The sequence below is a fragment of the Pyrgilauda ruficollis genome, unplaced genomic scaffold (genome assembly GCF_017590135.1).
Source record: "Pyrgilauda ruficollis isolate IOZ18807 unplaced genomic scaffold, ASM1759013v1 scaffold9, whole genome shotgun sequence".
NCBI lineage: Eukaryota > Metazoa > Chordata > Aves > Passeriformes > Passeridae > Pyrgilauda > Pyrgilauda ruficollis.
Window position 1 is genome coordinate 5,180,901 of NW_024531043.1, and position 60,948 is coordinate 5,241,848.

At 47.2% G+C, this 60,948-nt stretch overlaps 2 gene segments (V, D, J or C); both read left to right on the forward strand.

Moving 5' to 3' along the window:
• Positions 1 to 47,402: 47,402 nt before the first annotated feature.
• LOC121365155 lies at positions 47,403 to 47,915 on the forward strand. The segment is given in 2 exon segments: positions 47,403 to 47,448; positions 47,581 to 47,915. Coding segments are annotated over 2 exon segments (381 nt in total).
• Positions 47,916 to 49,084: 1,169 nt separating this feature from the next.
• Positions 49,085 to 59,286, forward strand: LOC121364891. The segment is given in 4 exon segments: positions 49,085 to 49,315; positions 54,318 to 54,351; positions 56,847 to 56,885; positions 58,808 to 59,286. Coding segments are annotated over 4 exon segments (612 nt in total).
• Positions 59,287 to 60,948: the final 1,662 nt, after the last annotated feature.

Genomic DNA, 60,948 nt, shown 5'->3' on the forward strand with positions numbered 1-60,948 from the left:
CAAGAATCCTCAAGGAAAAATGAACAAAATTAGCTCAGTTTGGAGCAGTTTTAACTACGTAGTGAACTCCATTGATAGGTGGAAGTTACACCAAGAGAGACACTTCCAGAGGGAATCTGGGTGGGATCACAGGATGGTCAGAAGAGGTTCTTGAGACCTTGAAAGAGATTCATATAATCCTGGAGTACATTTTCAAGTGAAAATCTATACTCAAACATCACAAGATACACGTGCCAGAAGAACCTGATTTTTAGATGCTACACTACATCCCAGAAAGAAAAAGGGAGGGAGACTCCCAGATACACAGCTGCATGGTAGCTACAATTTTCTTAGACTGTACATAGGCAAACTGTGACATATAAAGTGCTCTTCACTTCAGGGAGACTTAACATAAGTACAAATGCACACAACAGCGACATCCTTAATTCCATGGTATTCAAGAATCAACTCCACTTGTATCTTTGTGCCTGTAACTGAGAACTTGCAGATACATTAATCATGAAAAATGTGCATGAAGCTTTTTTTCATGCATTTTGTTGGCACGGTCTTCATGATTAACTGAATGCATTTGGCCTTATTTTCAGCCACAGCTGCACTGATTTAAGTAAAGATTGACTTCAAACCCATTTAGTCAAATGCTGGCAAAAGCCTGTAAGATATGTTTATTTTGGTTTAGCTAACATGGACTGCGAATACACAATAAACCAAAACTAAGCATGAGTAAGACCCTCTTACATTGAAATAAAGTTGTCTGCATTGTGAATGCTTAAGTAAGTTATTTTAGAATCCTGCTCCAGTTGAATCAGCCTCACTTTCCCATCAAAATGAGGCCCCTGTTTCAAAGATGTTTCTTTTTGCCTCTTAAGTATAAAGTAGTTTTGTTGGTTGACAAAAATTCTGATGAGCCATTCCGAGGCAATCACAGGCCATGAGATACTATGGGGAAAAGATCTGTTAAGTACCACCCTAAAAAAAAAAAAAAAAAAACCCCCAAAAAAAAAAAAAAAAAGCACCAAAAAACCCCCCCAAAACCTAACCTTTGTGTTCTGTTTAAAAAAAAAAAACAGTTTCTAAACTGTAGATGAACCTCTTATCTGGTAAATCTCAAAATCCATTAAATGGCTTGGGAAACAGCAGTGAAGGGGAGGAAGGTGTTATAAATCATCTACAAAAAGAAATATAGACCCCCAAGTCCCTCTCATCCAGGCAGGCCAGAGCACATACAAGTTTTTCTGGCTATTGAGAAATGCTTTTTTTCTTTTTTTACTTTTATACAGGCACCACTGTATGCACTTTATCAGCCCAGTATCACCAGAGGGGAGTTGCAAGGGAAGAGGGGGGGCAGAGAGAGAGAAAGAGCTGCCAGCACTGGGCTGCAGCTCAGCCAATGCTTGATTGCAGGTATAAACATTACACGCTGCATCAGCAAAGCTGTGGAGAGTGAGCCATAAACCTCCCAGGAGGGGCTTTACAGGGAAGGCTGACAATGCAAGTTCAGAGTCACTGCGTTATTTGGAGACATCCTGAACAGCTAAAAATACATCGCAGCCTTTAGGAAGAAAGCAAAGGGGAAATATCTTTCCAGTGCAAAGGGGTGGGGGCAAAGGAAGGAGAGAAAAGGTTATGAAAACCCTCATGGAAGGTGTAGCTTGGGGAAATCCAACACGTGTGGAAGCAAGCAGGTAAACCACCTGTGCTGCCAGTTGTAACAGTGAGATCCTGATGCTTGAAATGACTTTAAATGCAGGAAAGATTGTAGCCAGGGGCTTGGTCTAATCATCATTGTACTATCACCTTTAATAACTTGTCTCTGCCTGAGCAGATCCAGTGCTCACATAGCAGCTATTAAAACTGAATTGCCCTCATTAATAGAATTTCCACATTCCTCCTGTGCATGTATCCCAGTGTCCTCTATCAACAAACCAAGCTTTACTCAGTGTAAGAGCTGACAGCAGGAAAATATCTCCATTTTATGTGGTGTGACAGATGCAAAGAACTCATGAAGTTCAGGCTTGAACAAGTCATCTAGAACTGCCCAGTCTAAGATCTCAGTCACTCTGGGAGCTCAGGTCAGGATTCAGAAGAGTGGTGGGTTTTCCTGTCACCTGAATGAGAAGTACTCTGCTCAGCAGAGAGGTGCCCTGCTCAGTAAAGGCAGGGGAGACGTCACAGGTGGCATTTCATGTTCAGGGTGTGTGAATACCTCAGAATGTTACTGTGAGAAGAGATCTTGATTATACCTATCAAGTGAGATTATGTAAATTCAGACTAAATTATCTGCATTATTTTAAATGGCTCTACGATGGAGGATGAAGGTACTGAATAGGCTACAAACATAAGCAAGAAAATGGTGTTGGTAATTCCCCTGAGCAGACATTCTGCAATGCCACAAAGGCTACAGAGGGATGAACTGCATCTTGATATAAAACGTAATTCAGAATGCAGCTCATGTTGGAACGTTGTCCTGGAAATAAGTTCAGAGCAGTTCTGAGTGCCAGGAGGAGTTGCTGCCTCTGCCATAGATGTTATGTGACCCTGAATAAATTACTCAGACTTCCATTTTATCAGCCTATGCCATAAGGATGACACGCATCTCAAAGGTGTTTAAAGAATTAACTCCTTAATATTTGTAGAATGATTTGTGAGCCCTCTCCAGGCAGTGCTGTGAAGGGCAGACTGCAGACATTGTGGCTTTCAGATTTTAACTATGATAAGGAATCCTCCTACAGGAATGTGCTGCTAGAAAACTTAATACAGCTGTTAATCCCCAAAGGCTCTGATTTGCAGAATGAAGTCCAGGATGTGTAAAGAGTTTGGTTGTGAGTAAAAATGACCTTTTACACACATTCTCAAGCTTTCACTACTGAAAAACTATGGAGAATCACATATATTTCAAGTACAATAGGAAATCATGCTCCCACATGGCTAGCAGGCTTAGAAATGAGGCAAAAGGAGTTCTAATAAAGCAAAAAGAAGGCTAACTGGCAAGCAGGACCTAGATTTTGGAGTGTAGAGGTCTCTGCATTACAAGACTGGGATGCCTTTGCAGAAGAAGTAAGTGCAATAGCAAGCACAAGGTGAGAGGCCTCCATTTGCAGAAGCAATACATTTAATGAAGATCCAAACTGACAATCTGAATACACATCTAGCTTTGTCTTTTCTCCTTCCTGCCTGTATCATTTCCTTGGGGGAGATTTCAGTTCTTGTTCACCTCTGTTGTGACTCCCTTGAAGTCTCAGCTGTTCCAGGGAAAGTAAATAGGGTTTAAAATTAATTATCAATTAAAATGAGGTTAATCAGCACCGGGCTTGTCATCTATTATCCTTGTAAGTGAGACAATCCTGTCCTCCTGCAAAACCCCTACAAGGAACAAGGCCAATAAGACTCAGCAACAAAGCCTGGTCCCTCGTGACCTTGGCTATGTTTAGGAAGAACAGCTAAAATAAGCTCTAATCCTCAGCCAGGCCAAACACTGCTGAGAACAACTATCTTTAACCCTTTTGGTGCCCTGTGTGTGTGAAGTGTCTGGACAGCAGGACATGTTTGTTATCCCAAAATCCTTGTTGCTATGTCAGTTATTACATATTCCCTGGACATGGCCTTCCACCATCTGAGCAGGAAGCACTTAATTGCTCCAGAACCTTTGCCACTCCACCAGAACATCTCATAGTTTGGGGGTTTGTTTGTTTTGTTGGGGTTTTTTTGTTGTTCTAATGGGATGTACTGGTTTATACAACCATTTACACAAGGCCTTTGTTTCAAATGCTTTCCAGGACCTTATTGTGGTGATGTCCCCATTCACACACACAGGACTACACAGATAACTTGCAGGAAATCCTGGCTCTGAATACACTCACCTGTAATATTGAATTGTAAGAGAAGGAAGAAATCTCAGCACTGACACATGGAACCTAAAAAGCATAACACTTCCCCAGGCACAAAACAGATATAGAGCGTGCCTGAGCTCTGGCCTGTGCAAATGACTTAGCTGTCTTTATATCCAAAAAATCTGCCTAGGAACCACCAAATTTTTACCTATCACTTCCCGTATCCATAAAGTGGGAAAGCATGTAACAAGATAAAAAAAAAATTTCACTAAAGAGAAAATACCTCTGAATGCAGGATACACCTGCATTTCAGGTTTCACACTTACACATATTTCTGTTAACCTGGGGATAGGCACAGATGGGTGACAGAATGTGTTGTGCCAGTGCTGCTCCAGAAGTATCTTTGTCTAATAATCACCTTGAGCTCTCCAAGCATTTTCTAGAATTTTACTGCTGTAACAAACATGGAGAAGGAGACTTTCAGAGGCACAAGTAAGAATAGAAATAACTCAAATCCTACCAAGCTGAAAAGAAAACATGAGCACTTTGCTCCTCTTTGCATGTTTAAATTCTCCCAGAATCAGTTTTAGACTTTGGACCTTTAACAGTGGGTTAAAAAACAACACTCATTTTTCTAAATCTGGGCATTCCCTGCTCTTCTTGAATTCAAAATCAAAAAGATCACAAAGATATTTATCCTTTCTCTAGGATCTCTTTGACCTCTATTTTCGTCTAGGTTTTTTCTGTTCATTTTTAAAAATAAATCAGTAGTGAGCATGCATATGCAGGCACTCAACTTTACTCTCAAAATATGTGTGTTTTTTTAAAAAAGCAACTAACCACGAGTATAATTTGTTTCAATCTTCTTCTTCAAGTTGTTAAGTTCTTCTGCATGACCAGAAGCTCAGCTGGTGCTGCCCTAATGGGCTTTATGCAAAGAGTTTCCTGCCAAGAAGTGCCATAGAGTTCCAACCTTTGCCTTTGCTAAGGCTTGCTGTGCCTCTAGAACTATACAATCTGGAGAACAGCATAACAGAGGATGCAAAAGCAAGGGATCCCAAGACTGGAAAATCTGCAAAACTGGAGGTGAGCCCTGTTTGTGGATAGGAGATGCTACAGAGAAGCCCTGAGGAACATGAGGGTGCATGAGGGAGGGTACACATGGATATGGAGTCAATGAACAGGATGGGAAAGTTCTCTGGGCTCCTTCCATACAGTCCTCTGACCATCATGTAAAGACAGAAAAGAGAACAGAAAGAAAGCAAATACAGTTGTGGTGAGGCTTCATGTGAGAACCAAACCTGTGCAAAACCTAGTGTGAAAATGTTTGCCTGCTGCAACTTATTTGGCAGAGATATCCACATATAACTGTTGGGGGAAAGTGCTCCTTTTTGGCTATTTTTTTTTAAAAGCAAACTTGTAGTTAAGAGAAACCCTGGCATGATACCATAGGGTTGCATGGTATGAAAGAATTAGACTTTGTGGGGATTTACAGTGAAAAAATTCTGAGGAGCCCAGGAGAGCTTAATGGTTCCCCAGAGGCAGGTTACTCAAATATCAGGTTCTCATCTAACACCAGCAAAGGGGTAGGTTTTGCCTGGGCCTCTGTGGGACACATAAAGTAGGTTTTTTCATTAATTTCTGCTGAAGATTCTCTACTTTTGCAACTCTTTCGGTGACTAGCTGCTACTACAGGCAGTGGCCCCACCTGGCTGTCTCACTGGAGCCAGAGCTGGATTCTGGTTCTTTTCAGAGCAAGTCTTACTAAAGTTATGTGGTAAAAGTTAATTTAGTATTTTTCTTCTAGAACAATAAGGTGTGGGAATAGGTCCACACAAGAGCATAGTTTGCTCAATATCAGCAAACAGATATTCATTTCCTTCAGGGCACCCAAAAGTGAACCTTAAAATCTTTCTTCACAGGCAGAACCATATAAGCTCTTTCTAAAGATCTCAGCTAAACACCACTGCTCTGGGAAACACGAGGGCTGGGAGGCAGATGTGCACTCTTGGAATCCCACTGTGACTTGGATTTCTGTATCCAGTTACTGTCTCAACAAAGACATTTGTAAAATGAAGCTGTCTTCACCCTCCCCCTTCTCTCTTGCTGTATTGCTGATATCTATTTTTAGTTGGGCTTTTTTTAAGTGTTCCACTTTGAATATTTTTCTGTGTTCTTTGCCACAGTGTTCGAGACCTCTGTGCTCGGGACGCAGCACCCTGGTCCCGACTGCTTTCACTGAAAGCTGGAATCAGAAAGGGTTCTCCTTGACTTACAAATTCTACTCTCCTCAGTTTTAGTAAACTGAGCAAACACTGACCTGGCTGTTTTTATTCCATGTCATTTTTTTTACAGATCAAATATTGTATTGCTTTATTTATTTTATTCCAGTTAAAATGGTAACACTCTTGCCCTCCTACACATGTACATGCACACAGATCTCGTTCCATTGGTATAATACTGAAAAATTATACCCACAACTGTTTCTGAAGAGAAACAGAAACAGTCTGTAACACAACAATATTTGCAGTGCAGACTGGACATAATATGAGTATAAGGAAAATCTGCACCCATATCAGTCAGTTTTATCTGTAGAAAACCTCTATGCAGACAAAGCCAGGGAGCAGAGCAGAGCTGAGGCATCCCACTGGGCTGCCCCTCCACTGACCCTGGATCACTGTGGGCTGTGTCTGGGATGAGGTACGGAATGCCCTCTAGTGATGCCATGGTCCTATCTTTGGAAACACATTTTTGCTTCCAGCCTGGTTTTTGAGGTCTCTGGACAAAAGAGCAGCTTGTAGCCTCAGCAAAGCAAAGCAGTTCAAAGCAATAGGGATGACACCACCAACTCCTCAGCCTTGGGAACAAGAGGCACTGTGCACAAGTCACCTGGCTGCTGCATATCCTGCTTTGCTGACAGGGTTGCAGGCTGCAGGAGCCCCACACAGAGCACACCTCAGAAGGAATATTTCTGTGACACGTACTTAACTGGAAGAAGGGAGGTTGAGGGAAGGATGGACTGAGTCCTCTGACCATCTTTCTCAGACAGTCCTCTCTGGGAAGGCAGATTTTAAAAATGGGACTTTAATGGGCAAGAATGGAAGAGCAGGAGAAACAGGCACAGGTAAGAAGGCTGACATGGATGATATTACAAGAGAGAGAAAGCAATGACCCCGTGCTTCAGTGGTCAGTGGAGCACAGGATCTAACTCCAAATCTTTGGGGAATATACACACACAATGCTGTGATTTCTACCTGTTTAGCACACTTCTAACTTCCATTAAACAGGTGAGATTTCCATGCACTGAAACCTGACAATGTAAGGACTTGGCTCATGTAGAAACCCATTTTCATACTCCTCATGAACCCTGTGACCAAAGCCTCCACTTGAGCCAGCAAAAGCAGCAGCAATTAGGACAAGGCTCTCATCATCCTTCAGCACAGAACACAAGCGACATTGATATATTGTGGAAAGCGAGTAGGAAGCGTTACCCAGAGACTTTGTGCAGCACACTGATGTCTGTGAGGATGCTGTCATTTCCCAGCAGCTAGGCAGGCATACCTGCTAGGTAGGCAGGTATCCTTCAGCAGGCTTCCCTAAGGATACTCAGGCACTCCAAAACGGAGCTGCGACTGTCAGAACAAACTTTAGTAAATACTAATTTCTTCTAATTCTTAAGGCTCACAGGGTACTTGCCATACTGGAAGTGTGGGAAACCAGGCCAAATTAGAGGCAGCCATACATATCTTCATTCTCAGCTGAATATTTTCTTTCTAAGAGGTTTTAGAATGGCTTAGAAGAGCCAGGGCCAAGGAGGATGGAGCATGCCCTTGTCTGACTGGCTTGGTTCCATGGCAGTTACTGGATTCCAGAAGAGGTCAGTGATAATCTGTGCCCCGTGCCAGGACGCAGCCGTGTGGCTGCTGCCTCCGCTTTGGCACCAGAAGAAGGATGGTTGTGCCAGGCACGGAGCAGAAGATGACTTCCTGAAAGGCAAGCTACAGCCAAGTGTCCAGCTGCACTGCCTTCAAAATGCATGGAAAACATGGAGCATTGCAAAAGTGCTGTGGAGGATGGCAATTAAAGCTCATCTACACTCTAACTAGGATTAAGTCTGTTTTAAGGTACTACAGTCAAAGAAGATCTGTATATGCAGGCTTGCATTGAAATAATTGTCAGACGAAATCAAAATATATTTTTGTTAATTTAGTTCAAAGCACAAGTAGACAAGCCCTTGCTTTTGGAAACACAGTAGAAGAAACATATTAAACTTGCCTCTAATGAAGACAAGAGGTAAATATTTTGGTGTGCTCAGGATCCTACTAAACTAGAAGGATCTGATGGATCTGAAGTCCATCAAACAGAATCTCTTACATCATACAAATAAAGGCAAAAATCTTGATGACATCCATCATTTGAAACATCAAACAAGAGCACAAGACTGATAGCCCAGCAACAATGCTGCTGCTGTCAGCAACTCATTTAATCAATGGAGATGTTAATCCTAATAATGTCCTGGACTCTATTTAATTTTGATTACATCATTGTTTTTCCTCAGTCAAATTGTGCAGTGCTCAGATTTACAAATAAGTGCTTTCTGTTTGATATTGTCTTTCTCCACCTTGAGTCTTCTTCTGCCACTTACACTTTTGCTTGGCTTGTAAATTATGTGGCTGAGATTTGAGAAGTTGAAGCCCCATCTGCTCTGACACTGAAGATCCACTGGTACATTTAATTTTCTATAGCTGCTTGCCCCAGACACCTGGTTAAGATTCTGCCCATGGATAATGTTCACAGCATGGCTGTTCCATCATCACCTTCTTTCCCCATGACACTGATGCATTTCAGTGACACTATCAAACATGAAATACTTCTATTCTTGACACATCTTCTATCTATCTTCTGTATGTTCTTTTAGGTCTAAAATTTACATGGCTTCTTTACTTAAACACTAATAACCAAGCTGAACTGCAGTGCCAGCCAATAGGGAAAATAGCTCTAGTCCTTGTATAGTAAGAAGAAAATAAATTATTTGGTATCTTAGCTGTTCAGCAGCCTGTATGAAAGCAAACACAACAGTGTCCCTTGTAATGTGAAGCACAGTAGGCAACTCCTTTCAGAAGACAAGGAGCAAGTTATTGCTAGTGAAATGATAACTATTCTTTAAGGGTCAGCAGCTCTTCTAGGACCCTGCCCAGCCCTCTCCACCTGCCATGAAATGGATTTTAAAACAGAAGATATAAAAATCCAGTAATTTGTCTGGCTTGTATGAATAAATTTATCCTGCAACATAAACAAATGGGTATGCTAAATACAAACTGAATGTGGCCAGAAGGGATGAAAAACACAGAAAAATTAAAATAAGAGCAAATGGCAAAATGGAAAAACTAGCAAATACAGCATTTAAAATAGCTCCTGTGGTGATTGTGAGTCTTGAAAACCACTTGAATACAGCCAGCATGTTTATCACCTCTGAACAAGCAATCTGTGAAACCCAGGTCTGGTAGGTTTTTAATAGCAGATTGATGAGTGGTTTAAATATCAGTTCAGTAATTAAAAGTCCAGTTGTTCTACATAAGAGCAGATTAAGATTTCCATATACTTGTTGCTTTGCTTCTAAAGCCAGGATGACAGCACCATCAAAACCAGGTGCTATTGCAACAACCTTCCTAGATTCCACTTGGACTTAAAAATTTATATCTGTTTATGTAAATATTACATTAATAATTTCTCAGTTTTGCTAAAGACACATAAAATTTATATGTGATTTCCCAACACACAAGAACATGTGGAAGTGGTCCCATGGCTGAAATTCTGTCTAATTGCCTTCATGGCAGAGTTCATCCTTCTTACTCAGGTCCTATAACTAATTTATTATGTGTCTTATATCTGAGCTTGTCAGCACTTTAATTATATCCTAGAGAACCAGCTCATCTGTCCTGGCAAACTGCTGCTGTCTGTGCTGTTGGTATCAAGACACAGAACACTTGCAGCTTAACAGTACAAAGCCAGCACGACCAGGGCAAATGAGCCTGGGATGGGCTGCAGCTTTCTGTAAGCCAGGGCTGTGCCATCCAAACAGAACAGGAGCTCTGGTCTCTGCAGCATCCTCTAGCATTCTGGAATAACTAGGTACCTGAGCCTTCAGCTTAGGCAATGGCTCAGCCAGACAGGAAAACTCACTCCTGGCCATCACCCTGAGCACTGTACTCAACATGTTTAAAACATTCAGGCTCACCAGAATTCATGCAGTGCAGCAGAGAGAAAGGCTCGAGAGGAACTGTGCAAGGGCAAGCAGTGCCACGACAATGGGGATTGGCTTTAAGCTGTCAGAGGGTAGTTTAGCTGGAATATTGGGAAGAAGTTTTTCCCTGTGAGAGTGGTAAGGCCCTGGCATGGGTTGCCCAGAGAAGCTGTGGCTGCCTATCCCTGGAAGTGTCTAAGGCCAGGTTGGATGGGGCTTGGAGCAAGCTGGGATAGTGAAAGGTGTCCCTGCCCATGGCAGATGGTTGAATGAGATAAGTTTTAAGCTCCCTTCCATCCCAAACCATTCCATAATAGTTTGAACCTAGCATATTCCTTTAAGTATCTTTATATGATCTTTTAGTATCAGGCCATTATATTTCAACCAGTCACCTTAGATTTGATCACAGTAACTTGTATTTGCTTAAAGCTTGTAATTTAGGTTCATAACAAAGGGCAGCTTTGGGATCTGGAGAACCTGTACAAGGCAACTTCATTTGAATAAAGTTAAATTTTCAGTGGCTTCAACAGCATGGTTTAAATCACAAATTTAACTTTGAAGAATTATCCTTGTTTGGGTTTTTTAACTTTTCAGCAGTATTTTACTTCACTTTGACAGTTTCATACTGTATGCAGAGATACGGTCAATTTGTTCATTACAGTTCAGTTCAGACTAGAGCACTCAGTCCAGGGCAGCAATACTTAAATTATTGCTAAATATATTATTTTGCACTCACCCTGTCTTTTAAGCATTTAGTAATTTAATTTCTAACAATGTCATGTCACTGCTGCTATGGACTTGTCCATTTTCAGAATAAACAGACACACAGTTTGCTCGAAGGGTTGCACCCACTCATTTTCTTGCCCCTCTCTTGCATGGAAGCATTGAGAGTGTAGAGAGGATCTGTATATTTGGGTCTGAATGAGGTGATCTACTGAAGAAAAAGGAAGTGGGCATTCCTCCTTCTTGTGGAATTCTCTAGGCAAGCACATGCACGCAGGAACAGACTCAAGGATGCGCTCTGTCACAGAAACTTCCATAGACACAGCAGCATGGGAGCTTTGAACAGCTCTCACAGCCTAAAAGTGGCTTAGAGAAAGCAGTTTTGGAGAGCTCAATGTCTATGCCAATAAAGCCACTGGTTGAGCTGGTCTTTTTAATGCTTTGTGTGCCTTGGAACACGCTTTTACTGCATGCAGGAGTGTATCTTTGAAGGCAGCAAAGCTTTTGGATTGGCACAGTTACAGTGCTGGGTGAATTGTAACATCCTGGAAAATCCCTTTTAAATGCCAGACTAGGACTTGGATCATATCCAAGCATTTGCAGCAGGCACAGCACAACAGCTTTTGGAATTTAGCAGACACTTAAAACAGTACAGACACGTTCAGTAAAGCTAAGAGCACTTGAAGCTCAGCAGCACAAAATAAACCAGGACACTGGATTAAGTGTAGCAAGACTCCTATGGGGAAACTACGTGCTCGCTGCTGGGTGAACAGGGGAGGGGAAGATTGCTGAGGAAGCTGAGCCTCAGGTTCATGATAAACACACTTACAGCAATATCAGTTCATGCACAGTGGCTGAACAGGGATTTCTAGGAAGACTCTTTAACTAGGAGACATTCCAGCTGTTTGCAGGGAATAATGCCCCAAGTATCCCAAGTGCTAATTGATAATGAGAGCAGATCTCATGCCCTCCTTTCTGGCTGCTGTCAGATGGCTACTCACAGAGAAGCTGCTTCAGCTTCAGGCTGCCAGCTGGTAGGAAACTTTGGGATGATCCTCTGCCATCAGGCACGGCCTGAGCAGGAACTCCTACAGCTATGAACTCATTTGGGATCTTTCCCAAAATCAATAAGCATGTAGCTAAACCTGTAGCTGCAGATCTGCAGATTTCTAAACCACATCTGGCTGGCTATAAGCAGCCATAAAACTTCAAGCCAAGTCCCTCAATTACTTTCCTAAATTTAGCCTATTTACAGAAATTGAAATTAAAATTAATCCTATTTTATATTATATTTCTGGGTTCTGCAAATCAGTGGTCAAATTGTGAGCAATGCAAAGCAAGCTCAGTTTTAGTTACATACTTTAAAGCAGTCTTTGCCTTAGGAATGCTTCACCTTTGCTGCTACATGCTGTGTTAAGCCATCGTTAGCTTCCTCAGTGCTTTAAAGGGATATTGTCTTGTGCACTTGGGCAGCATTGGTAGGTTTTACAGGTGTCTTGCATGCAGTTTTATAAGTATTTCTGCAACTGAGTGATTGAAGATGTCTTTCTAAGTGGTAAGGTATGGGTCTGTAACAAATAGTGAGTCTGAAGTTATAGGACTGTACAGCCATGCTTATTGCAAGGCCAGTTTAGCAATAAGGATTGCTACTCTGGTTTCAGACTCCTTCCTGACATTCTGGTGTCCCCTCTATTTAATTTGCATCTTGTTGCATCTTGCAAAGATAACATCCAGCAGTATCCACATCCTTTCCTTTTCTTTCCACCATCTACTCCCCAATGGATACAATAATGTCTTTAGGCACATGCCAAACTCTTCTCTCAGGCTCCTTTTGTGACCTTTAGGATATTATAGATGGACTATAGAAAACTTGCATTTCTTCTCTTCTTTGATTAGACTGAAAAATGCTAGTAAGACCTAGAAATATTTCAGAGGGTTTGCTTCTCTAGACAGCTCAGATCATGGATTTTTGGTGATCTGAGCCCTTCTCATGCTTACAACTTAAGTACAGCTACTGGGGCCCTACTGCTGCTACCTGAGATACTACCAAAAAGCCAGACAATTTTAAGCCAGGGTGCACAAAGTAAAGGAAATGAGAAAGCCACAAATTCTTTTTTGTTTTGAATTCTGAGAGTTTTTCTCAACACTTTTCCACAAGTAGTAGATCACTAGTTATGAAGCCTCAGTTATTTGTGATATTGGTACACAAACACATTTTCAAAACATATATTTCATAATCTGTGATAAAGTAATCAAAGTACAACACCACAGAAAAAAATGAAAGGACACTTTTGTGTTCCCGGAAGATTTACACAAACTGTCTATGGAAACTCCAGGATGAGACTGGATTGTATTTAATGAAGTGTTAACTGATTTTGGGTTGTCCCTCATGCAACTCTCACACCCCTAAAAGGCTAAAATCCCAGTGTTTCTGCAGCATGTAAGGGAAAGAGAAAAGCAAGTGTAGGTGAGCAACTGATGAAAAATTGAGCAATGCAAACCATTTTTTTACTGTTTTATAAAAAAAACTGAAAGCTCAGAATCATCATATCAGTGGGAACAAATCTGATTTTCCCCAGCGTCTGGGAAAGGTTGGTTTTCCATACAATTCCAGAATGGCCCTATGTCACTGGGACAGTGAGATGCTGTGGTCCTATAAAGGTGATCACCAGTAGCCAAGGCATAATATAAAATGTACTGAGTATGAGGAAAAGACCTTGAGCTGGGAAATCAACCTAACAAGCAGAGCCTTGCTGCATTGGTAGGAAAACAGTTGTTTTTTATGCACAAGGCAGGAACAGAAGGCCTCAAATGCAAGTGTCAAACCTCCATTTGCTGTGATACATTCCTTTGCCCATTTACAACTTAAATTTCTGTGGCACTTATGGCTACACAGGTGCCAATAGCTCTGGCAGTGTAAAAGAGTAGGCTGAGCAACAGTACTGTAATATATGGGTTGAATAAGAAATAAATACCAGGCTTATGGGAAATCTTAGGTCACAGAATATTAAAATAAACATTCAATGTGGCAGCACACCTGTTCTCTTTCCCCCCTGGCGCAGGTACAACGTTACAAGATGTCCCAGCTGTTCTGCTGTAGCTTCTGCTCATTGGGAGGACATTTTTTGAATTAAATATTTACACAGACTGCTCAATATTTCCTTAGAGGAGATGGGAAGCTTGAAGTCCACCAGCATGTTACCAAGAGAATGCCTTATTTTGGCCTGCACATAGCATTTGACACATAGCCAACTGAAAATTCACCTACTGTAATAATGATTGTCCCAGTGATTTACTTATCTTTGAACGGACATTACAAGCTCCATAGCTTTTAACCACAAATTTTGAAAGCGTATGGTCTATTTTTTCCAGGTCATTAATAAATTTAGGATGTCAGCCTCAATAGCAAACCCTGGAATACTCAATTACTGTTTTTGTTTCACTGTGAGGAGCAGCCATTCTTAACAACTATTTTCCTTAATGCTGTAATTGTGATGAAACCACACAATTAACCTCCTGTTCTAAATGCTATCATATAGCTGTTATTTTTGTGTCAAAACAGTGGATATTCCAGACAATGTGCAAACTCCCATTATAGAGGCCTCCTCAGTATTTGTTGAGTTTCTGGTTCCAAGAGGTCATCTGAAGATGTGCTCTCAAAAAAATACTTATGATTAAACTTGGCAATCATTTAAGAAAAAGAAACCCCTGATATACTGGAAGTTTTATCTAGCAAGGGAGTATTAGCAGGAAATTTTCTGTGGAAAATAATATATTGAGGGGTCTGCTGTAGCATTCTTTCCTCAGAGTCTTGAGGGCTGTGGTTAGAAATAGGATGTTTGCAATTGCTAATGTCACATGAAAACTCTAAACAGCCCTCAGCCCTCTCCCTCCAAAACATGTGAGGGAGCTCGAACTGAGTGCTCCAGGGGTCAGTCCATGCTGCCAAGTCAGGACTGTGTCAGTGGAAGGGACAACCTTCCTGACTGGCCGTCTCTCTTGGGCTTCTGCCACTATGCAGCCACTTGACAAAATTATTTTATGGGGCTTGGAGCTGAAATTGGAAGCCTTTACTTTTGAACTATGATTAACAAAAGCTTCCAGAGTTTTTCCCCTTTCCCTCCTAAAGAGGATTTTTTAGGCCTTGACTAGCATATACAAACAAAAGATGATTGATGAGAATATTCATCCTCTGCTGCTTGTTTCATTTACTAAGCGCTTGGGAATCAGAGAAAAAATGTAAAACAAAACCAACTCCTAATATTTCATGTGTGAGAGGAAAATCTTTCTGTAAAATACTCTGATAGTCCTATAAAAATGTTGTATCTGGAAAATAACAGCAGCTGTTTGGGAAGAGGATTTGTTGTTGAGCTGACTGACTTCCCAAATCCTTCCTCAGAATTCATGATTCTTATCTGTAAGCCCTCAGTTAGAACCTGGAGGTACTCTGACAACTCATTCTGTTTCCAGCACAGCACTAGCAGGGCATTACCAAGGTGTGTCACCGAGCAGCCAGGGGCTGTTGATGGCAGAGGCTGGCACAAACTGACACACAGCACTTCTCTCTAAAAACATCGTCAAGGAAAGTATTCCTGCTGGGAAACTCTTGATACCATGAAGACACAAGCAAAAGGTTAATTTTTTATAACCAAAAAATCTATTATTTCTCTTAAGCACCATCATCCTAAGCAGCCAATACTTTTCCATGTACAGGTGCTCTATAACCACCCACTTACAAAGAGGAGCAGCACCTAAGGTAGATTTTGTGATGGACAGTGTCAACTGCCACAGCAACGGGAAGAAATTAAAACTTATTTATGCCGAGTACTGTGTCATTCTCAAAGATGCAATCCTGTTTACTTACTGCACTGGCAGCCAAGCTCTGACTGCCCCAGATGGAGCAGATTAATTCTGATGCATTATTTCTCTCTGAATGTCATCCACTGATTGTGACTTTGTAGCCCAAAAGCTTCACTTGTAACTCCAAGAAGTATCAGAAATCATGGTATTCATTAAATCTCATTCTACATCTGAGATTGGTGGTAGCTTAAAGAGTAGGGTTGTATATATCATAAGGTCAGAGTGAACCATTAAACAACGCACTAAGGCTGGCTGTGGTCATCTTCAATCACGTGTCACAGTGGGAAAGTGTCCCCCAGAAGGGAAGAGCAAACCAAGTGCAGGGATGGCAGAGCTGGAAAGACCACTGCAAAACGAGCATATTCCATTTTCCCTTCAGAGGCCTCCCATCTGGAACAGCACGGGAAGAGGAGCAGTTCCTATTGTCTGTGGCCCATGGCTGGCAGCACTGCCATCTGCTGATCCACACAGCTGTGTTGGAGCCTTGACGGTAAGGCAGCCATCCATCTCTGCCCACAGCCTGCTCTGATTTCAGCAGTGCTGCAGGAGAGTCTGAAATGCAGGGTCTGCTCAGCTCTGCTACACTCCAGCTGGAGCCAAAGCCAAAACCACGGGATATCAAAGCACAGCTGACCATTGCATTGGTTTCTTGGATCACTGTCAAAAAAGCTGTTCCCCAGAATTACAGCTTGAATCGTGGCAAAGAAAAAAGGACTGTCTGCCCTAAAGTAGCGTCGTGCAACCAACAGCAAGTGGTTCTTAATACATGCCAGCAAATTGCTGCCTGAGGGCTGCCCAAGGAGCTCCCAGTCCAGCCCAGTTAACCCCTTCCTCCCGAGCAGGTAGCCCCTACGTTTGTGCTGCACAATTGCTCACCTCCCTCTGACAGAGCCAGCATTCTTCCAGGAATTCTGCCTGTGCCTGGGTACTGGGAGACCATGTGGCAACTCCATTCGCTGCGTGTGGCCAGCTGTACAATTCCATTATGCAAATGACAATACTGATAATTAAAAGTGTTTATCAAGTAACCACAGAGGAATGGGGCTCTCCTCCATGACCAAGCTGCACTCCTCATCGTTGTGGGACTATTTAATGTGCCTATCTGTTATCTTTGCTACAACTGCCTCAGGAGTTATCCAAGACACCAGCATACAGTCACTATTTGTCTAGGATATGACTGACCTTCATAGGAGATTGACAAAATAAGGTGTCTGGCATTCGCAATTTGGCATTTAACACCTGGAAATTAGCTCTGCAAATTTAACTTGTTTCCCCCTCCTTTTCTAAAAAAAATTAATTTTTGAAATATGAGAGTTTCAGCTAGAAAAACAGAAGAGAATATTTGGCTAGGTCATATGCAGAAGAGGAGCTTCTATGGGGCCTGTAATGTTGGTGATTTTCAGATCTGTTTCAAGAGAAAAAAAAAACCCAAAACCTCAAAATAATTAGAGAGTATCCACCAGCAATGCAAAGTATAAAAAGGTGGAAGAATTGCATGAAGTACTAAGGACAACTATGAAATGGGTTGATTTTCACTTGGGAATATATCACATCACAGATTTTTCACTCACAACCACTGCTACAAATGGACTTCAAGGGCAAAATGATGTGGAATTCATTTGAAAGTAACAATTGGAGGAAAAAAAAGTGGAAGTGAGTTCAGAAATTTTAGAGCAAAGAAACCAAAGCTGGTCACCAAGCAGAGAAGGCCTGAGAGAGAGGGACCAGCTGGGGTCACCCTGGACAATTTGCATCCTAATGAGTGTCACCATTCATTCCACCAAGAGAGTGACTTAACCCTACACTGGAGTAACCCAGACACCTTTGGAAGGAGGTGATGTTTTACTTCACATAACTCTGAGGAACTAATTTGTTTCTCTGATTAGCCTTGAGGTTCCAGCTGGGATTCAAACAGCTGTTTCCTGAGGAATAAGACTGTAACCTTTGAAGTGACTGTCAAGCACACCAAAAAGCTTTAAGAGCATACAACTTATTATTTGTGACTTAGACTGCCAAAATTATTTCCGCAAAAATGTCAAAACCAATTAACAATTTGACAAAACCAAAACAAATGTAACCTTTTGATGACCTTGATAAGACTTTTCAAGACAATTTTCCAGATATCCTCTCTCCCAGTTGTTAGCTCTGAAAAATAACAGCGTTCTATAAATTATTTTTATTTTAATTAAATCATTTTACTCCTTTCATTTACTCTACAAATATAATCCACTATTTCCTACATTCATTCTGAATTTTTAGGGGGTAAGAACAATGACATCAGCATAACAACAAAGTTCTGCAGTTCTGAAGACAAAATGGCACAACTGTTTGTTAAAAGTAAGTAAATTTACTGAAGGCACTCTATGACCTTGATACCTGATATCTAAACTTGACAACACAGATTCATTTGGCTAGATAAAAACACCTGATGATTATTCTTAACAGACACACCATGATTCTGAAATTTGATCCCAGGCAACTCTGAACTTTTGTATGTTTCCATGGGGATCTTGGAGAACTTCATTAGATAATACTACAAGTGCTGGGATTCCTCAAGTATAAACAACATGGGAGAAAATCAAATTTTCATACCCGTATAAAGATACTTCAGTAGGGCTGACAGTTGTTAATTGCCTCCTCTATTATTTTTTCTCTCCCATTGGAAAACATGGTTATCAACAGAATTAAGTCAGAATGTATTGTATGAAATTTTGAGGAGAGAAAGAGAAAAGGTGACAGAAAATATTGCAGTCACTTGCAACTGTTAAAATGTGTCTTGCTGGCAGCATCATTTGAAGAAAAAATACAATATTCAGTAAAAGGTGATTTATCACAATGACATCTCAACACCAGTCTCAGCAAGAGCCACTTAATACACACACAAAAATGAGAATGAGAGGCAGAACACAGAAGAGAATAAAACCCTTGCATTTCTGATACCTTCAGAAATGAGAGTCTTCTTCTCCTTCACTCCCCACATAAAAGTAGCTTTCTCACCGGGCTCCCAGTCCAACACTCTGGCACATTATCCACTAATCTGAGTTGCTTTCATTGAAAGGGACTTATTTTTATGCTTGTTTTTTATTAAGTTTAAAACTTGTATCACACATGAATTTAAAAAAAATAAAATATGTATTTTCAAGGTTTAGGTTTTTAATTGAAACCACTTGAATTGGTGACCCTGAGATTAGCTCTGTTGGTTACAGCAAGGTTCTAATGACACCAGGGGCAGGGGTTTGGTGCCTGTATGGGCCATTCACTTAAGAGTTGGGCTTGGTGATCCTTGTGGGTCCCTTCCGACTCAGAATATCCTGTGATTCTGTCAAACACTGGCTACCATTTTTCTCCCCTAAGAAATTAGTACTCTTAAATCAAAAGTTACTTTTTCATTTCATCAAAAAGCAATTTTTCTGGGGGAAAAGGATAGAAGGCCTTTGGCAAGATATTTTTATATAAACCAAATTACAAACTTAGGGGCTGGTTAATACTGCATTTGTCATGAGAGCAGTAACAGAATTTTGGTCTGTTTTGAGAATTTTTTTGCTCTCCTGCACAATATTTGCTCTCCTGAACAATATTTGCTGTCCTGCACAATAGCCAATTTTCCTGAGGCGTGAGCAGAGGAAGAGCAGACCCAGCTGAAGGGGTCTGACAGGGCACAGGGCTCTGCTCCCCCTGGCCACTGTCTGCAGGTCTCGCTGTCCCAGTCCAAAGGCAGCGAGGTAACAATGTACAGGAGTTACTGACTTTGTCCCTCCTCAGCACCTCGCACACAGAGAGAGAGTACAGCCCTTCCTTATGACACTGCCTGAGCTCACAATGCTCACAAAAGATGACATTCCTGGTTTAGAGGGCAGCGATTCTGTGACTTGCTCAGTCACAGAGAGCACTCATTAGAGTGCTAAAATGACCTACAAGTGTGAAATGAAAATACAGTCACAGCTCCTTTCCCCTCTCTGAAAGAATTCATTGCAATATTTTTCAATGCAATATGAAAACTGGCCAGATGACAACTCTGATTTAAGTCATCAGGTAGTGTCAAGGTTTCTTAAGAAGGAAAAAAAGAGGAGAAAAACCACAGGTGTAGCACTTACAAGTTCAGCATCTTGCCACCTACAGGATTCCCGAGCATCCAAATATCTGCTAAAGAACGGCTCCATACCTGCAGCAGAGAACTTACAACCAGGCCACTTATTCAGTCTTGTGCCCTCAGCAAAATCCTACAAAGGAAGGCAGTTCAATTTGGCATGGGTTGCTGTGAATATCAGTGTATTGTGCTTTTAAAGTAGCTCAGGTGTGGTTTAAACAGTAGAAATAAGGGACACTGAGGAATTTCAGAAAGCCTGAAGATGCAGTTCCCTTCAGTGATCACATTTAAAGATGTTATATTCAAAAGCATTTCCTAAAAAATAATTCCTCAATAGGCACAAACTCTATTACAAGTTGCATTGGGATAAAATTACAGTAATATCACTACTTTAAAAGGTATTCTCAATTTAAATCACCAAAAGGATAAATACTTAAGCAGCTTGGTTCCAGATTTTCACTTCTGTCAAAAAAAGCTGGGGAAAGAATAAAAATAACAGCAAAGCCATGCAGTGAACACTGTCTTTGTCTACTACTGTAGTATAAAACCAGCAATAAGCAATCAGAACAGTGGAGTGGGAATAAATAAAACACTGCACCTACAAAAAAAGAGAATCAGCCAAATATCTGGAAATTATGTTTTTTTCTTTTAATACAGTAATACAAATTTGTTTCCTCAATTGAATAATAAGTGACCAATAGAAGAATAAAGATCAGTGAAGACCCTAATGGTAAGCAATTAAAATTATTGCAGCTGCATCTTTTGCAGCCCTGTATACAAAATACCCAAAGAAATGCCCAACAGATGCAAAAATAAACAAACTAACAAATGATGAAACAGCTCCCTGGCTGGGCTTTGTCTGCCAAATCTCTGCCTGGAGAGGACTTTTATGTCCATGTAATGAACCCTCAAAATTATGGACTTACAAAGGAAACAGCTGCTTAGCCATAGTGGTAATTACCCTGGTCAGACTAAGAGCACCCAGCCTTGAGGCTGCAGCTCAGGGCACCCGACTGGTGCAACACAGGACACAGAGCTGGGACTGAACTGATGCCACTGCCCAGAGCTCAGCACTGATTCATCTGTGCCGTTTGTCACAGGGCAGGCTGAGGACCAGGACCTCAGCCAGCCAGTGAGTCTGGCTGGCTGTGACAGGTCCTCCCAGGGAGGACTAAAGGCTGAGTGTGTTTGATACAGGCCATGGGGCGCCATCAGGAGGTGCTGGGATATCAGAAGTGACCCACTGTGGCCCAACTCACACATCCTGTACAGCTTGTGGCAGCTTTTAGCTCACACTGAGAGGTAGTGGGGGCCAAGTCCTTCTCCCACTGGCCTCTGAAGGTGACCCCAAAACCCACACTGAGACAACATCTCAGGCTCCACAAGCAGAGGGGTACTCCCCAGTACCTGCAGTATTACAGCTGCAATTAACATTCTTGCACTTCTGTCATCCAAATGGTCGATGGACCTTAAAGCACCTCTGGGTGCACAACTGTCCAGCTCACTGATGAGCCTCCTTGCTGTCCACAGAAGGTGGCCCTGGCCCATCTGCTTCCATAGAACCAGGTGTTTGAAGGGAGAAGTGAGTGTGTCCTGTCCTAAGTACAGTGTGTCCTTCTCTAACACCCAACATACTTGGAGCAAACACAGATAAAAACTAGTCAAGTGTGCTTCTCATGGTCATTTGGCAACCTGGGTGTGGTCAAGCCTAGAAAGCAGGAATCTTGACTCTCAGTTTCCTATTCCAGCTGCCAGAAAAAAAAAAACATTGCTTCCCACAAGTGCTATTTCCCATATTTATTTTGATTGCCTATATAAATATGAATAGTCACAAATAAGGCACTCCCTAAATTCTTCTGCCCGTATTATCCAGCAGATGAAATCTGAGATTTGGGCTTGGTGATCCGCTGCCCTGAATCATAGATGCTGCCCTGAATGGTGGAGGCACCAAACGGAAATGGACAAGTGCTCTGGCTTGTACAGAGCTTATAATTTTGGTACATATTTACCTGAGATAAAATCATCTAGTATTTATTCAGCAGCTGACAAAGGGGACCACTTGCTAACAACATCTGCCCTGTAATTCCATACTGGCACAACAAATTTTTGGCTCAGAATCCGCAGTGCTAACTGCACAGCACCACCTTGGAAGTGCAGAAATGTTCACACATAAACTGCTCCTTCCAGCTAAAAGAGCACTCAGGCTGTAAAAGTTGCTCCAGTACTGCCATGCACGATAGGGTGCTTTTAAACATGTCATCTGCCAAACACATTTTCTGACAGAAAGTGATCCCTGGGATGATACTGGATCATATCTGTATGAATGGAGTTAAGCATTGTTTGTAAGGGACCAGGACAGCAATATTTCAAGAAGCAGACAACAGATTACAGACAAGTGACAAGGCTGATCTCAGCAGCTGCAATTAACTGTCTTTCCTTCAGTCTCTCCTGCACAGTTGTAAGAAGGGCCGCGTTTTCCTCCTGCTGATGAAGGTTGATTAGCAGTCAGGTGGGGAGAGACTCTGGGGAAAGCATGATGCATTAATTAAATCACTTCTACCAGCTAAGTGATGACACTTTGATTTATAGCAGAGCTCATTCAACCAGACACTGGCATTTCCTGGGCACCAAGATGAGGAAAAGCCAAGCTGGGAAGCAGGTGGGAGAAGAGGACGTGTGCACACGAAGGAAAAAGAACAAATTGTGAAGTAAATATCTGCAACTGATGGACTATTTTTGAAAAAGAATGCTGCAGGAGCAGTGGGAATGACCATGAAACATGAGCTGAAAATTAGTTAATTCATGTTGCTCATTCATTTATCTGCAAGAAAATCTGCTTTAGGATAGTCTTGTAAAATTCTCCCAAACTAAACATAATACTTACTATTATTCCATAAGGCACATTTCAACCTGACACACTCAGTTTGTGGCTCCAGACACGAGTCAGTGCTATTGTGCTTCAGGCACAACAGCAGCAAGCTCAGAAAGAGAAGGCAGAAATCTCCAGAAGGCAGAGCAGGACAGTGATCCAGGGACCAGTTTCAGATGCGGTGCCCCAGCCCACTCCTGCTGCACTGTCTGACAAGACCAATGTCTCCTAAACACTGTGTTACAATTTCTCTCTCTGCCAAAGGGCAATAATGTTATTTCATCAACCTTTGTAGAGGGTTACCTTTATCCAACTTAATCTATTTTGTTTAGGATTTTGACATTTGAAAAGGCTAACTTAAACAGCCTTCCTCTTAGAAAGCTTTTCTTCTGGTGACAAGTCTAGATATTCTTCCTTATAAACTTAATAGTCAAAATCACAAGCCTTCACAAGAGAGAAAATATTTCTACAGCCCAGAATCCAAAATAGGTCAAAGTGTGATTATCAGTACAGTCATATTTCACTCCCTTTTCTGAGTCAATCATGGTCTGGTAACTCTTGAATTACTTTTTTCATTGAAAGCCTAAGGAAGCATTTTAGAACATTTAGTACTTAAAATATTACACTTACTGTACTGGCCAGTGGTATTTTCTAGTAAAATATAACTTTGTATTGTTGAACACAAAGGTTTGTTTGCTCACAATATTGTATAGAGTGAACATCCCTCTTTTATCTTATCCTAAATATATGCAAATGTTTAGCAAGAATAATATTGGGCCTCTTCCACCACACCAGGCCCAGCCTAGTTTCATACATGAACAGGTAAAATTTAAGGAGAACATCAAGCAATTAGATTGACTCCAAAGCTGCATTCCTTTCAGTCTAATTTACTATCTTTCTAGGTAACCTGTGTTGCTGGAGCAGGCAGTGGCCTCAAACAGAACTAAAGCCACATCACAGCACCTGCTTGTAAGAAGATTTAATAAAAAAGTGAATTCTTATTCTCTAAACTTAACTAACAAGTAAACAAAGGAAAACACAAGCAAACTCTGTCTCTCATATGGCTTCCCTAGCAGTGACCAGTGGCAAAGTATTGCTCTTATTTTAAATCCAAATTCTGATCAGTAAAAGATCTCTTGAGCCCCCTTGTTTGGCACATGTAGCATGTACATTTATCTCATGAACTTTGCTTATCTAAATTATATTTCTTCTTTAGGAACAAAGCCCTGCTGTGTTTCTATAGACAATTTCTACCTCTCGATGCTTCGTCTTGTTTAGAAGTGCGATTACTGTTACACTTGATAATATCTTGAACTTTCCTAGCACACCCCTTAGAACCTCCAAGTGCTTTATGGCTAATTTACAGTGAGAGTCAGATATGAGAAAACCCTTTCCTGAAGCAGCAGGAACAAAGAAATTTGGGTTATAAAGGAACTCTGTAGCAGACCAGTACATAAATCAGTGTTCAACCAATCACATTTTTCCTTGTTAATGTTGTATAATGTATTTGGCTTCTTTGCATCATCAGCTCTTAATAACAAAAGTCTTTATTTAACACTGAGTTTGGTAGGTATCTAGGTGGGGGTGGGGAAAAAAGCTGGCTTGCTTTCAAATAGATCCACATGCATCTTCTTTTCATCATTAGAATAAATTTCCGGAGAGGTGAGCAGAGGTTTAGCTGCATGACTCTCATTAATGTTAACTTTATTTCAGTAATGAGGTGAAAGTACAATCACTGGAGCTAATATAATCAGAGTGATGAGACAAAAGTCTGCTGCTGTAAATACTGCTGAGGAATATGACATTGACAATGCTGATAGGCAAGGAAAAATAGGTGTCAGGAGCAAAATGATGCAGTGAGGGTAAAGACCATGCCTTTAGGTAAAATAGTACAGCTGAAAGCTGCCAGGAGCTGTTGCAGTGATGTGAACACCCTGACACTGGTCACAGGTCCATCTACAAGGGACTGAGCACAACAATCCTCAGCCTTACTGATTCCCAGAAAAAGCTGAGGAAGTAGGGGGCAAAAAGTCCTGTGCCCTTAAAAGTCATTTAGGAAGGATAAAGAGAATTAAGTAGTAGTAAAAAAAGGAAAGTTGAGATAAAACAAAACAGCAGGTATGGGAAATCAAAAGCTATTGTGACAGCCTTGGAATACAATCACAGTAATATATTGCACCAGAAAGACCTCAGACAATGAAAAGTGAGAGCACCATCGTGCCACTGCACTCCATTACTTTAGCTAATAGAATGATCTGAACTGAACAAGGCTGGGAAGATTTTTATAGTAATTAGCAAACCTGTTAGTGCCCATTTTTCTTCTGCACAACACATGAACAAAAGAAAAGCAGATGCAACTACTAGGGGAAAGTAACAGGAAAAAAAAGGTGGGAAGACAGGCAATGAGTTGGGTAACTCTGCAGAAATAAAAATAGTAATTACATATCTATATTACAAAACCAGTACACAAGGACATTTAGCTTTGCAATAAAAAATACACTGTAATACTCTAATAAATATACAGCACATAATCATCCACATCCAAGTCCTACTAGTAGAGCAGGAACAGAGGAAACATAATGTATACATTCACTCTATATAATTCTTGCAACATTCATTACCTCTGTAAGCAGCTCTGTATGACTTTATCCAGATACCGCAAACACAGGGTTGTTTGTTTTTTCTTTAATTCATGTGGAACTTATGCACTGCAAGCTGTTTGTACTGAATCTATGAATTTAACTTATAGCTACAAATGAAGTGCATTTATAATGACGTGAACAAGATATGCCCTTTTCACTTGATTTCAGCGTCTTACTGACCCTCTGGAGTGGAATTGCTCTGAACCTGCTGATGCCCAGCAGCAGATCTTGGTGGTAAGAACTCATGCTTTTTGGGGTAAGATAAAGCATATCTGGCTTGCTGCATTGTCCTAGTCATTGTTATTGCAGAAATCCAACCAGAGCCAAAAGAACCCTGATCAATATGTCTTTGTTGTGTAGCCCTGAATTAACTACATCTCACTTTCCTTTGACAGCGACACAGATCACAGGCAGCTGCTGCTTCCCCTATGAGAAACACGGATTCTGGAAAGCATATTCATTATCTGGCTGTTAAAAGCAATGGAGCATGCAAGCCTCACCCTGCCTGGGCTACCTGAGACATCAACAGCTCCCTTTGATTAAGTGACTGCCAGCTAGTCACCTTCTCACTCTAACCTTGATGTGGCAGCACTGTGACAAGTGCATACCGTGTAACATCACAAAATGTTCACAAATAGATAGCTTAATTTGTTTTAATAGCCCGGTCCCTTGCAGCATTTCAGCAGCAAACTCCGGGTTTGAGGACAGAATATATCAGCTCTTTACATGGAACTTACCTGCAAGCCAGCTGGAAGGAAGCCAAGGAGAATCCTGAGAGGTCCAAAGCTCTCAGTCTTTACCCAGCTTACAGCACTTTAATAAATTCCAAAGGAATTCCACCCACCCCCAGCTGCACCATTTTTAAGTTGCAGGACTCGGGATCTGAAATACTGACTTAAAAAAATTACAGCTTCTTAATACATCTCCTGTAGCTGAGTACTACTTGTGTACCAAAAACACCCTCAAACCTGAATGCATTTCCATTTCATAATCAGAAACAACTAAGACACCACAGGTTGAAGTTTGATTTTTATTTCACTCGTCTTGCAGTTGCTGTCAGTCGCCATCTCCCACAATATTTTCATGGGTCTGAGAACATTTGTGGCTTTTTTTTTTTTTTTTTTTTTGCAGCCCCGGGAGGAAGAAAGTTGGGATTTTTTTTTTTTTTTTTTTTTTTTTTTTTTTTTTTTATGTAGTTTTTACACAAGAAAGAACAATTCAACCTCTGCAATTGTAAAGAGGAACCCAGAACTTTGAGACTTCATTGGTCCATCTTCAGATGATAAACAAGCACATTCTCGGTTATTTTTAAATTTAGTAAGATTTTAGGAGTGGACACAATTGCTGAATACTTAATGTTAGAACTCTGAACATTTGACATTGCTGTTTGAGTTCATGTATCACCCGTAAATCATTTCACTTCCAACAGCCAAGCTTTTAAAAGCAGGAAGAAACAGGGAGAGCCCAGCCTGAATTTAAAAAATAGCAGGACAGGATAAAAGCCTGTTGAGCACTGAGAACTAGTCTTCCCAGACATCATTAAGCAAAGCAGGAGAACATTGTTTATATATATATATATATATAATAATTATTTTTCAGCATAGGGCTGGGTTTCCATGTGTCGAGATGAAGGTTCATGAGCACAATTACCTGGGCTCATTTAGAGATAACAACAAAATTTTGAGTACCTACTAAAGAAAAAAAAAAAAAAAGCTTAACTGATGCTGGTGTTATTTTGATATTATAAAAGGTTCTAAATATAAACTTATCACAGTAAAGATTCAGATCAGATAGCATGTACACCTTTCCATAAATAATTTATCTCCTGCAAGCAAACCTCATCTGCTGCTGGCAGCAGGCTGGGATATTGGAATGAGGACAAACACTTTCTTTAGCAACATAGGGGTTTTCAGTAACTTTCAAGCAGGTTTACCACTCCTATGGCTGAAAAAGTAAATGCATGTTTATCAAAGAAAAATCCATATATTTGAGATGCTTTTGCTCAGTGGGACCCAGGTCCCAGATCTGAGTTTTTAGGGACAAATGCAACATAAATGGGAAAAGACATACTCTGTTTCACAGCCCAGTGGATGGCACAGGTGTGAAGAAACAAGTTTTCTCTCCTGAAAGTTTGGATGGGTGTGCCTTTAACACAGATTGCAACCATGACAGTATGAAATTATGCAAAAATATACAAACAATGAAAAGCCACAGGTGGCACCAGATCCATGTGGAGGTAAAGAGAATTTGAGGAGAGGGAAAAAAAAGGAGAGATGCCCTCTTTTATCAAAAGCAAGGAGGAGTGCTTTTCTATAAAAAACAACATTATCTCTAGGAGGGAGAATTCCCACCATCCTGTTTCAGCCTTCAGTAACTACAGCTAAGACAGAGCTCAGGCAAAGCAGGGGAAGGGAGAACAGACAGAAGGACCTGAGGAAAGTAGAAAAGAAAAAGAGAAATTAAAGCATTCAATGAACTGAGTGGAGAAAAATGAAAGCAGGTTTAGGGGTGACAGGAGGCTTAAAAGCAAATTTACATCAATGAGGGCTGGGAAAAGTAAAGTCAAGCAGAGAGGCTGGGCCAGTCCCACAGGGCAGGGCAGGTTCTGAGCCCCACATGGAGGTTAGCACTTAAATACACATTAAAATACGGTCTTTAAACCAAACATGAACGTGCAGCAAGCTTGTTGGGCTGCAGGCAGTGAGGGGAAGTGTAAGCAAAGATACAGCTGGGACAGGGACAAGGACAGGAGGCTATGCCTCCCTCAGCCTCACCTCAGCACTCCCTGGTGGGCCACGGGCCTCTGCAGTCCCTGGCCACAGTTCGGGAATGGTCATGGAGCTCCGCAACCAACAGGACACCTCTGTGAGGGTGACACACTCCGTCCTGTCTGACAGCCGCATCCGACGACGAGTTCATCACAGCAGCCCCACACCAGGTGGGTCATGGGGGCTGTGGGTGCGTGAGGGGAAAAAGGCAGGAAACAGAGCCAGGGGTGCGTGAGGGGAAAATGGCGGGAAACGGAGCCAGGGGTGCGTGAGGGGGAAAAGGCGGGAAACAGAGCCAGGAGTGCGTGAGGGGGAAAAGGCGGGAAACGGAAGCTGGGGTTGCATGAGGCAAAAAAAGGTGGGAAATGGGACCAGGGGTGTGTGAGGGGAAAAAAGACGGGAAGGTCGCCCAGTACCCTCAGAGTGCAATGCAGTGCCCATCAGGTGTGAGAGCTACCATCGCAGCCCAGACAGCAGCTGCTGGGCATGTCTGTCCAATTCCTACCCCTACTGTGAGGGTCAGGGGTATTATAAAAATTATCATTGCTATTATTATTGTTCACAGAATCACTGAATAACAGGTCGGGAGGAGATCACCCAATCCAACCCCCTGCCCAGGCAGGGTCACCTGGAGCAGGTGACACAAGAAGGTGTCCACGTGGGTTTGGAATGTCTCCAGAGAGACAGACTCCAGTTACTCCCTGGGCAGCTGTTCCAGTGCTCTGCCACCTTCCAGGGAAAGAACTCCTTCCTCATGTTGAGATGGAACCTCTTGTGTTTCATTTTATGGCCGTTGCTTATTTTCTTATTATTGTGCACCACTGAAAAGAGTCTGGCACCATCCTCTGGCATCCCTTGGAGACATTTATATGCATTAATGAGATCTCCTCTCATTCTTCTGTAGACTAAACAGGCCCAGCTCCCTCAGTGTCTCCTCATAAGGAAGTTGTTTCAGACTTCTTTTCATCTTTGTGGCCTCCTCTGGACCCTCCAGATATGGCCTCACTTGGGCCGAGATATTATTATTATTATTATTATTATTATTATTATTATTATTATTATTATTATTATTATTATTATTATTATTATTATTATTATTATTATTATTATTATTGTTGTTGTTGTTGTTGTTGTTGTTGTTGTTGTTGTTGTTACTACTACTTAGTTTTCAATGAGGCTACCCCTCTGTCATGTCTCTTTTCCCACATTAGCAAACAAGATCACCCAAGAGGTTTAAAACCCAAGCAGTCCTCACAGAGAAGTTTATTTTGTAGGTTATTTTAGGTTGCCAGGCCAAAGATGCAGGAGGAATTCCAGACACACACTCCCTGTTTTTTCCTGGAGCAATGCAACGACTCGTGTCCTGCAGTCATAGGTTCGCCTGCCTTTCACTGAAGGGAATCCAGCTCCAGGGGCCATGTGCCAGCCCAGTTCCATGGAGAGGGACCAGCCTTTCTCCAAAGGCTGTGGTAACCTCTGCTGGCAGCTCCTGGCTGCTACACCGGCTAAGATGTTATTAGAGGTGAGCTTGTAGTTAAACAGACAAAAAGACATCAGAAAAGGTATTTCACATGTGATTACTCATACTTTTTGGTACGCATTTGCTACTACAGAGGATTGGAACTTTTTATTTGAATGTGTATTTTTAAAGCATCGGTGATTTAGATAAATTAGGATGCTGTTCATCCAAGTATGAACATGTTTATTTCCTCAGACAGTGCAGCTTTTACTACCAAGCAGGTCTGTAACTGTAGTTTGCAGATAATCTACATTATTCTGTTTGAAGATGTGGATACACCATCGAGTGTCATCTCACATACCTGAGGGATGCATTTTATGCATAGAATAATGTCAATGATGATGCTACCTTTTTTTTAGTGTTTAAGCAAATATGTCACACTTGTGACTTATAAGCAACTCTGTCCCACTTCTTCAAATGGTGCTATTTCATATCTGTGTAAAACAGGTACTATTCACATCAATAAGTGCATTAAAGGCTCCAGGTGAGGCCATGGTCATAAGTTGTTGGAACTACACATGTTGTCTTTTTGCTCTGAGAAGTTTAAAATCCAAACAGATTTTGGGCAGGACAGGAACAAAATGCGGGCAACGGATATAGGATTCCGATTTACCTGGATTCCTATTAGTGTGCCTTACTCTGTAGGTGCATGCAGAGAGTTGGAATACATATGGGATAAATGAGAGCTGGGATTTACTGGAAGCTTCTATCACATTGGCAAGAAATCAGGTCCTAGCCTTCATTTCAACTATCACCAGTAGAAACAGATTGCCACCTCATCCATGGAAAACCTAACACTTGCCTCCCATTCTATTTGCAACTACAGTTTGTGGTCTTCGATCTCCTTAATTGAAATACTTAATAGAAAAGCTTCTATGAGGCAAGATTTCAGCCAGAATTAATTTCATTTTCTCTACTCTGCAGGTTTCTGTTGTTTTACCATTGCTGAAACAGCAGCCCACAGCAACAAACATGCTTCAGTCTAAAGGCATCCTGAAAATTCCTGCTTAAGATACATACTTCTACTCTACCAAAACCATGATTTCTAAGAAAAATCTGTGGCCACACAACTGCCTCAAAATGGAAAACATCGTGTAGACAATGCGCATGTTGCTACAAGTCAGACCTTAATTGACCAAAAATATTAGATAGAGCTGTCTGTTTAATTAGACACGGATCAAAAATGAAGAACTAAGTACTTTCCCATCATTCCCTGCAGGTTTTGAAGTTGGCATTTCCCCCCTCTGCATATAGTTAGTTGTTTGCCTCGGGTTGTAAAGAAATGCAGAGGGCTGTTATTAAAGCACTGATAATTTGCTGAACTCCATCTTTTGTGGAACTTGCTGAGTTAGAAAATTCCTTTTCACCTCCTCCCCCACCCCTCCTTGACTAGAATTGAACTGAAGAACAAATATCACATTATAATGCTAGGTAAAAGGATCAACTGTGTTTGCAGTTAAGTGACTAGCACAAGACAGAACAAATCCTACAGCTCAAACCTGTCCAGCTAAATGATGAGAGAAATAAAAAAAGCATTTGCTTTTTAAAAGAATATCAGAACAAAGACTCATGTTTAGGATTTGCTGTGCTTTAGTTCTTTATATTCAGAAATTGACTCCCAGTACAGTTTGCTAGAAAGTTTTACAAGCCTGGAGATAAAGAATTGCCACTACAATGAGAGAGATTCTGAGAATGCAGAAAACACGAGGCCAACTCATCAACTGTTCAGTGGCGGCCTCAACTCAGAGGTCTGCATTTCAGTACTCCAGCCCCTGACAGGAAGGGTTTTTATCCAGTTCTCCATGTAGCATCCTAGTGAAGCAGTAGTGGTTATTTCAAGGCCAGTGGCTCAAGTTAAAATTCAGCAAAGCTGGCAGTTAGAACCTTCCCCTTCTGCCACAGATAGCTGTTTCCAAATTGGTACAACTAAATTCTATATCTGTTCCTCATTACATGTCAACTGCTACCATTTTTCACTAGCATTAATATTCTTGTAAACTACAGAAATCAGGCAGTATAGAACCCATCCAATTATCCCCAGCATTGACCTCAGTGTAGATAAGCAGAGCTACTTCTCCATCAGGTGCTCTCATTAAATCTGCTGCCTAACACACATCAACCAGCCCAGTCTCTCAGCTGACAAATAAAAAGGAGATGTCAGACACCCACAGAATCACCAGGCTTTTTGCAAGAGGGATGGACATCACTAAAACCACATAGAAGTATTATCAGGAAGCACAGATTTTGACATTTCTCATCATATCTTCCAACATGAAGCAATCATTTGCATTCCTTCCCCTGCTTGATCCACTTTTGCAAAGGGTATGATCTTTCTGTTAATCATTGATAGAACCATGCTCTTGTCTTATATTAAAATGAAATAGATTTTCTGTTTGCCTCTACTTGCTTGCCTTTTTTACACATATCAAGTCCTTCTCTACTCCATGGCATTCTTCAAACTTACATTTTGGTACAGCTGCTTTGTCGTTCAAAGAAAGACATGAGAAGTGGCAATATTTTGGAACACAAATTTCTAATTATTTAACATGTACAGACACTGGCTGAACAGCACTATGAAGGAAGGAGGATGCAGTTTCTGTCCCATTGTATGGGCAAAGGTCACAATGCACTTCTGAACACATCCTGTTTTTCTAGGAGAGAAAAGGGCAAGGAATTCCCCCAAAGTTGTCCAAATCACATTGGTTCTTATGACTTCTTTCAATTACTACTTCACACAGTGGTATCACCTGCTAAGGAATTAATATCAAGTTGGAAAAAAAAACAAGAGCAAGCCATCAGCATCTTGACCTCATGAGCCACGGTGCAAATGCATGAAGTGCTGGAATATGTCTCAGCGGGAATGATATGATAGACCAAGCTGATGGCCTTCCCTAGGGAAAATTATTATGAAGTGCTGAAAAGGGGTGAAGAATCTGTTTAACACTGAAAAGAGAAGCAACCTCTGCTACCCTCTGAAGACAGCATTTCACACTGCATCCTCACCCTGCTGCAGCAGTCTGCTGCAGCAAGTAGCCAGAAGATGGCAGCAAAGAGGTGACAGATTTTCAGTTGGATAAACTGCTAAGGCTAAAGCTCTCAAGCTTTTGGAAAAACAAGATTTCCAAGACAATCTGCTGATAGAACCACTATTTCACTTGATGACTTCTGGGAAAGAACAACTAAAACAATGCAAGTGGATTTTATCTGGTGACTGGTACTACTTGTTTATATCATTTGTGATTGCAATAGCATTCTACAGATCTTTTGCAGGAGGATACTCCACCACTGGGTTTTTTTTAGTGGTATTTATCTTCAACACCTATGTAGACAGACTTTCATCTATATTTTTATTTAATTTTTATGGTATGCAGTTTAGACAACCATACACAAAGTCATAACTATGGGGGAGATGAATGGGACAAAACCAAGAGAAATGAGGATCTGCATAAAGACAGGAACAGCACAGTTTAGTCTGGCACTTAGACTTTGCAGGGGGAGCAGAAATTTAGTCAGCATTTTACAAGTCCTCTTCCCACCTTTTCTGTGTTGTATGGTCTTTAGAGGGAGAAAGTTGAAATTGCAGCTTTAGAGAGCTAGAAGCAACTGTGGGAGAACCAAGGCTGTGGCAGTCATTCTGATCAGGCCACAATTCCAGAGGATGTCAAGTATGACCAACAGCAAATCAAAAGCATCGTGACTTCAGCTGAGCTCAATGCAACACAGCTGACCTCAAAGGAGGGCTTGGGCCATGTTCTGATATTCTAGTTACTTCATGCACAAGGATATCATTAAACAGGTGTGTGGGGCTGGCCAGGCTGGGCACTTGCCCTTGTGCTACAGGGGCTTCAGGGTGCAGAGCCCTTCTGTTCTCTGTGGTGCTGCTGACAAAGGGAGGGTCACTGGTGCTGAGGCAGTGCCTGCATTGAGGGTGTTGCGGCACCTCAGCCCTGGTGGGTGGCCATGGGTTTGGCTGGGGCAGCTCCAGGTGCAGAGCCCTGCGCAGAAGCTCCTCCATGAGAAGAGAGTGGCTGGAAGAGCTGAGCTGCCTCAGGGGATGCACAGTGGGTGGGTGACACCAGGGTCACAGGCTTGGTGAAGGTGGCAGCAGAGGATGCATTGGCAAGGCAGGGTAGAAAATGTTCCTGCCATCTCTTGACATGGAACTTGGCTAAGGTTGAGGGGCCTTTGCCCACACACCTCAATTCAGCTGAGCATAGTCCTGTGGCTCCTAAGATACACCAGCTTCTGGTGTCCTGGCTTGCAGCAGGACCTGTTTTTCCCAGCTGAGTGCCCAGGGAAGCAGGTGGCCTGGAGATATCTTCCTGCATTGGTGGGCAAGAAAGAAAGGAAGCAGTGGGACAGAAGCTGTCGGGAGATGTTGGGGCAAACATTTCTATGGAGGGCCACTGTCGGGTAGGCAGGCACATAAGAGGGTGTTGGGTGCCACAGCACAGCCCCATCAGAGTGAGGACATGGAGCTGGTGGGATCACACTGTGGCCTGGGCCCCTCCTCTCCTGGCAGTGCTCACCACAGCTCAGGTGCCATGGCCAGACTTGCTGAGCCAGGATGGGGCCTTTGGGCACAGGGATCCCATCCTGCTGCCCAGGCAGGCCTGTGCTCCTGGGACACTGACTGACCCCCTTCTTCTCCCCTCTCTTCTCTCCCTCTCCAGGTTCCCTGGTCCAGGCAGCGCTGACTCAGCAGCCATCCTCACTGTCAGCCAAGTGAGAGAGACGGGAGACACTGTCAGGATCACCTGCTCTGGGCTTAGCAGCAGCTATCCTTATGCTGGCTGGTATCAGCAGAAAGTCCCTGGCAGTGGCCCTGTCACTGTGATCTATGCTAATAACAAGAGACCCTCGGACATCCCTTCGCGATTCTCCGGATCCCAGTCCGGCTCCTCAGCCACGTTAACCATCACTGGGGTCCAAGCCGAGGACGAGGCTGTCTATTTCTGTGGTGGCTATGACAGCAGCAGTGGCAGCTATGGTGTATAGTGACAATGAGTACCAGGAAGTCTGACAGATTTCCAAAACCAGAGGAAAAATTTTGGTCCTTCTCTGTCCTGGCTATATGTGTAGATGAGGCATACTCCTGTCCCTTCTGCATGGCCACAGCACGGAATGTCCTCTCTTTGGTGTTGCAGAGATCAGGAAGTGATTATGCAGCTGGGGCCCATTGTCCTGTTCCCTTCAAAGACCTTGATGTAGCTGTGTCCCCCACAGCCTCTTGATACTGATGACCATCTCCTCCTGTGCTGCAAGAACTTCTTCTGTACAGCCATTCTTCAATAGGCTGGGCTCTTCTCCTCAAATGTGCCTGTGACCTTGTCCCTGTCTGTTCTGTCCAAGACTGTTGCATTCCCTGTAACCTGCATTCCCTGTCCAGGAAGGTCTGTGCTCCTGGGAGACTGGCTGATCCTCCTCTACTGTCTCCCTCTCCACACTCCCTGGTCCAGGTAGCAGTAGTGAATCATCCTTGGTGTCAGCCAATATGGGAGACACTGCCAGGACCACCACCTCTGGTGGCAGCGGCAGCTATGCCTGGTATCAGCAGCAACTATGGCTGGTATCAGCAGAAGGCACTGCCCTGTCACTGTGATCAATTGGGATAACAGCAGACCCTCGGACATCCCTTCGCGATTCTCCGGATCCAAGTCCGGCACCACGGCCACGTTAACCATCACTGGGGTCCAAGCCGAGGACGAGGCTGTCTATTTCTGTGGTAGCTATGACAGCAGCAGTGATGCTGCCCAGTGACACTGAACAATGGGGAAGTGATACAAAAACCTCCCACCTCAGCTGTCTCTGAAGAGTCTTATGACTGTGCCCTTCTCCTGCCATTTGGGGAAGGGATGACCTCCCTGAAGTCCTGCCCCTGCATACTGCATCAGGGCCAAGGTCCTCCTGCGCTACTCAGTGGGTGCCAAGGGCCCTGCTGGCTACCTCCCAGCCCAGCTGAGCCCCTGAACATCATCCAGGTGGGTTTAGTCTTGTGGCCCCAGCACCAAGTGCCAGGGGGTTGGGCCAAGGCTTTGTCTTCAAAGCCAAGGAAGGGATATTTCCCATGGGTGCTGGAGCTCTGGGGTCATGCATGAGGCTGCCAGGGCAGATCAGGGCTGGTCATGCTCCCTTGTGTTCAAGAGGAGCTGCTGGGCTACGGCTGCATTGGCTGTGTGTACTCAGTGCCGGCCCACTGGGCTCACTTTCAGCCTGTGCAGGACTCCATGAGCACCTCTGGCCCTCAGGGAAGCCCCTGACCCTGGACAACATCCCGCTATGACCCATAACAGCAAGGAGCCTGAACCCATCCCCATCCTGTGATGTCTGAGCAGCTGGCACCTGGCTGACCTTGTCCCCCTCCTCGCAGTGCTATTCATCCCTGGTGCAGATATCCTGGCCAGACTCAGTGTGACCAGCTGGGGACTTTGAGCACAGGAGTGGCATCCCTGTCCCACTGCCCAGAGAGACCTGTGCTCCCAGGTCACTGACTCACCCCCTCTCCTCCCCTCTCTCCTCTCCCTCTCCAGGTTCCCTGGTCCAGGCAGCATCACTGAGTCTGCCACCCTCGGTGTCAGACACTGTGGGAGAGACCATCAAAATCACCTGCTCTGGGAGTAGCTACGGCGACTATGGCTGGTTCCAGCAGAAGGTCCCTGGCACTGCTCCCGTCACTGTGATCTACCGGAATGACCAGAGACCCTCAGGCATCCTGAATCTCTGGATCCAAATCTGGAACCACGGCCACGTTAACCATCACTGGGGTCCAAGCGGAGGATGAGGCTGTCTATTTCTGTGGTGGCAGGGACAGCAGTGGTGCTGGTATAGTGACACAGATTTTCAAGTGATGTACAGAGGAAGTAGAAATTGAGATTTTCTGTCATTCTCATGACCATTCAGAGTTGTGGATGCGGGACTGGGGCAGGTTTTTGTCTCCTTTGCACTACCATAGTTCTTAATTTTGCCCATTTTCTGTCCTAAAGAGTAGAAGGTACCTTTGTGGCTGGGGATTATTGTTCTGGTCCCTACAAAACTAATGTCTTGGTCTCCAACACTACTAAGACTCACAATAATGGCCATGTCCCCCTCTTGGTGCCTCTGTGCTGGGATACCTGGGGCTGAGCTCTGCTCCCCAGTTGTGCCTGTGGCCATTTTCCATGTCTGTTCTCCTCTGACTGTTGCATTCCCCATAACCTTATCTGGGCAAACCTGTGCTCCTGGAACACTGACTGACCCCCATCCTTCTCCCCTCTCACCCTGTCCCTCTCCAGGTTCCCTGGTCCAGGCAGCAACAGTGACTCAGCCACCCTCGATATCAGCCAACGTGGGAGACACTGTAAGGATCACCTGCTCTGGAAGTAGCGGCAGCTATGGCTGGTATCAGCAGAAGATCCCTGGCAGCAGCCCTGTCACTGTGATCTACTGGAATGACAAAAGACCCTCAGACATCCCTTCGCAATTCTTCGGATCCAAGTCCAGCTCCACGGCCACGCTAACCATCACTGGGGTCTACGCGGAGGATGAGGATTTCTATTTCTGTGGTAGCCATGACGGCAGCAGTGGTGGTCAGCACCGTGGAGGCACTGACTCAGCATTCTCTCTCCTCTTACTGCTGGCATTTCTCCCCGCAGGACCCTCATGCCATGGGTTCTGTCTGCAGCTGTGGGCACCTCCATTGCATCTTGGTGCCTTTGGGCACAGGGGCACTGCCCAGTCTGTGCCCCTTGGACACTGGCTGTCTCCCCTCTTTTCCCCTCTGTTCTCTCCCTCTCCAGCACTGAGTCACCCATCCTCACTGTCAGCCAAAGTGGCAGACACGGTCAGGATCACCTGCTCTGGGGTTAGCAGCATCTTTGGCTTTGGCTGGTTCCAGCAGAAGGTTCCTGGCACTGCCCCTGTCACTGTGATCTATAACGACAACAAGAGACCCTCGGGCATCCCTTCACGATTCTCTGGATCCACATCCAGCTCCACAAACACCTTAACCATCACTGGGGTCCAAGCCAAGGGCTAGACAGTCTATTTCTGTGGCAGCAATGACGGCAGCAATGCTGGTCAACACGGTGGAGGCACCCACATGCTGTGTTCTGTGTGTGTCTCTAGGCCACTCCATGATATCTTTGGGGTCTTTGGGCACTTGGACCCTGTCCTGCTGCCACACCGGTTTGTGCACCTGGGACACACTGACTGATCCCTGTCTTCTCCCCTCTCTTCTCTCCCTCTCCAGGTTCCCTGGTCCAGGCAGCGGTGACTCAGCCATCTGAGATATCGGCCAAGGTGGGAGACACTGTCAGGATCACCTGCTCCGGTAGCAGCAACAGCTACTATGGCTGGTTCCAGCAGAAGGTCCCTGGCACTGGCCCTGTCACTGTGATCTACTACAATGACAAGAGACCCTCAGACATCCCTTCGCGATTCTCCGGCTCTGGAGGCATGTTAACCATCACTGGGGTCCAAGCCAAGGACGAGGCTGTCTATTTCTGTGGTGGCATAGACAGCAGCTATGTTGGTGTAATGAAAATGACAGATTTTCAAATGATGTACAGAGGAAATAAAAATGGCATTTTACTGTTCTTCTCATTGCAATCAGAGTGATGAATCTGAGGCTGGGGCAGGTTTTTGTCTCCCCTGCATGACCATGGCTACAAATGTTCCCCCTTTTATGTCCTAGTGCACTGGAAGGAAACTTGGGACTTGGGATCATTGTCCTGTTCTGTACAATACTCATGGTGTAGCTTTTTCCCCCACCCCACTGCCTCTTGCTACTGATGACCACATTCTCCTGCTATTGCCATCCTCTGTGCTGGGATGCCTTGGGGTACATTTGGCTTGGCTCTGCTCCTCAGATTCACTAGTGGCTGTGGTTGCAGCCATTCTCCTTTGAGTGTGGTATTCCACATCCCCCTGCCCAGGAGATGACCACGTTCCTGGAACAGTGGGTAAACCCCCTCTACTCCCCTCTCTGGTCCTTCTCCGCAGTCCCTGGCCCAGGCAGTATCTCTGAGTCAGCCATCCTCAGTGTCAGCCAGTCTGAGAGAAACCATCAAGACCTTCTGCTCTGGGGGTAGCAGTGGCTGTGCCTGGTACCAGCAGAAGGTCTCTGATGGTGCCCCTGTGATCTATGACAGCTTGAAGAGACCCTCAGGGGTGCAGGAGGATATTGAAATGGCATGGCTTCTGGAAGTGAAGAGCTGTGGTGGGGCTACTAGTCCCTGCCCTCAAAATGTCCGGTCCTATGGTTGCTCAGAGGAGCAGGGACAATCCCTGTCATGATCTCTGGACATTCTGGTCCCTGCCAGTCCCTGCCAGCTCAGGGCTGATGCACACTCATCTCTGGTGACAGCAACTGTGCCAAAGGACCCTGTGTCTGTGTGACAGCCTCTCCCCTGTGAGCACAGGCTGCCGCGGGCACGGTGCCATGCAGAAACCCTGATGGTTGTGGCCAGGGCTGGAGCAATCTCTGGACCTGCTGGAAGCCATGGCAGGGGTGAGAGGCAGCAAGGGCAGAGTCCTGTGCCGGGCTCTGCTCTCAGTTCCTGCAGTGCCGTCCCTGAGGCCCTTCTTGTCCCCACACGGTGTCAGTGTGGCTCCACCGCGCAGGCAGGAGCTCACGGCCAGGCAGGAGGCAAAGGGGCTGTGGGCAGCCAGGGGCCAGCGGGGCTCAGAGCGGCCCCGCCGGCTGCTTTGGCGGCTGCCGGGGGCCGTGCTGTGCGCAGGAGGCAGAGCGGCTGCCCCCGGCCGGACAGGAGTGCAGGCCCTACGAGCTCGTGATGGGTACACACACCAGACCTGCTCTACCCACAGTTGCTGCAAAGCTGTTGGAGACCCTCAGCTCACTTTGAATTTGGAGGAAATGGGGGCTTGATTTTCCTCAGCGTTGTTGAGCCTGGAAGCTCCTGATCTTGGTCTGGTTCCCATTGCCTTTCAAAGCCCCGTTTCTCTGTTCTGCACATCTTTTGTGGCAATTCTGAGAGGCTCAGGGTAGCGCCCTCAGTTGAAGCAGGATGTGGTTTTCCCAGCTGCTGATCAGCACCCAGGGACCACAGTGCCCTTTGGACCAGGAGGCACCAACCAGCCTTGGGTGCTCCAGGGCAGGTGGATGTGTCCCCATGGCCAGGTGGTGCTGTCCCCTGCTCTGTGCACAGAACTCCTGGTGCATAGAGGCCATGGTCCTACTGGGCAGAAACAGGCTCAGCGTAGTCCCCAGCAGATCTGAGAGTGCATCAGCCATATTAGGGAAGGAGCAGGCAACACAGAGCGATCTTTGGTGGGCCAGAGGTGCCTGCAGCATGTGGGGATAGCACTGGGACAGGACTTCCAGGGAACACTGGGTGCCACATATCCATGGAGAGCCTGTGCCTGGGAAGTAGGGGCTTAAAAGTGGGTCAAGTCACAGCAAAGCCCCATCACTGTGAGGACATGGAGCTGGTGGGATTGCACCATGGCCTGGGCCCTTCTCCTTGCAGTGCTCGCCCAGAGCACAGGTGCCATGGCTAGATTTGCTGTGCCTGAGCAGGGCTTCTGGACACAGGGGACACATGATCTTCCATCGGGAGGTCTCTGCTCCTGGGACACTGACTGACCCTCTTCTTCTCCCCTCTCTTCTCTCCCTCTCCAGGTTCCCTGGTCCAGGCAGTATCACTGACTCAGCAGCCATCCTCACTGTCAGCTGTCGTGGAAGACACCGTCAGGATCACCTGCTCCGGGATTAGCAGCTGGAGCTATGCTGGCTGGCATCAGCAGAAGGTCCCTGGCACTGCCCCTGTCACTGTGATCTACGACAGTAACAGCAGACCCTCGGACATCCCTTCGCGATTCTCCGGATCCTTGTCCGGCTCCACGAACACGTTAACCATCTCTGGGGTCCAAGCCGAGGACGAGGCTGTCTATTTCTGTGGTGGTGGTGACAGCAGCAGTGATGGCACCCTCAGCTGCACCGTGACACTGAACAATGGGGAAGTGATACAAAAGCCTCCCACCTCAGCTGTTTCTTACAGTCCCATCCCTCTGCCCATCTCCTGCCATTTGGGGAAGGGATAACCTCCCTGCAGCCCTGTCCCTGTACACTGTGCCAGGGCCAATGTCCCCCGGTGCTCTTCAGCTGATGTTCAGGGCCCAGCCAGGTGCTTCCTGGCCCAGCTCCCAGGCACCTTTGAACATCACCCAGGAGAGTTCCGCCTCGTGGCTCCAGCACCAAGAGACAGGGACATGCCATGGGCCAGGGAGCTGGGCCAAAGCTTTGTCTTCAAAGCCAAGGAAGGGATATTTCCCATGGGTGCTGGAGCTCTGGGGTCATGCATGAGGCTGCCAGGGCAGATCAGGGCTGGTCATGCTCCCTTGTGTTCAAGAGGAGCTGCTGGGCTACGGCTGCATTGGCTGTGTGTACTCAGTGCCGGCCCACTGGGCTCACTTTCAGCCTGTGCAGGACTCCATGAGCACCTCTGGCCCTCAGGGAAGCCCCTGACCCTGGACAACATCCCGCTATGACCCATAACAGCAAGGAGCCTGAACCCATCCCCATCCTGTGATGTCTGAGCAGCTGGCACCTGGCTGACCTTGTCCCCCTCCTCGCAGTGCTATTCATCCCTGGTGCAGATATCCTGGCCAGACTCAGTGTGACCAGCTGGGGACTTTGAGCACAGGAGTGGCATCCCTGTCCCACTGCCCAGAGAGACCTGTGCTCCCAGGTCACTGACTCACCCCCTCTCCTCCCCTCTCTCCTCTCCCTCTCCAGGTTCCCTGGTCCAGGCAGCATCACTGAGTCTGCCACCCTCGGTGTCAGACACTGTGGGAGAGACCATCAAAATCACCTGCTCTGGGAGTAGCTACGGCGACTATGGCTGGTTCCAGCAGAAGGTCCCTGGCACTGCTCCCGTCACTGTGATCTACCGGAATGACCAGAGACCCTCAGGCATCCTGAATCTCTGGATCCAAATCTGGAACCACGGCCACGTTAACCATCACTGGGGTCCAAGCGGAGGATGAGGCTGTCTATTTCTGTGGTGGCAGGGACAGCAGTGGTGCTGGTATAGTGACACAGATTTTCAAGTGATGTACAGAGGAAGTAGAAATTGAGATTTTCTGTCATTCTCATGACCATTCAGAGTTGTGGATGTGGGACCAGAGCAAGTTTTTATCTCCTCGACATTACCCTGGCCCTGAATTTTACCCATTTTTTGTCCTAGAGACTGGGAGGTGACTTTGTGGTTGGGGGTCTTTGTTCTGGTCCCTACAAAACCCATAGTGTGGCTTTGTCTCCCACTATTCTCTGACCTACTACTAATGGCCATGTCCCCCTCTTGGTGCCTCTGTGCTGGGATACCTGGGGCTGAGCTCTGCTCCCCAGTTGTGCCTGTGGCCATTTTCCATGTCTGTTCTCCTTTGACTGTTGCCTTCCCCATAACCTTATCTGGGCAAACCTGTGCTCCTGGAACACTGACTGACCCCCATCCTTCTCCCCTCTCACCCTGTCCCTCTCCAGGTTCCCTGGTCCAGGCAGCAACAGTGACTCAGCCATCCTCGATATCAGCAAACATGTGAGACACTGTAAGGATCACCTGCTCTGGGGTTAGCACCAACAACTATGGCTGGTACCAGCAGAAGGTCCCTGGCACTGGCCCTGTTACTGTGATCTACTGGAATGACAAAAGACCCTCAGACATCCCTTCATGATTCTCCGGATCTGGGTCTGGTTCCTCGAACACGTTAACCATCACTGGGGTCCAAGCCAAGGATGAGGCTGTCTATTTCTGTGGTAACTATGACGGCAGCAGTGATGCTGCTGCAGTTGTACAGTGGATTGTTGATGTGATACAAAATCAACCATGTGTGTACATGGTTCTGTGAGGATTCCTTACATTCCAGTATCATGCATCAGGGTAGACCTCCCTGCCTTACTGAACCTCTCTTTTCCTGTCTCCTTCTCCAGCTCCCCTGGTCCAGGCAGTATTGCCATGTCAGCCATCCTTAGTGTCAGCTAACCTCAGAGAAACCACAAAGATCAGCCTCTCTGGGCTTAGTGGTATTTAGACTTATGCTGGCTGGTCCAGGAGAGGGTCCCTGGCCGTGCCCCTGTCACTAGAGCAGCAACATACCCTCAAGCATCCCTTTGCAATTTTCCTTGTCTGCCTCCATGGCCAAAGGAGCAGCATGGAAAGGCAGAGGCGGGTCTGAGAAGGGTGGTGTGGAGAGGTCTGTGAAGGTGTGTGGGGCTGGCCAGTCTCCAGGGGCTTCAGGATGCAGAGCCCTTCTATTCCCTGTGGGGCTGCTGACAAAGGGATGGTCACTGGTGCTGAGGCAGTGCCTGCATTGAGGGTGTTGCGGCACCTCAGCCCTGGTGGGTGGCCATGGGCTTGGCTGGGGCAGCTCCAGGTGCAGAGCCCTGCACAGAAGCTCCTGCATGAGAAGAGAGTGGCTGGAAGAGCTGATCTTTGCTAAGATTGAGGGGCCTTTGCCCACACATTTCAATCCAGCTGACTGTAGTCCTGTGGCTCCTGAGATACACCAGCTTCTAAGATATACCACCTGTGCTTCGAGCAGAACCTGTTTTCTCCAGCTGAGTGCCCAGGGAAGCAGGTGGCCTGGAGATATCTACAGAACCCTGCGCAGAAGCTCCTGCATGAGAACAGAGTGGCTGGAAGAGCTGAGCTGCCTCAGGGGATGCACAGTGGGTGGGTGACACCAGGGTCACAGGCTTGGTGAAGGTGGCAGCAGAGGATGCATTGGCAAGGCAGGGTAGAAAATGTTCCTGCCATCTCTTGACATGGAACTTGGCTAAGGTTGAGGGGCCTTTGCCCACACACCTCAATTCAGCTGAGCATAGTCCTGTGGCTCCTGGGATACACCAGCTTCTGGTGTCCTGGCTTGCAGCAGGACCTGTTTTTCCCAGCTGAGTGCCCAGGGAAGCAGGTGGCCTGGAGATATCTTCCTGCATTGGTGGGCAAGAAAGAAAGGAAGCAGTGGGACAGAAGCTGTCGGGAGATGTTGGGGCAAACATTTCTATGGAGGGCCACTGTCGGGTAGGCAGGCACATAAGAGGGTGTTGGGTGCCACAGCACAGCCCCATCAGAGTGAGGACATGGAGCTGGTGGGATCACACTGTGGCCTGGGCCCCTCCTCTCCTGGCAGTGCTCACCACAGCTCAGGTGCCATGGCCAGACTTGCTGTGCCTGCACTGGGCTTTTGGGCACAGGAATCCCATCCTGCTGCCCAGGCAGGACCAGGTAGTGCTCCGGGGACACTGACTGACCACCTTCTTCTCCCCTCTCTTCTCTCCCTCTCCAGGTTCCCTAGTCCAGGCAGCATCGCTGACTCAGCCACCTGAGATGTCAGCCAATGAGAGACACCTCGGATAACAGTCAGGATCACCTGCTCTGGGATTAGTAGCTACAGCTATGCTTATGCTGGCTGGTACCAGCAGAAGGTCCCTGGCACTGCCCCTGTCACTGTGATCTACAACAATAACAACAGACCCTCGGACATCCCTTCGCGATTCTCCGGATCCGGGTCCGGCTCCTCGAACACGTTAACCATCACTGGGGTCCAAGCCGAGGACGAGGCTGTCTATTTCTGTGGTAGCTGGGACAGCAGCGGTACTGGTGGGCATGATGAAGCCAGTGAGTAATGAAGAAGTGAGACACAGAAACCAGTGTCAGGAGAGGAAGGTTTTGAGCCATTTTTTCTGATGGACAAACAAAGCTGTGATAGTGGAGTTGAGGCAGGTTCCTGTCCCCTGCCTAAGCACATGAATGTGCATGACAAGTCCCCATAGGAGGGGACTCTTTCCCCTGTCCCCATAATAGGAATTCCACTGCCTCATCTCCAGCCCTGTTGCCTTTTGCTTCAGGCTGCTCCCTCCTGCTGCTGCAGCTGCTACTGCTGAAGCTGCTTCTCCTGCATTGCCCTGGGTCAGGCTGGGCCCTGATTCCCCCATGTTTCTGTAGCCATGACCACGTCCCTTTCCCTCAGAGGGTGATGTTCTATTGCTCTGCTGCTGCCAGCTCTCCTTCCAGGGCCATGGGTCTCTAATCTTCCTCTCTGTCTTGAGCCTGTTTGTTCCACTGTCCACCAGAACCATTGGGCACAGGGGACTGTCACACTGCCTGGGCAGGGCTGTGCTCCTGAGGAGAAATAACTGACCCTTCTAGTATCACCCCTCTCCCTCTCTAGGCTCCCTGACCTAGGCAGGAGCACTGAGTCAGCCATACTCAGTCTAATTAAACATGGGTGAAACCAGACAGATCTCCTGCTCTGGGAGCAGCTACAACTATGGCTGGTTCCAGCAGAAGGTCCCTGGCACTGCCCCTGTCACTGTGATCTATCTTAATGATAAGAGACCCTCAGACATCCCTTAACAGTTCTCTGGTTCCATATCCAACTCCACAGGCACATTAACCATCTCTGGGTTCCAAGCCGAGGATGAAGCTGTCTATTTCTGTGGTGCCTTGGACAGCAACAGCTCTCCTGGTCAAGGTCCATGGCACATCAGTGTGAGGTCATGGAACTGACGGGATTGCACCATAGCCTGGGCCCCTGCTCCTCTTCAGTGCTCACCCACAGCTCAGGTGCCATGAGTCATTCTGACTGGAGGGCAGAGGGGGCATGTTCCCCTGCCCAGGCTGATCTGCGCTCCTGGAACACTGACTGACCCCCATTTTCTCCCCTCTCTTCTCTCCCTCTCTAGGTTCCTTGGTCCAGGCAGCAATGAGTCAGCCATCCTCACTGTCAGCCAAGGTGAGAGACACGGTCAGGATCACCTGCTCTGGGGGTAGCAGCAGCAGCGACTATGCCTGGTTCCAGCAGAAGGTCCCTGGCACTGGCCCTGTCACTGTGATCTACAACAGTAACCAGAGACCCTCGGACATCCCTTCGCGATTCTCCGGATCCTATTCCAGCTCCACAGCCACGTTAACCATCACTGGGGTCCAAGCCGAGGACGAGGCTGTCTATTTCTGTGGTGGCTGGGACAGCAGCAGTGGCAGCTGGTATGGTGATAAAGAGACAGGTGGAAATGAGGTACAGAGGAGTTAAAGATGGAGTTTCTCTGTCCCCTCTCTCAGGGCTGAGCAGGCCTGTGGGCTTGATGCAGCTTCATGTGCCCCCTCCATGACCACTGGCTCTGAATGGCCTCCTGCTTGCCTCATGCTGTGCACAAGGAGGCCCTGGGGCTCTGCAGTGCCTGGCATTGCCATGTCCTCAGCCCCACCACCTCATTCTGCTGCCAGCCACATCCTTATGCTCTGCCAGGTCTCTTCATGGGGCCCTAGCCTTGAGCTCAGGCCTTGGGCTTTGTCTGAAACACTGATCCCTCCATTCCCTCAGGACTTTTTGGCACAGGAACCCTGTCCTGTGTCAGAGAGGGCTGTCCTGGGGTACACACTGGTCCAGGCAGCATCTCTCAGTCAGCTGTCCGAGGTGTCAGCCAGTCTGGAAGAGACTTTCAAGATCAGTAGCAGTGGCAATGCTTGGTCCCAGCAGAAGTCCCTGTCACTGTGAACTACGATAGCAGGAGAAGATCCACAGTGGTGCTGGCCCCTGCCAGCTCAGGGCTGATGCACACTCATCTCTGGTGACAGGGCGACACCGTCAGGATCACCTGCTCTGGTAGCAGCTACAGCTATGGCTGGCACCCGCAGTGCCCCTGTCACTGTGATCTACTACAGTGACAAGAGACCCTCGGACATCCCTTCGCGATTCTCCGGATCCAAGTCCGGCTCCACTGGCACGTTAACCATCACTGGGGTCCAAGCCGAGGACGAGGCTGTCTATTTCTGTGGTAGCGCTGACAGCAGCAGTGGCAGCAGCTATGGTGTGTGGTGACCATGAGAAAGAGAAAGTGACAGAGACTCAAAATGCAGAGGAAAGATTTTGGCTCTTCTCCCTCTTTGCAGCTCTTGGTGTAGCTGTGTCCCCCACAGCCTCTTGATGCTGATGACCATGTGCTCCTATGCTGCCAGAGCTGCTTCTGTGCAGCCATTTGCCATGGGCTGGGCTCTGCCTCTGGAATGTGCTTGTGACCATGTCCCTGTCTGTTCTGTCCAAGACTGTTGCATTCCTTGTAATCTTGTCTAGGCAGGCCTGTGCTCCTGGGACACTGACTGACCCCCTTCTTCTCCCCTCTCTTCTCTCCCTCTCCAGGTTCCCTGGTCCAGGCAGCACTAATTCAGCCGCCATCCTTGCTGCCAGCCAGCATGGAAGGGACTGTCAGGATCTCCTGCTCTGGGGGCAGCAGCAGCTATGGCTATGGCTGGTACCAGCAGAAGGTCCCTGGCACTGGCCCTGTCACTGTGATCTATAGCAGTGACAAGAGACCCTCGGACATCCCTTCGCGATTCTCCGGCTCTGGGGGCACGTTAACCATCACTGGGGTCCAAGCCGAGGACGAGGCTGTCTATTTCTGTGGTGGCTGGGATAGCAGTGCTGGTCAGGATTGAGGTTCCCTGCAGGATGGTTGTTGTTGACCATGGATGCTGGAGGATGCAGTTTCTGAGGAATGACTGAGGCTTGACAACTGCAGTTTACAGGGATGGTTTTGTAGATTGATAGTGCACAAGAAGCCCCTGGCTTTAGGGATCCCTGGTGGGACCAACACCCTATTCTACCATCTGGACATTTGGCCACCACCATGTCAGGTGTAACTCATCATATATCTGGCCGATTTTCCACAGTAGTTGAAATGTGGCATGGAAAGAATCCCCTAATGAAGGAGCTGAGTGGGAGCTGGGGAAAGATGTTCCTGTCTTGTGAATGGAGTCTAAATTTCATGGAGGAGCCATGGCCCAGACATGTGGTGGCTTAAAAACTAGACAAGTTACACAGCACAGCCTAAACAAGGATGGCGACATGGAGCTGGTGGGACTGCACCATGGCCTGGGGCCCTCCCCTACTCACGGTGTTCACCTACAGCTCAGGTGCCATGGCCAAAGTCACTGTGCCTGGACAGGGCTTCTGTATGCAGGGCACATCCTGCTGCTCTGGAAAAGCTGTGTTCCTGGGGCGCACAATGATCTCCTTCTTCTCCCCTCTCTTTTCTCCCTCTGCAGGTTCCCTGGTCCAGGCAGCATCACTGAGTCAGCCACCCGAGATGTCAGCCAAGGTGGGAGACACCGTCAGGATCACCTGCTCTGGGGGTAGCAGCAACTATTATGGCTGGTTCCAGCAGAAGGGTCCTGGCACTGGCCCTGTCACTGTGATCTATGGGGATAGCAGCAGACCCTCGGACATCCCTTCGCGATTCTCCGGTTCTGCCTCCGGCTCCACGGGCACGTTAACCATCACTGGGGTCCAAGCCGAGGACGAGGCTGTCTATTTCTGTGGTAGCAGGGACAGCAGCAGCTATGCTGGTGAAGTGATAAAGACAGAAGAATTAAAAGCATAGATTTTCCGTCCTTCTCATGGCCAAGCAGAGTTGTGGATGTGGGGCTGGGGCAGGTTTATGTCTCCTCTGCATGACCATAGCTATGAATACCATTTTTTGTCTCAGAGAACAGAATTTTGTGGCTGGGGACCATTGTCCTCACTTCTACAAAACTCATGGTGTAGCTGTGTTCCACACCTCACTGCCTCTTGCTACTGATAACCACATCCACCTTCCTCTGCCAGAGCTGACTCTCTGCTGAGATGCCTTGGCCTGGGCTCTACTCCTCAAATATGCTCTTGGCTGTGTCTGGGTTCATTCTCCTCTGATTGTGGCATTCCCTGTAACCTTGGTCCACAGGCATGTCTGTTCTCCTGGGGCACTGACTGACCCCCTCTCCTCCTCTTTCTCCTCTCCCTCTCCATGTTCCCTGGTCCAGGCAGCAGCAGTGACTCAGCCATCCTCGATGTCAGCCAAGGTGGGAGACACCGTCAGGATCACCTGCTCTGGAGCTAGCAGCAGCTGGTATGGCTGGTACCAGCAGAAGGTCCCTGGCACTGCCCCTGTCACTGTGATCTACGATAACACCAACAGACCCTCGGACATCCCTTCGCGATTCTCCGGATCCTTGTCCGGCTCCACGGCCACGTTAACCATCACTGGGGTCCAAGCCGAGGACGAGGCTGTCTATTTCTGTGGTAGCAGGGACAGCAGCAGCTATGCTGGTGAAGTGATAAAGACAGAAGAATTAAAAGCATAGATTTTCCGTCCTTCTCATGGCCAAGCAGAGTTGTGGATGTGGGGCTGGGGCAGGTTTATGTCTCCTCTGCATGACCATAGCTATGAATACCATTTTTTGTCTCAGAGAACAGAATTTTGTGGCTGGGGACCATTGTCCTCACTTCTACAAAACTCATGGTGTAGCTGTGTTCCACACCTCACTGCCTCTTGCTACTGTTAACCACATCCACCTTCATCTGCCAGAGCTGACTCTCTGCTGAGATGCCTTAGCCTGGGCTCTACTCCTCAAATATGTTCTTGGCTGTGTCTGGGTTCATTCTCCTCTGATTGTGGCATTCCCTGTAACCTTGGTCCACAGGCAGGTCTGTTCTCCTGGGACACTGACTGACCCCCTCTCCTCCTCTTTCTCCTCTCCCTCTCCATGTTCCCTGGTCCAGGCAGCAGCAGTGACTCAGCCATCCTCGATGTCAGCCAAGGTGGGAGACACCGTCAGGATCACCTGCTCTGGAGCTAGCAGCAGCTGGTATGGCTGGTACCAGCAGAAGGTCCCTGGCACTGCCCCTGTCACTGTGATCTACGATAACACCAACAGACCCTCGGACATCCCTTCGCGATTCTCCGGATCCTTGTCCGGCTCCACGGCCACGTTAACCATCACTGGGGTCCAAGCCGAGGACGAGGCTGTCTATTTCTGTGGTGGTGGTGACAGCAGTGTTGCTCAGGCTCTTGGTGATGGTGGGGTAATTTTTTTACTCCTCTTGATTGCTGAACCTTTCCCTTTGTGAGGAAGAGTTTCAGAGCATAGGCAGTTCCTACCCTTTGTGCCTGCAGCTATTTTGGCTCTTGTTTTACCAGGTCTTGTCTGCAGTTCTGTCCTCATGCCACATCCTGTCTCGTGGCCGTAGTGTGTTGAAGATGTCCCCATTACTTTGTCATGCATTATAACCACACAGAGCTTATCACTGCCTAGGGACACCCTGCCTTGCAGTCCCTGGCTGCTGGCTTGGATGTACTTCCTGTTGGTCCATGGGCTGGGATGTCTCCAACTGCCCCAGATGCTGGGTGTCCACAGCAGGCCATGTCCCCAGGCTGTCCAGCCTCAGTCCCTGGGATGAGGAGTGCCCTAAGGGGCAGTGGGCAGGGAGAGGTTTCAGGCTCTGGCTACAGCAATCCCACAGGAGTGCCCGGGGTGGGGATTGCACACAGGGTATCCCACATGTGTCTGAAGGTGGAATTGTCCCATTACTGTTCCCCTGCCTGGGGAGGGCTGTGCTCCTGTGCCACTAACTGGCTGCCTCTTCTCCCCTCTCTCCTTTCCCTCTCCAGGTTCCCTGGTCCAGGCAGCAGCAGTGACTCAGCCATCCGCAGTGTCAGCCAAGGTGGGAGACACAGTCAGGAATCACCTGCTCTGGGGGTGGCAGCTACTATGGCTGGTATCAGCAGAAAGTCCCTGGCACTGGCCCTGTCACTGTGATCTATGAAAACAACAAGAGACCCTCGGACATCCCTTCGCGATTCTCCGGATCCCAGTCTGGCTCCACGGCCACATTAACCATCGCTGGGGTCCAAGCCGAGGATGAGGCTGTCTATTTCTGTGGTGGTGATGACAGCAGCGGTAGTGGCTATGGTGTATAGTGACAACAAAAAGTAGGAAGTGAGAATTCCAAGCATTTCCAGACTCCAAAACTAAAGAAAATATTTCAGCCGTCCTCCCTTTTGGCTGGCTGTGGGGTAGGTTCCTGTCCCCTGTGTACAGCAAGGGCTACAAATGTCCTTCTTTCACTGCCCCACAGAACTGGGGGTTCTCTTGTTCTCCACCATGTTTGAAGGTCATTGTCCTTGTCCCTGCAAAGATCAGTGTGGCTTTATCCCCCAACGCATCACATCTTGCTACAGATGACCATGTCCTCCTCCTGCTGCCTCTGTGCTGGGGTGCCTTGGGCCCTGTCACTCTGATCTATGGCAGCAACAACAGACCCTCGGACATCCCTTCGCGATTCTCTGGATCCTGGTCCAGCTCCACGGGCACGTTAACCATCACTGGGGTCCAAGCCGAGGACGAGGCTGTCTATTTCTGTGGTAACTGGGACAGCAGCAGTACTGATGATGATGAGTAATGGGGAAGTGAGACACAGAAACCAGTGTCAGGAGAGGAAGGTTTTGAGCCATTTTTTCTCATGGACAAACAAAGCTGTGATAGTGGAGTTGAGGCAGGTTCCTGTCCCCTGCCTAAGCACATGAATGTGCATGACAAGTCCCCATAGGAGGGGACTCTTTCCCCTGTCCCCATAATAGGAATTCCACTGCCTCATCTCCAGCCCTGTTGCCTTTTGCTTCAGGCTGCTCCCTCCTGCTGCTGCAGCTGCTACTGCTGAAGCTGCTTCTCCTGCATTGCCCTGGGTCAGGCTGGGCCCTGATTCCCCCATGTTTCTGTAGCCATGACCACGTCCCTTTCCCTCAGAGGGTGATGTTCTATTGCTCTGCTGCTGCCAGCTCTCCTTCCAGGGCCATGGGTCTCTAATCTTCCTCTCTGTCTTGAGCCTGTTTGTCCCACTGTGGCATGAGGACCATGGGCACAGGAGGCTGTCATACTGCCTGGGTGTGGATGTGCTCCCAGGGCGATGGCTCACCCCATCTTATTGCCTTTCACCTCTCCCTCTCCAGGCTCCCTGGTACAGTCTGTGATCCTTGGTGCCAGCTAACCTGGGACAAACTGTCTGGGTGATATGCTCTGGGAGCAACAATGAGTATGGCTGGTACCAGCAGAAGGTCCCTGGCACTGCCCCTGTCACTGTGATCTACTGGGATGACGCAAGACCCTCGGACATTCCTTTGTGATTCTCTGGTTGTGTGTCTGGCTCCAGAGGGTCACTGGTGTTCAAGCTGAGGGCAAGGCTGTCTGCTGCTGTGGCAGCTTCAACAGCAGCAGTGCTGATCTCATGGTGACACTGTCCCACAGGCAAGCGAGATCTTGAGTGTCAAAAAGGCTGGGTTTTGTGCCTCATTCCACTCCACCAGGCATGAGCACCTCTCCAGCTTTGGGAATTTTCCATTCCCTTTCCTTTTCATTCCATTCCATTCCCTTTCCATGTCTCAGGGCTGTGACTCTGAGCATGATGTGGCACTGGAGATGGTTTCCCAGAGAAGTTGTGAATGACCCATCCCTGGAAGTGTTCAAGGCAAGGTTGGATGAAACTTTGAGCAACCTGGTCTAGTGAAAGGTGTCCCTGCCCAAAGCAGCAGTGTTGATGGTATTTAATGTCCCTTCCAACTCAAACCATTCCATGATTCTATGGCTATGTTCCCAGTGGCTGGGTGCTGGTGCTGCAGAAGCCCTGACCTGGGCTCATCCTCACTGCCCAATACCCATGTAAGGGGCAGAGGAGTCTAGGACAATGTTAGGAGCTGCAGCCAGTGGAGCTGCCCAAGAACAACTTTGCTACATACCTGCTCCACAGTCGGAGTCCTGCCCAGGGCCTGGCAGCATTGCAGCTGCCCTGGCAGCTCAGGACTGGGCATGTGGGCATTTGCCAGGAGCCTTGGATGCTCTTGCTGGGCATGGAGAGCTTGTGCCACAGCCCATGGCTCTCACATGGCTCTGGCTTAGCTGTCCCCAGTGTCCATGTGCCTGTAGCAAAACACCTTGAACTGCTGCAGGGGCAGCAACAATGCTTATGGCTGGTTCCAGCAGAAGGTCCCTGGCACTGGCCCTGTCACTGTGATCTACAACAATAACAACAGACCCTCGGACATCCCTTCGCGATTCTCCGCATCCACCTCCGGCTCCACGAACACGTTAACCATCACTGGGGTCCAAGCCGAGGACGAGGCTGTCTATTTCTGTGGTGGTGAGGACAGCAGCAGTGCTTCCACAGTGGAGTGCAGTAGTTGGGGAAGTGATGCAAAAACCTCCCGCTATTGCAAGTATCATTCAGGAGTCTCTGCTGTGCCTGCTTGATGGGGGTCAGGACCCACCATGGCCCTGCCCTTGCTGCCCTGCACTGAATGTGGCTGTGCCTGGTGTCTCAGCCTGGCACTCCCTCAAAGCCCCACGTCCCTGCCCATTCCCTGGCACTCTGGGAGGGGGTATGTAGCACTTGGAAACACACTCACCTCCATGGCCACATTTACCCATGGCTGGGTCCAAGCAGAGGAGGAGGAGAAGCAGGAGGAGGCTCTCTCTCTTCTGGCTGGTACACCAGTGGTGATCAGGGCCATGGTAACTCCCAGACCAGGAAAAGGGCCACACAGGCTCACTGTTGCCCCAGTGGGGTGCCCTCGGGTGCTGCCTGAAGCTGCCCGGGCACAACATGGAGCAGCATCTGTGCCTGTGTGGCAGTTCCTGCTATGGGACACATGCTGTGCTCCAGCAGGTCCCCTCCATACCACTCACAGGGAGATAGCCCTGCAGCCCTGCCCTGCCCATACCAGCCAGGCTCCTGGTGCCCTTGGCACCCTGGGGGCAGCATAGTCGGGGACAGGGAGGGTCCTGGGGGAGAGGGAATTTCCTGGGATGCAGCCACTCTTTGTCTGGGTTGGGACTGCCAAAGACAGCCATGATCCCTGTGCCCTGAGTTGGAGCAGGACTGACCAGGAGCTGTCCCAGCTCTGGCTACGGCGCACTAGCACACTGGGCTCATGATCAGCTAATGGGGAGGCATTGCTGGACCTGGCTCAGTGCTGGCCTGCTCCCATTGTTCTGGGGTGTGAATGCCTGGGAAGAGCAAAGGTCTTGGTCTTGAGTGATGGATCTCAGCTGTCAGAGGAAGAGCCAGGGCACAAAAGCAGGAGAGCAAAGGGGTACTTTACAGGCCTGGAACACCCATGGGAGCAAAAATGCCAAAAATTATTTGGGGGATGGTGGAGCTTGGCATTGTTCCAGTCCCATCACTGGGAGCTGCAGGTACTCCTGTATGCCCATGCCACAGCGCCCAGCTCCCCCTTCCTTAGGCACTGCCGCCACTCAGCCTGGTGTGAGGACAGGGGGGTCAATGCTGTGGGTTTCAGGCTCAGAGCTGGGGGGTGTCTCTGCTTTGTGTCTGGGGACAAGCTCTGCTACATCTGGGGTGGTGGGGCTGGGTGTGGAGCAGGGAGGGATGTGCGGAGAGAGGCGCGGGCAGGATCCGGCCGTGACCGCAGGGTCGGATTTGCATGGAGGGGACGTGTCCTGGGCGGGCGGGGGCTTAAAAAGGAGTCAGGGTCCACGGCACAGCCCCATCATTCTGGGGACGCTGAGCCGGTGGGACTGAACCATGGCCTGGGCCCCTCTTCTCTTCGTGGTGCTCGCCCACAGCACAGGTGCCATGGCCAACTTGCTGAGCCAGGATGGGGCCTTTGGGCACAGGGATCCCATCCTGCTGCCCAGGCAGGCCTGTGCTCCTGGGACACTGACTGACCCCCTTCTTCTCCCCTCTCTTCTCTCCCTCTCCAGGTTCCCTGGTCCAGGCAGCGCTGACTCAGCCATCCGAGATATCGGCCAAGGTCGGCGACACCGTCAGGATCACCTGCTCTGGTAGCAGCTACAGCTATGGCTGGTACCAGCAGAAGGTCCCTGGCACTGCCCCTGTCACTGTGATCTACTACAATGACAAGAGACCCTCGGACATCCCTTCGCGATTCTCCGGATCCAAGTCCGGCTCCACTGGCACGTTAACCATCACTGGGGTCCAAGCCGAGGACGAGGCTGTCTATTTCTGTGGTAGCTATGACAGCAGCAGTACTACTGCACCGTGACACAGAGCAATGGGGAAGTGGTACAAAAACGTCCTGCCTCAGCTTACCCTTGGAGCCCCAAGATTGTGCCCATCCTCTGTCATTTGAGGAAGTTATGACCTCCCAGCAACCCTGTCATGGCCCAGGGTCTCCCAGGCAGATTTGTCCTTCCACTGTTCCCCTGACCAGAGAGGGCCATGCTCCAGGTGACTGGCTGATCCCCTTCTTCTTTTCTGCCTCCTTTCCCTCTCTCCATGTTCCCTGATCCAGGCAGTGCTCTGTCAGCTGACACAATGCTTGGTGTCAGCATTGTGGGACAAACCATCAAAGTCATCTGCTCCAGGGATGGCAGCAGCCGTGACTGGTATCAACCTAAGTTTCCTGGCTGTGCCTGTGTCATTGGGATCTACTACAATGACTTGGGACCCCAGCCGTCCCTTTGGGTTTCTCCAGATGCCAGCCCAGCTCCATGAGCACAGTAACCATCTCTGGGGTCCAAGCCCAGGACAAGGCTGTTCTGTTAATGTGGTAGTTACCAAAATGGCAGTGATGATGTTCTCATGGTGAAACGGAGCAATGGGGATGGGATACAAAGTCTTCCTGCCATGGCAAGGGCCTTTTAGGAGCCTCTGCTGTCCCTGTTTGGTGAGGCAGGTCCCTGGCACAGCCCTGCCTTTTTCTGCCCTGTGATGAATGTGGCTGTTTCCACTGACACAGCTCCATCCTTACAGCCCTCTCCTTGTCATTTGTGGATGAGAGCAGATAGGATAGAACTGAACAGACCATTTCAGATGGAAGAGGCCTTCAATGATCACACAGTTCAACTGCATGGCCTGCACATCACTTCAGGGATGACAAAAATGTAGGGCATTTTCCAAGTGCCTGTATAACGCTTGCAGGCCTGGGATATCATCCAGCTCTGTGCTCCAGAGCCAAGATTCTCCTGGTCTCCCTGGCTGGTGCCCAGGGTCCTACTGATGCCTCCCAGCCCAGCTGTGCCAGGAGCCTCTGGACCATTACCACAGTGAGCATAGACCTCTGGAAACAAAGGAGTTAAAGATGGAGTTTCTCTGTCCCCTCTCTCAGGGCTGAGCAGGCCTGTGGGCTTGATGCAGCTTCATGTGCCCCCTCCATGACCACTGGCTCTGAATGGCCTCCTGCTTGCCTCATGCTGTGCACAAGGAGGCCCTGGGGCTCTGCAGTGCCTGGCATTGCCATGTCCTCAGCCCCACCACCTCATTCTGCTGCCAGCCACATCCTTATGCTCTGCCAGGTCTCTTCATGGGGCCCTAGCCTTGAGCTCAGGCCTTGGGCTTTGTCTGAAACACTGATCCCTCCATTCCCTCAGGACTTTTTGGCACAGGAACCCTGTCCTGTGTCAGAGAGGACTGTCCTGGGGCACAGACTGACACCCCTCTTCTCCCCTCTCCCTCTCTACATTCCCTGGTCCAGGCAGCAACTCAGAGTCAGCCATCTGAGGTGTCAGCCAGCCTGGGAGAGACTTTCAAGATCTCCTGCTCTGATGGCAATGCCAAAAGCTCCTTCAGCAGCACCCTGCTGCATCCAGCACAGCCTCTGTCCTCCTCCATGCCTCTCTCCAAGGAGAGCAGGACTGAAGAGCTGAAAACTGTCCCCCTCTTATCCTCCCACAAAATGAAACCGAAACCCCTGAGCCTGAGAAATGCTCAGAAAATGATCATCCACAGTAGAGGGCAGTGGCTTCAGCTAAATGCTTTGCATATACAATTTCAGTGATGTTTTTTCTTTTTTGGATAGTTTCAGACTTTGCACAAAAGCATAAACCTTCTCAGAGGCAAAGCAAACCACTGAAAGAGAAAGTGTTTCAAACCACAAAGTCTTCGAAGTATTACCTGTTTTACAATGAACTATTTATAGAGTTCCTGTGACTCAGGAAGTTCACTGACTCTGCCTCTTTCTAGAACCACTAGCACAAACCACATCATTTGAAAATCTGTGGGTTCAATTTACGTTGGTGCTGTTGGCATTCAGTGGTCCAAGCTGAGCACTGAATCTGCCAATCTGTGGGATTGGCACCACACTGTAAAAACATTTTTCAAAGAAGCAGCCAAGACTTTACAGGGAAATTTGAAGTTAATTGGTTTTAGCTGAAACCCATTCTGGCTCACCCCTTCCTTGGCTATCTCAGCTCTGTGTAGGCATCTCCACCTCTTGCCTTTCCATATATTTAGGGTAAATATTAATACAAATAAGTTGCCTGCAGAGACCTTCAGCTATTAGCTCCATTGCTGGTGGTGGGAGCTGCACTGAAGAGCCCAGCCAGGACCAAAACTCCACAGGTACAGCTGCGCCCACACCTTCATCCTGCTGTGTCCACCGTGCCATCTCCATCCCATCACCTTCATTCCACTGCACCCACTGGGATGTTTCCAGACCATCCTCTCCATCCTCCCACATCCATGGGGTCCAGGACTGCTCTGCCATGAGGCAGGAGGTTTTAGTATGGCCCTGTGTCACTGTGTGGTGTATTCGGGGCCGGGACGACGTTGACCGTCGCAGGTGAGTCGCCGACTTCCCCTCGGTCTTTCCTTTCCCACCGCGTATATATATATATATATATACATATATATATGTATATATATATAAAATAAATCTTTTTTTATATATATGAGATACAGAAATGCATAAATATTCATGTTAAATGCATTTTATATAACTATACATCTATTCATATGATATGGACTACCTATCTATGTATATTGTACACTTTATATATATTATGTATATTAGCTGTATATATCTATCATATGTAATACATATATGCACATATATGTGCATATAATGTATATAAAACATATATACAAGCATATATGAGATATATGTGTATTGACCCTTTCCCACCGCGGAATTTTGACATTTTGTCGATTTTTGGTGATTTGGGGTTTTTTCTCGGACTTGGCGCCAGGCTGGGGTCTGCCGCCCGTTTGGGGCCAGGCACTAAGCCCGGCCTTGGGGCTCTGTCTCGTCCCTGCGGACTCCGACGGCTCTGTGCGCGCCGCGGAGAATCAGGGCGTATTTTCTTAATCGAAAAGTCTTAAAATTTTGTCCAGGAAATGTGTCTGAGGTCTCAGGGGGAAGGAAACTCAAGTTTAGGTCCCTAAAATATGTGATTTTTGTCTTTGTCAAAGAAATTTGTTAGTCTAAAGTCTAAGTCCTCAACTCTTAGTCCTGAGGACTAAGTCTGTCACCCCTGGTGAGGGGCAGGGGCTCTTCTGCGGGGTCCCATGGCCAGGGGTGCAGGTGCTGTGAAAGGACAGCCTCTCCTCGGCTCTGAGCAGCCCACAGTCATCCTGACTTCGTGTTAAAACGTCCCTGGAATCTTAGACAAAAGATTCCAGGAGTATCTTAAAGAGCCCATTGTCCAGGTAAGACATGTCAAAAATGGAGATTATTGGGCTGAAAATGCTGCCAGAAATGTCGTTTGTCTGTCTTTGTCTAATTTTTTAAAGAATTTGGTGAAAAATACCAATTTGAACCAAATTACTCAGGGCTAAGATCAAGAAAAATGTTCTTTGGTCATTTCTTCATCAAAAAGTATTTAATGATGGAGTAGTCTTGGTTTTCAAATGGAGATAGAGATAGAAATAGAGGTGAAGATAGAAATAGAAACACTGCACATTGTAGGAGGCAGCAGAACCACACCAGAAACGTATTTTTTCCATCTTCCTTTGGTGATTTTTAGTAGTAGTTTTTCAGAGACAAAAATGTCTGAAAGCAGAACTGGACAGAAAACAGGATGGTTGGTCTGTGAAATTTTAGGTTTTTTAAGAAAAATGCCTTGCAAAAGGAAAGAAATGGCTTTATGGTTAGTAGTAGTTTTTCAGAGACAAAAATGTCTGAAAGCAGAACTGGGCAGAAAACAGGATGGTTTGTCTGTGAAATTTTGGGTTTTTTAAGAAAAATACCTTGCAAAAGGAAAGAAATGGCTTCATGGCAAAAAAAATTAAGATTCAATTTTATATATATATATATATATATATACATATATATATGTATATATATATAAAATAAATCTTTTTTTATATATATGAGATACAGAAATGCATAAATATTCATGTTAAATGCATTTTATATAACTATACATCTATTCATATGATATGGACTACCTATCTATGTATATTGTACACTTTATATATATTATGTATATTAGCTGTATATATCTATCATATGTAATACATATATGCACATATATGTGCATATAATGTATATAAAACATATATACAAGCATATATGAGATATATGTGTATTGACACACATATATGCATATATATATATATATATATATCCCAAATTTAAATACATTACGGTTATGAGTGATAAGCTCTGGCTGTGGGGAAAGTGGGGAGTTTCTGGGTAGGGTCAGCAGGGCAGGCTGGGGGACAGGGCCCTCTCTGACCCTGTACCATTCTTGTCCCTCGCAGGCCAGCCCCAGGTTGCTCCCACCGTCCACCTCTTCCCGCCATCCTCCGAGGAGATGGAGTCACAGGGCAAAGCCACCCTGGTGTGCCTGATGGAGAACTTCTACCCACGCAGTGTGACGGTGGAATGGGTGGCTGATGGCAACACCATCACCAGTGGTGTGCAGACCAGCCAGCCCCAGCAGCAGAGCAACAGCCAGTACATGGCCAGCAGTTACCTGTCGATGGAGGCCACCACGTGGCAGAAATACAATTCTGTCTCGTGCAAGGTCAGGCACGTGGCTGGAAACGTGGAGAAGACCGTGAGCAGATCCGAGTGCTACTAACCTGCCCCGCCGGCCTTTGCTGGCTCCCTCCCTCCTCCCCACTTCTGGGAACAGCGGCTCCCCTGCCGCAGATGTCTCTGCCCGTCCCCTGCTCCTGTCCCCCACTGTGAGTGTCACACAAATAAACACCGACACTGAACTAGCGCTGGCTCAGCATCCCTGTCTCTGTGTCCTTCCAATGCGCCGCTCCCGGCTCGGCCTTGCATCAGCCCCGTGGCCCCAGCAGGGAGGGTGGGGTGGGAACACCTACATGTGTGCACACACACTCATATTGCAGGGGCTCTGCCAAGATTTTGCTCGACCCTGGGGACCCCAATGAAACCCCCTGGCACTGCCAAGACAGGGAATGAGCAGCCTGGGGCACAGCCTGCACTAAGCCCCCGTGCACTCATTGAACACACGGCCCTGGCTGTGCCATCCTCGACCCTTGTTTGTGTTCCTCTGGGTGCCAGCTGCCTTGCAGGCACATGTGGCCAGTGGTGGAGGCACAGCCAGCCATGTCCACTGCCGACAGGCCTGGCTCTGTCCCCATTTCATTGTCACCCCCATGCTCCCCGGAATGGGGGGTCCCAGTGTAGCCAGTTAAGCACAAGCACCAGCCTGTCCATCACACCCCGTGCCACGACAACTGGGACTCCGGCATGTCACATGCCCTGTCCCCATCCCCAGCAGAACCCTGGGGAAGTTTCCCTGCAGCCCTGCCCATGGAAGGCAATGCCCATGGAAGCCAGTGCTGTGCTGAAAGCACCAGTGCTCTGCTGTTGTCACCCCCTGGCAGCCAGGAGCCACTCCAGGACAGGGTCTGGGAACACCCAGCCATGCTGTGTGCAGTTCTGGGGGAGGTGTCCCTCACCAGCCTCTTGGGAAAGGGGGGATGGCCCCAGCACATCCCCCTGCCCAGGCTGTGCTAGTGGAACACCTTGCTCCAGGCTTTGGGTTGCCACATGTCCCTGCAAGTGTCTTCTGGGGACACAGAATCATAGAACCCTAGAATGGGGTTGGGTTGGGTTGGAAGGGACCTTTAAAAGTCATCGAGTCCAAGCTTCCTGGAATGAACAGGGACATTAACTAGATCAGGTTGCTCAGAGTCCCTTTCAGCTTGATCTTGAATCTTTCCAGGGATGGGACATCCACAGCTTCCCTCAGCTACCTGTTTCAACACCTCACCACTCTCACAGTAAAAAATTTCTTAATTTTACCTAGCCTAAACTGACCTTTCTTTAGCTAAGAAACATTCTCTCTTGTCCAATTGCATCAGGGCCTGCTAAAAGGCCCTATAAAACCCCTTCAAGTACTGAAAGGCTGCTATAAGGTCTTGCCAGAGCCTTCTCCTCTCCAGGCTGAACAGCCCCAACTCTCCTATCTTTCCCTCATAGCAGAGGTGCTCCAGTGCTCTGAGATCTTTGTGGCCTCCTCTAGACTAACCCAAACGGGTCCATGTCCTTTTTGTGTTGTGGGATCCAGCGCTGGACACAGCACTGCAGGTGGGGCCTCACCAGAGCAGAGTACAGGGGGAGAATCCCCTCCCTCAAACCCCTGCCCTCGCTGCTTTTGATGCAGCCCAGGATATTCTGGCTTTTTGGGCTGCAGGTGCACATTGCCAGGTCATTATCCACTGATTGCCCCAAATCCTTTGTAGCAAGACTGTTGTCAATTCCCTCATGCCCCAGCCTGTACTGATATGAGAGCACAGTGCCCCTTCTCTCTTGCTTTTTGTCAGGGAGCTGGCAGCAGGCCCTGAGCCCACCTGAGCTGCTCCAAAACAGCTTCATTTGCTTTAATCCTGCTTTATCCTCCTCAGCAGGGTAGAGGAGGCCT